This window comes from Sminthopsis crassicaudata, chromosome 4, assembly GCF_048593235.1.
Source record: "Sminthopsis crassicaudata isolate SCR6 chromosome 4, ASM4859323v1, whole genome shotgun sequence".
In the NCBI taxonomy this organism is placed as follows: domain Eukaryota; kingdom Metazoa; phylum Chordata; class Mammalia; order Dasyuromorphia; family Dasyuridae; genus Sminthopsis; species Sminthopsis crassicaudata.
Window position 1 is genome coordinate 278096658 of NC_133620.1, and position 71521 is coordinate 278168178.

Genomic DNA, 71521 nt, shown 5'->3' on the forward strand with positions numbered 1-71521 from the left:
TTTTATCATGTTGGCCTCTCTGATAGATATGAGATGATGTTTCCAAGTTGTTTTAATTTGAATATTTATTATTATTAGTGGAACATTTTTTCAAATTGTGGTTGATAGCTTACAGTTTCAGTAGGTACTGCCAAGACACATTGGAGATCTCGCAGGGAGTTTCCTTTCCTGAGAAACTCTTTGTACCAATGCAAGTCTGCAGTTTCTCTACAACCTAAGAGTTTTACTCTGAGAATACCTGTCAAATTGGCTAAGATAACAGGAAAACATAATGATGAATGTTGGAGGAGATATGGGAAAACTGGGACACTGATGCATTGTTGGTGAAGTTGTGAACAGACCCAACCATTCTGGAGAACAATTTGTAACTATGCCAAAAAGGCTATCAAAATGTGCATACCCTTTGATCCAGCAGTGTTACTATTGGGCTTATATCCCAAAGAAATCTTAAAGAAGGGAAAGAGACCTGTATGTGCAAGAATGTTTATAATAGCCCTTTTTATAGTAGTAAGGAATTGGAAACTGAGTGGATATCCATCAATTGGAGAATGGCTGAATAAGTTGTGGTATATGAATGGTATGGAATATTATTGTTCTTAAAAAATGACCAGCAGAATGATTTCAGAAAGGTCTGGAAAGACTTACATGAACTGATGCTGAGTGAAATGAGCAGGACCAGGAGATCATTATTTGGAACATAAGGCTTTTGTAGGGGTGAATGTTGAAAATTATGCATATGTTTTGAAAATAAAAGACTTTAATAAAAAAAAAATTGTCACAAAAAAAATTGGACCAAAAACCTGACAGCAAAGCCTAAATAGATTTCCCTGGTTCAGCACATATTGCCAATATATGCTTTTAGCTTAAGATATGATACAGTTTGTAAATTATGATCTTTGGGAGAGTTTGTACCTTGACATCTAGGTTTACTTTTGCAATCGTCCTACTATTGCCCTTTTATAGTGGTTACTTTACTATACTGACTAAATATGGAGGTCAGAAAGACCAGAAAAATATAATTTTAACACAATAGGTATTAAGGGTTGGATCTAGATACTACTTTTCTCATATCAGGCTATTCTGTCTCCCTGTTTAATACCCTTGATTTCACCCATGTTAGAATTGCTTTCTTTGTGCATGTAATGAAGGGGGAACCCAGGAGTCTCCCAGACAGCAATGGCCTCTAATTTACTTTGGCCTAAGGAAAAAAAAAAAAAAAAAGCCAAAAACGGATCCAATACTGCATTCTTTGAAACCTTTTTTATACCAAAAAAAAAAAAAAAAAAAAAAGCCCACATCAATGAAATGTCCTTATCAGAAAAACTAAGTTAAGGAATATATACATCTCTATCTCAAATCTATAATTTATGTATACCTATTTTACAGTATCACTACTGTCTTTCTTGCTACTGTTTTCTCAGCCACTGAGATTTTCCCTTCTCAGAACAGGGCCACAGTGACTGGGCTCTGCAACCTTGCCTAACCACTGCTGTGTAAGCAAGATTGTTGGATACTTAAGATCTCAAAGAGGAAGATTTACTAGCCTTCCTCAGAAAAGTATCTTAATTCTCACAGTTATTTCTATTCTGACTGTCCCTGATGAAACTAATACCTGTTCTTTGCTTTGTGACGATAATGGAATATAATAAAATTTTACTGAACTTAGTTTCAGAAGACTGGTTCTACATTTTGACTGGAGAGTGAATTTTTTTTTTTTTTTTTTTTGTTACATTGTTTTGGAATTAAGTGGCTTTCTATCACCTCTAAAATAATGCTCTGTTTATAACTTCACCTAGTTCTGACTAGTTTTGCTTTTTTTCTGCTAGTGCCTTCTGCCCCTGTAGGATTCTCTCTAGTGCAAGCAACATTCCTATACTGGAAAAGATTATGAAGGAAATGTATGTGAAGACACAGGTTTAGGAAAAGGCTGCTATGAATGCATTTCAGAGAGGAAAGCAGCAGAAAAGATAGATATTGAAAAGACAGAATAAAGAGGTATAACTTCAGTGGGACCAGATTTCATTTTGACAGCTAGTATCTTTGTGTCCACCAAGGCAGATAGAACACTTGCAACTAGATCATGTGACATGTTTGATCCATAATGAACTTTCCCCATCCCTGTATTCATGGGGATAAATTTTCTTCTTGCTATCAAATGAATACTTTAAAGCAAATTTACTCTAAAGTTATGATCAGTCATAATTTTTGATTTGTGTTTCATTACTTGGGAACATATGGGTGATGAAGATAGTGAAATATCAAATTTTAGAGAGCTAGAAGCCCAAAATATCCTATTTAAAACATTAGGATCCTAGCTGCAAGCCTTTGAACATAGTATGGATTTTAAAAATTTGTGTACATATTAAAAGAAAGGAAAGCTGAATCTGATATTTCTGCCTTTAGACTGATATAAATTAGTAACCATTGTTATCTAAGAGAAGGCTAAGATGCCTGGTCATGTGTAATTGAGAAAATATAAAAATAATTTTAACTTAAAAAAATTATTTTTAGTGACTTAATTTTTTACCGAATTATGTTTTAGCCACTTAAAGTGTCATGCTGTCAGATATGTCATCCTCAGCATTAGACCCTGAAGATTCACCATATATGTCTGTATTATTGGTATTTCTAAACAGTTGCAGGAGATAAGAGGTGCATTATTCTCCTGATGCATAGTTTAAGTTGAAAATGATCATGATCATGGACCATTAGTGTAGAATTTAAATGAGTACTTTAATCTGTTTTTTTCAAATTGTCCATAAGTTTTCATTTCCCTCCTGTCTTCCAATGTGCCTATCCTAAATAGCCTTAGTTAAGATCTATTAACATAACATACCACTTCTCTATTATCTTATATCTTTCTAGATTATATTGAATGCTTAATGGATGTCACTTATAGAGTTTTTCATTGTACTAGGCCTAAAAAGTCAAAACCTATTTAACTCAACTTGATTATTAATAACTGGACTTTGCACCATTGGTATCCACATTTGCATGGTTTTCCCATTAGTTTTTTTCCCTACCTTTCTAATATCCTTTAAATAGTAATATTATGAAATATTGGTCTTATTGGTAAAATTACTGGTAGTCACTTGGAAGATGTGATTCATTTTGAGGGTTCTCTTGTGGGGTCTAATGGTTATTAATATTTTCAATATCAAGCTTTCATCTCCTTTCTTGAGAACATTTTGTAAATCAAATTTTGTTTTTATCTATTCAACAAGCCATACTTCTTACTCAATCATATAATGATGTAGAAGTAAGTGGGACCTTCTAGCTTTAATGTTTACATGACTGATTTTATGTTGTTTTGACTTGAATTAAATATATTTGATTCCATTTTTTGGCATCTCATCAAACAATGTTTTTGTTTTCATTAATTTCTGGGAAGGGGTGGTAGTAGTTTGTTTGTTTTTCTCTTCACAGAAGCAAGATAGCAATAGCTGATGGTGATCCACTGGGACTTTTTATCCCGAATTGGAAGCTGAATATTTATTTATACAATAGATTCTTCTTTCCAGAGTCCTTTAGTGAAGATAGTTATGCTTTCAAAAGAATACAGGCTTACAACTTAAAGCAACTTTTTAACATTGAAGCTTTGGGATTGAAATAGAGAATTCTAGATTTAAAGTCACTTTCCTTACATATAAAAAGAGGGAGTAGGACGGAATGACCCCGAGGATCCCTTTGAGCTACGAAACAGGGATCCTTACATTTTATGTTCTCACGTACCCCTTTGCACCCCTAAAAGTTATTCAAAATCCTAGGGAGCTTTCATTTATCTGGGTTACCAACACTTAACATATTAGAAATTAAAACATAAAATATATTAATTCATTTAAAATAAGTGATCCATCACATGTTAGCATAATACATTTTAAATGAAAAATAACTTTTCAAAAAAGAAGAGAGTGCATATTTCCACAAATCTTATGTCTGACTTAACAGATTAATGGCTGGATTCTCTTAGTTACTTCTACATTTATTCTGTTAAAATAAGATTTTGGGGCAGTTAGGTGGTGCAGTGGATAGAGCACCAGCCCTGCACCAGCCCTGAAGTCAGGAGGACCTGAGTTCAAATCTGGTCTCAAACACTTAACACTTCCTAGCTGTGTGACTTTGGGCAGATCACTTAACCCCAAATGCCTCAGCAAAAAAAAAATAATAAAATAAGATTTTTTGGTTGAAGAACATGAAGAACATCCAGTCCCACTCAGATATGTATTTGGAAAAAGAAGAAATATTGTAATTGACAAATAATATTGTTATGAAAATAGTTTTTATTTAATGAACTACGATTTGAGTATGACTGCTCTAGAGCTACAATCCTATTATAATATTTATCTCAGTTTTCTCTCTAAAATGAGGATAATAATAACCTGGGCAATTTTTAGGCTCTCATATGATGTATGTAAAACATTACAAATTTTAAAATCACATTGACAATAACTTATTGAATACCTCCTGTGTGCCAGGCACTGTGCTAAATGTTGGGGATAAAAAGAAAGAGCAAAAAAAAAAAAAAAAGTATCTTCTTTTCAAGGAGCTCACAGTCTAATGGAGAAGACAATATGCAAACATAAATACAGGATATGTTGGAGACAGTCTTAGAAAAAAGACTAAGATGAAAGAGAATTGAAAAAGACTTTTTAGAAAGTGGAACTTTAGCTGAGAATTGAAGAAATCCAGGAGATTCAGGATTTAGAAATGGGAGGGGGAGTTCTTGACATGAGGAACAGGCAGTGAAAATGCTGAAACCAATGAAGTGTGTGCAAGAAACAGCAGAAGAGGAAAGTGTCCCTAGATCATATAGTACATGAAGGTAAGGATCAGAGGAAGTATGGTATAAAGAGTCTAGAAAGGTTGGAAGGGGGCAGGTAATGGAGAGCTTTAAAAACTAAACACAGAGGATTTTTTATTTAATCTTAGAGGGAATGAGAAGCCATTGGAGTTGACTGCCTGTAACTGAAAGTTTGGGGTTTTGCAAGGATGAATATTGAGAATGAGAATTATCTGTGCATGTGTTTTGAAAATAAACAGCTTTATTTAAAAAAAAAAAAAGTTTAAAAATTAGAAAAATAATTTTTTGTTTGTTTAAGTTAAAGATTTATTCTTTAAAAGCCCCATTGGCCCCATTCCATTAATGGAGGAAGGACTGGAGTGGGAAGCAGCTTTAGGAAGGGAAATCAACCAACAGGCTTTTGTAATAGACCAGGTATGAGTGTTCTTGACAAGGATAGTGGCAGTAAAGGAAGAAAAGGACTCCTATGTGAAAGATAGGATGAAGATAGAATCAATCAACAGAACTTAACAACTAATGAATAATGAGAGGTAAGAGAAAGAAATTGAGGATGAAATACCAAGATTGTGAAACCTGGTACTCAATATTATAAGGTGAGTACCCTAGTGAGAGAGTGAGAAAGTAAGGAGGGGGCAGCTAGGTAGCGCAGTGGATAAAGCACCAGCCTTGAATTCAGGAGGACCCGAGTTCAAATCTGGTTTCAGACACTTAATACTTTCTAGCTGTGTGACCCTGGGCAAGTCACTTAACCCTAGCCTCAGAAAAAAGAAAAAAAAAATAAGATAAAGTAGGGAGGATTTATGGGAGAAATGAAGATATTGAATTTGATGTCTACTATAATATATTCATTAGGGTAGGTAGTTGGAAACATAAAATTGGCTAGACAGTTAGATCTGAGAATCACATGCTTAGATGTGATATTCTGAAACCATAGGAACTCACAAGATCATTAACTGAAATAGTATAGAAGGAGAAAAGGAGACGGTTCAGGAGAAAGCCTTGGGGGACACAATTAACAGTCAGTTGGCAGGACACAGAACTGCAGTTGCCAGGAAGAGGAAACACTTCTGGAGGAATAACCATATCAAGTGAAAGACTCAGGTATGGAAAGATCAGTCAGTCAGTCAATAGGTATTAAATATCAACTATGTTCCAGGCACTGATCTGGATGCTGAAGATACAAATAAAAAGAATAAAAAAAGTCATGATTTGTATGAAAATCTAACAAAGGAAACTGAATAGTCAAACATATGGGAGGAGAATCATGATAAAACAGTGTAATAAAAACCTAGACAGAAGAGGTGAAAGATTACAGGAGAGATCAAGGAGAATGAGGACTGAGAAACATCCATTAGGTTTGGCAATTGAAACCATTGATAACTCTAGAAAGAACAGTTTTAATTGAATGGTGAGTTCAGAAGCCATTCTTCAGCAAATTGAAAAAAAGAGAAGGAAATTAAATTGTCAATGACCACCTTCTCAAGTTATTTTACCCATTAAAGAAGGGATATAGTAGTTAAGAAGGATGGACCAAGTAAACAGTAGGGAAGTAACCAGTAAACCATAAGAGTTGGGATAATAAAGGGATCAATCTACTGGAGAAGATGGAATTAGATCACTTGTACATGTAGAACAATTTGTTCTAAACAAGTAAGAGGGCTATTTTTTCATGTCGGGGATAATGAAGATGAAAGTAGCAGAAGGTATCTAAATGATGTGAAATGAGAATGGGAATAAAGCTTCTCAGTTAATGGTCTCAATTTTTTCAGTGATATATGAGACAAGATTCTCAGCTGAAAGAGGAGAGAGATAAGGGAGGGGAGTCTGTGGGAGTTTGAAGAAGGGTAAAAAGATTTGGAAAAGCAGCCATGGTGAGTTAGATAGTGAATCTCTTAGGGGAGCATAAAGAAATTGCATTGCCATAGTGAGGGCACATTTGAAGATTATGTAACGAATTTGTAGTGGATCCAGTCCACCCAGTTTTGTGATTTTTCTTCAGCTTTGTTCGTTAGTGTGTTATTAGGAGAGAAAATAATGGATGGTTGAGCAATAGAAATATCAAGTAGTATTATAAATTTTCTGCCTTATTCAGTAATTTTAATTTTTGTTAAATGTGTTGTCTCATTGATACTACAATTTGATATATTTGGTGCTTTGTGCAAGATAGTTAGAAAAAGCAAGAAAACAATGTAGTTCATAAGATCACATATGTAAATCTAGATCTAAGAAGGAGCCTTAGTGGCATATAGCCAAACCCTTCATTTCACAGATAATAAAATTGAGATCCAAAGACATTAAATATGTTGTTGATTTGTTTTCTTCTTAACTTTTCATGACTTTCCAGTTTTTTTCTATGTTGGTGCTGACAATATCATCCCAAGTGTTCCCTACCATCTTCCCTTCTGGTGCTTTTCTTTCACCACCCAGAACTTGGCTATCCTGAATTTTGTTCTTTCAAGTAGCTCTCTAGTACCTTACTGAGTCTAGTTAATCTGTAGATGTTGGTGTACTTAACAGAACACTAGAATGACAGTTGAGATCTAGGTTCTAGTCTCATAACTGACATTTAACTAGCCTTATGGCATTGAGCAAATCACTTTCTGATCCTTAGTTTCCCTATAACTAAAAGTAGTTGAGTGAAGAGATAATATCTAAAGTATTAGTTCAAAATTTCTGTAATTTTCCGACACTAACTCATGATAAAAAGTTAACAGTTAATTAACTTACACCAGTTAGTTACTCTTTCCAGATAATCATTTTAAACAAGGGCTTTCAAACTCTTTAATTCAAAGAAAAACATGGTAGACATTTCAGGTATCCTCACTGTCCTGTGATGGAGATAATTATAGATTTTTTTTTTCTATAGAACTAGTTGTGAAGGAAGTACTTTAATAAAACTATTTTGATTATGACTAGTTCTTGGGATGAGCTATAAGCTCATTACAATAGTGTAAATTTATAGTAAGCATATAAAGGGGTGCAGTTTAAGTCTTACATGAATTTTAGGCCCTTGCTACATACTACCAATAGAGGAGCTGCTTGAAATATTCTTAAGATGGGAGGCAAAGTCAAAATGTTTGTGGCAGCCCTTTTTGTAATGGCTAGAAACTGGAAAATGAATGGATGCCCATCAACTGGAGCAATGGTTGGGTAAATTATGGCATATGAATATTATGGAATATTATTGTTTTGTAAGAAATGACTAGCAGGATGTAGAGAGGCTTGGAGAGACATCAACTGATGCTGAGTGAAATGAGCAGAACTAGGAGATTATACACTTCAACAACAATACTGTATGAGGATGTATTCTGATGGAAGTGGATATCTTCAACATAGAGAAGATCTAATCCAGTTCCAATTGATCAATGATGGACAAAATCAGCTACACCCAGGGAAGGAACACTGGGAAATGAGTGTAAACTGTTTGCATTTTTTGTTTTTCTTTCCAGGTTATTTTTACCTTCGGAATCCAATTCTTTCTTTACAACAACAACAATTTGGTTCTGCACATATATATTGTATCTAGGATATACTATAACATATTTAATATGTATGGGAATGCCTGCCATCTAGGGGAGGGGGTGGAGGGAAGGAGGGGAAAATTCGGAACAGAAGGGAGTACAAGGGATAAAGTAAAAAATTACCTATGCATATGTACTGTCAAAAAAATGTTATTTATAAAATTAATAAAAAAAATAAAATTAAAAAAAAAAAGATGGGAGGCAAAGTATGGAAAGACAACATCTTCAGAACTCTTTCTATCCTTGATTTAAAGGATTCCTTTTTTTTTTTTTTTTTTTTTTTCCTTTCTTTCTTTAACCTTCCCCTATCACTAGGATAGTGTCTTACTAAACTAATAAAACTCAGAAGCTTATTCAGGTATTTCACTTCTATGCTATTTTGTGCTATTATCGATTTATTTTTAATATTTTAATTATACCTTATTGTATTTACATTGTAGAGATTTTAGAGTACTTTTGGTAATTGTTGTCTGGATTTAGAAATAATATTTTTCTATAAATAATTTCCTATTCATATATAAATCTTTAATTCCATAGATGGATTATTCATATAAGAGAAGCCTCAATTTCCTATCCAAATTATTCTAGTATTGTTAATGCCATTTCATTAGTTAAATCCTCAAATACTTGGAGGGGAAAAGTGGATCACCACTAATCCAGCCTCCCTGTAGATTTTATTGTAGGCAGAAGTGAGTTGGTCCAAGAACTTTTATACTCAAGACAAGTTAATAAACCAAGTAAGTAAAGGGAATAGTTGACGAAGATAATAGTAGGCATCAGTGGGGACAGTAATTTCATATTTAAATAGTCTATTTTAAGCTTTGCAAAGTGCCTTTCTTGCAATAATTCTTTGAGGCAGGGTAATTCAAATATTTTCCTTGTTTTTATAAATAACAACACTTAGTTTAGAAATTTAATCTCTCGCCTTTGGTCACCGAAAAATTATCAGAATTAAGATTTGACATCAGGTCTTCTGAATCCAAATACTTTTACCTTTGTACCTATACCATAATATCCTGATGATTCTTTTCATTTCTCTCCTCCCGGATTCCTTAAAACATATAAACCATATTCAGAATCATTATCAAGTATTAAATAAAACATTCTGCCAAAGTGGGAAAGAAAATATTTAACTTTTTAAAAATTAGCCCTTTGTCTTCACAGCCAGGCTAGACCTGAGGAGGAATTTCAGAAAATTCCTTAACACTAAATTGAGCTAACTAGCCATAAATTTGTTGAGTAGTAAAATTTAAACTTTCTAATAACTAGTGCCTAACTACTTCTAATATTATTCAGTAAAGAAAAAGTGGACATACTCTACCCCAAAGAGTAAAGTTAAATGCTCACCTGCCTGTCTTCATGGAAAATTCTAAAAAGACTTTAAAATCAAATGAGAGATAAACAAAACAAAACAAAACAAAAAAACTAGAACAATCCAAGAAAAATAAGATTATGAAAAGAAAGTCAACTAGAAGAGGAAATTCAGAACTTTTAAGAAAGAACATGATTCCTTGAAAACTAGAATTGGGCAAGGGAAAGCCAAGAAAGTTATAAGAGGCCAATAAAACAATGTAAAGAATGAAAAAGTAGAAGAGAATGTGAAACATAAGAAAAACAGCAGATCTGAAGAACAGATCAGAAAAAGAAAACATAATAATAATTGGACTCCCTAAAAGCTATGATCAAAAAAAGAATCTACACAAGAATACAAGAAATAAAGAAAAATATAGTGTTATAATAAGAGAGGAAAATAGAATAGAAAAATCCACCAATCACCATCTGAAAGAAGATCCTCTAAGAACATCATAGCCAAATTTCAAAACCCTTGGATCAAGGAAAAAATATTAACAGAAATTACCAGAAAAAATAAAATTCCTGTACTGTGGAGTCACAATTAGAATCACACAAGATCTAGCAATCGCTACATGAAAAGATTATAGGTCTTGGTATAATACTATATATGGAAAAGCAAAAGAAATAGGGTTGCAGCCAAAAATATCATACCAGCAAAGTTAAGCATAATCCTGAATGAAAAAGTGGATAATTCAATAAATTTCCAGACTTGGAGGATTTTGTCGCAGAAAGACGTAATAGAAAATCTGATATCCAAGAGAAATATAAGGTAAACATCAAAGACAAGTTTCAAGGGACTCAATAAGGACAAACTGCTTTATATGTGGAAATGTAAACCATATGTCTTAACATTGTCATTATAGTAATTGAGCATTTTGAAACAAAGATTAGGGTAGAACTGAGTATATGATTTTAATGAAGCAAAATCGTGTAGGAAAAGGATATGGTGGTGCTTTTTCTTCATTCTCAAAGAGAGTCATGACATCAGAGAGGTGATGGCATGACATGCAAGTGAATTGGATTTAAGTGGGGGAGTCTGTGCAAAGTTAACCAGCTTCACTTTCTCCTCCAGAGCCATCTGGGTCCAGTGGTACCATATAGATCAAGATGACTAATGATGGCCCTGGATGCATAGGAGACCTTGGCCTTTTTAAACTAAGGTCTTCAACAGGTCTCTCTTTGACTGAGATATCACACCCATTCAGTGATTAAGGCTAGGTAGCATTTGAGGCAAAGAATCTCCTCTTTCACCTAGTAAAAATAAATGAATGAACGAATAAATCTGAGAAAGGCAGACCCTCTTAAGATTCTGGTGAAAGCAGAAATTATTGCTATTTACATTCAATCTGAATGAATCAGGACCCAAATAATGACTAAATGAGACTTGGCCTGGGGACCTGTAAATGGCTAATAAATGAGAAGCAGCAAGGCTTTTAGTCAACCTGAGACCTGCTGTAGGAAAAGATAAAAATAGTAAATATGTTATAGGTGTGAGAGCAAGAATTAATACAGAGGAATTAAAGGAGGGAGGAAATGGGTTAAAGATGGAATAATATTATATATATATGTAGATATATGTATATTGATTATAGACATAGATGTGTGTACATATATTTATCTAGAAAAGTATAAAACTTCTAAATATAAAGAGGCAAAAGAGTAATATGAGGATATTGTAGATTAAGGAAAATAAGATAAGGTGTGTAGATTCATGGGAAGGGGAGGGGAGGGAAAAAGTTGGGGGTTTAAATTATAAAGAAGGAATACTTGGAGGATGGGAGAAAATAAGAGTGTAGAAGTAAAATAGAGGTATCAGCAGAGACAGGAAATAAGAGATATAATTATAATAATAATAATGAATTTATTAGGAAAAAAGGCAGGGGTAGACATTGTTCTCAAGTTAAAGCTAAAATATTTCATCAAAAGAGAAAAATAGGGAAAGTACAGTATATATCAACCAGATTAATTAATGTTATTTTAGACCATTTAAAATAACTTGATATAAGGTTGGAATATTACTGTGGTGTAGGAAGTTGATGAGTTGGTGAATTTAGGAAAATATGGAAAGATCTTAGATTTTTGAAAGATGTCGTTATCCGTTTTCAGAGAAATAGGACAAACAAGCCTAGTATACTCTCATATATAAATATAATTATATATGTGGTGTGTCTGTGTCTGTGTGTATAGAAATATATCTGCACTTAATTATAGATATAGGGGGGAAGAATATGAAATAAAAAGTTCATAACAAAGAATAAAAGAAAAACCTACAAAGAAGTAAAGATGGACAGCTCTGATCATGATGTATAATATTATTTAGGCTTTCTTAAAATGGATATTATCTTTTTTTTTTTTTTTTTTTTTTTTTTTTTTTTTTTTTTAGGCTGGGATTAAGTGACTTGCCCAGGGTCACACAACTAGGAAGTGTTAAGTGGGTGAGACCAGATTTGAACTCCGGTCTTCCTGAATTCAGGGCTGGTGCTCTAATATTATATTTTTTAATCCTCTTCTGTTCTGCTGTGACATGGCAATTTTTCTATTTTGTATTTGTTTTAATTATTTTTTAATGAAAAAGATGAGCTTGTTCTTACAGTACAATAATATTCTATAACATTCATATGCTAAAACTTCTTCAGCCAATTCTCCAACTGATGGACATCCTCTCAGAGTTTCCAGTTTCTTGCATTACAAAAAGGGCCACCACAAACTTGCACATGTTGGTCCCTTTCCTTTCTTTATGATCTCTTTGTGATATAGGCCTGTCCCACCAATCAAGTCAGCACAGAATAGCTGGGGAGGGAGAACCTTCAAATAAGTTAATAGGGAACTGTCCAATTGGCAATTAGTCTCACCTGCTTCATTATCCAAGTGTATTGCTCAGTTCTAGCCCTTTACATCTCCCGCTTTCTTTTGTTTTAGACCACAGGTGGTCGCGCTATCCCTGACTTTTCAGGGAGGTGAGAACCCCAAAAAGGAGGTGATCACGCCCTCCCTGACATCTCAGGAAGGGAGATGAAAAGCACCAAAGACAAGTGGGGATTTGCTAGCGGGTTTCTGGGTTGAAGGGCCTTATTAGAGAAAAGTATACACAAACCCTTCAGCATGGGAGTTATTACACAAGCACATAGCAATAACGCAGAGGCTATTAGTGATGACTCTCCCCACAGTCAGTGCAGACTCAATGTGGTATAACAAATAGGAATTGTACATGCAAGTAGTGATATAACAAACAATATAAATCAACATGGTATTGTAAGAGATTTCCAGAAGTCCTAGAAGGAAGGTATGCAAACATCAGTCACACATACACACCTTCTTCAGCAACCAAGAGATAGTCCAAAACCAATCTATTGTCCATTGCTTCACGTGTTAGGGAATACAGATTTTGAAGTCCCATAACAGTTATGATGCCTCAGAGAATCCAATGATTCCTGAGAACTTTCAGTCCTACAATAGTCTTATGATGTCTCAGAGAATCCAATGATTCCTGAGGGCTTTCAAGTCCTACAATAGTCTTATGATGTCTCAGAGAATCCAATGATTCCTGAGAATTTTCAAGTCCAACAGTTTTTGATGTCCATGGGTCAAACGCTATAACTGCCAGGTTCTTTCAGTGGTGGGCACAGTCAGCAGCAGAGCCACCTGATGTTTCTTGGGTCTTCTCCTTCGTTTCAAGGGTCTGCTCCATCTCTCCTTCTGATTCCTTTTCCATCTGTGGAGATACAAGCAAACCCTCTCCCCCAAGCAGTTAACCTATCTGGTCCCTTCCATTCACCACTTTCTGGGTCTCTCCACATCACCTGGCGATTATCTAAAGACAGTGGAGCTGCTCTCACTGGACACTGCCCTTCTGGTGGGTTATAAAACCTGTCTGCTGGAGCCAGTGCATCTTTGTCAAAAATTAAAAAATTAATGGTATAGAGAACTAAATTTAGAAGTTCTTTAGGGTTACCCATGGCTCCCCCTTTCTTTTGTTTTTGGAGGAATGTCTTAATATCTCTGTTTCTTCTCTCTACTATTGCCTGCCCTTGAGGATTAAAGGATATGCCGGTGGTATGTAAAATCTTATACTGTGCACAAAAGTGTGTAAAATGTTTAGACGTATATGCAGGTCCATTGTCTGTTTTTATTGCTTGTGGCACACCCATAATTGCAAATGCTTGTATAAGGAATTCAGTGACCACTCGGGCTGTCTCTCTTGCTGCTGGCATTGCAAATGTGAATCCTGAAAAGGTGTCTACCACGACATGGATAAAAGATAGACGACCAAAAGATTGGGTCACATCCATTTGCCAAAATTTCATTAGGTCTCAAACCACGAGGGTTCTTCCCTGGAGGGAGTGTAGGAGCATGGAAAGGAAGGCAAGCTGTACAGGCTTTTACTATGCTCCTAGCTTCTTCTCTTGTTATTCCAAATTGCAAACGTAAAGCTGGGGCAGCCTGATGATATTTAGAATGAGATTCTTGTGCTATCTGCCTTTGAATTGCCATAAATAGGACCTGTAAGTCCACTAAGGGAGTGGACATGCAAAATACAAATCTTACCTGGATGCTTTCTCACTTGCTCTTGAAGTTCCTTAAAGAGCTGATATATATTGGAGGCTACAAATTTTATTTGGGCTGTGGGAATAGGCCGAATCAGATATTATATTTATGTCTCCCAGATAATAAGCAAGAGCTAGAATGATTGCATACAATTCAAGTGAGTGGACTGAAAAGGAGTTCAGATTACTCTCTTTATAGTTAAGTCACGAGAATATGCAGCGCAAATATTATGTTTGGATGCGCATCTGTAAAGATTGTTGGTCCTTTCAGAGGCACTTTAGAAACCTTCAAGATCCATCGCCAATTATGTAACAGTCTGGTTATCTTTAATGGAGACCCATGTGTAAAATTTGGAGCCATGGCTAATAAAATTTGCCACTCTGGGATGGTTTCACAGCACACATTAACTTGTGCATTAGTATAAAAGGTGTATATCTTGTCAGGTCTTATTCCAGATAATTGTACTGCTAGTTTATTGGCCTTTAATAAAATTCTAGCCACAAGCACTGGGTAAGGAATAAGGCTTTGTTCTAGTTGTGCTGGGAGGTTCACCACTCTATCACACTGTCTCCTTGATGAAGGACTGCTGTGGGTGCCTTTTGTGTAGCAAAAACTGATATTTCCAAGGGTTTTTGAGTGACTCTTTCAACCACATTGGATAAAGCCAGTTCAACTTGTCTCAAAGTCTCTTGAGCTTCTTTTGTAAGCTGGCGTGGTGAATTTAAAGCACTGTCTCCCCTTAAAATGTCATATAATGGTTGCAATTGACAGGTAGTCAAGCCTAGCACGGGACATATCCATTGGATATCTCCTATCAATTTCTGGAAGTCATTTAAAGTGTTTAGCTTCTCTGTTCTTAAGGAGAGTTGTTGTACTGTAAGTACCTTCATATCCTAAATATTGAAAAGGAACATGTTTTTGAATCTTTTCTGAAGCTATGTGCAATTTATAATGCCTTAGTGTTTCTATGTTTTTTTGTAGGCATGCTTCTAACATTTGTTCCTCAGGTGCACATCCCAATATATCATCCATGTAATGTAATAACATTACTTTTGGAAATGCTTTTCTTACTGGAGTAAGAGCAGCAGCAACGTACATTTGACACATAGTAGGGCTGTTTTTCATTCCCTAGAGGGATAGAATAGAAACAATCCTTAATGTCTATAGCCCACAGAGGCCATTCTCTAGGCAACTTAGTAGGAGATGGAAGTCCAGGTTGAAGAGTTCCCATAGTTTCCATCTGTTCATTTACCTTCTTAAATCAGTCAACATCCTCCATTTTCCAGATTTCTTTTTTACAACAAATACTGGGGAATTCCAAGGACTTAGAGAAGGTTGTAAGTGTCCTTGGTCAAGTTGTTCCTGTACTATGTCTAGTAAGGCCTGAATTTTATCGCTACCTAAGGGCCACTATTCTATCCACACTGGTGTATCAGTTTTCCATTGGATAGGAACAGGTGAAAGTGGTGGCAGGCCTTCAACAGTAGCCCTGCCTAAAAAACCGAAGTACTCATTTTTAACCCTAATTGTTGTAAAATGTCTCTTCCCCATAGATTGATGGGGATTTTTTCAACTATAAAAAGAGTAAAAACTCCTGTTTCACCTTCAAATATCCATCTTAAAGGGGTAGCACTAACTTCAGCTGCTATTGATCCTCCTACCCCAGACATGAAGGTGTCTGCCTTAGTCTTTGGCCAGTGACTGGGCCAGTTGGCACCTCTAATGACTGTGCAATCTGCACCTGTGTCCACCAGTCCTTCTAATGGTATGTCATTTATATAGATGGTGAGCATAGATCGGTCAGCTGTCACAGCTGCTGTCCAGTATATTCCTGGGTTTTTCTGCTTGGATTCAGAATGTGGGTGACTGTCACCAGATTGCTTATTAGGGGTCTGTATCAATAAACCCGATGCTACTACTCAGTTCTAGCCCTTTACATAGGCTCATCACCTGGGCAACTTCTTTAGGAGCTATTTCTTCAGTAGCTTATAGCCACTGATGCTGTACTGTAGGACCTTTTCACCCAACTTGCAGCTAAAAACAACCTATATACATGTATCTATCTCTTTAGAATGTGAGCTGTTGGAAAGCAAAAACTGTCTTGCTTTAATGTTTGTATTCTCAGCACTTGAGTAATTATGTAAATTGAATGCTAAGTAAAGCTTTTTAATTCATTTAATTTCCAGGTTTCTCTGAATTCTTCATATTCATGAAAGCATATTGGTGTAATATGGCCTAGAAGTCTAGAAGACCATAAGACCTGGGTCTTTGGATTTGAAGGAGATGAAGCCTTTTTTCCCCCCATAGAAATATTATGTGGTGATTAGACACTAAATTTGGCATAGCATTATACTTAAGGAACATTATGATTTTAACAGGCTTTTGTGAGACATCCTGTTTCCATGGGGAAAGGCATTCTTAATTCCAAACAATTAACTTAGAAACAAACTTTTTAATAGAATTGATTCATAAGGTAAGGACTTCCTGAACTCGATATATATTTTGGGAATTTGCATAGCAAAACCTCAATCTACTTCAAAATAGATTAGAAGTAATCCCAATCTAATTTGAAGGGAGGTAATCAAAATGTAATTGGGTTTTAGAAACACTGGAATTATGGATTAGAGAAATGCAATTAAAACAACTCTGAGGTATCACCTCAAATCTATCAGATTAGCTAATATGACAAAAAAAGGAAAATGATAAATGTTGGAGAGGGTGTGGGAAAATTAGAACACTAATGCATATCACCAACCTATTCTGAAAAGCATTTTAGAATTATGCTCAAAGGGTTATACAACTGTGCCTACCCTTTGATCAAGCAAATGCCACATACTAGGTCAAAAATATTATAAAAAAGGGGAAAAACCCCACATTTTGTGGCAGCAGCTATCTTTATGGTGGCAAAGAATTGAAAATTGAGGAGATGCCTATCAATTGGGGAATGGCTGAACAAATTGTGGTATATGAATTTAATGAAATATACTATAAGAAATGGTGAGCAGACAGATTTCAGAAAAACCTTGAAAGACTCCCATGAACTAATACTGAGTGAAGTGAACAGAACCAGGCGAACATTTTACAGAATAACAGTAAAATTATATAATGGTCAACTTTGATAGGCTTAGTTCTTTTCAGCAATACAAATGACCTATTGACCTATAATAATTCCAAGAGACTTATGATAGAAAGTGCTATCCACATCCCAAGAAATAATAAATATTAATGCAGACCCAAGCATACTATTTTCAGGATTTTTGTTGTTGTTGTTTTTCCCTTCTGTTCTGATACTTTCACAATATGACTAATGTGGAAATATGTTTAATATGATTGTATACGCATAACCTATATCAAATTGCCATTCTGGAGGGGGAAAGGAGAGAAGGAAATAAAAATCTTTGCATGTAATTGGAAAAAAAATATATGGGGAGGGGATTTAGAGAAATTAGCATTTATAGTGATATTTACCTGAAAATTCAGTTATCACTGGTAAATTTTAGATGATTTTAATTCCACCAGTGAAGGCTGATAATGATTCAAAGGGAAAGATATTTGTGAAAGGCATATTTGTGATAGAACTTTTAGTAACAATGTACATACAGTGGGTGGGGCAGTCTTTAAGAGCCAAGGCTACTCATTAATTTGTGGGTAAAGTATACTTCTTGAAAAGGGAGAAAATAGTTTAGGGAGATTTGGGGGGCAAAATTAGTTGTAGAGTTCAGATAACTATCAGGAAATTGGTTTATACCTAGGATTGAGAAGGATGGACCTAAAGACTTGATATAAAAATTTTGTTCCCTTCATGATCAGAGTTAAGAAACATGTGTTTGGCCTTGTACTAGTGAGAGAAAATAAAGAGGAAGGAGGAAGTAAAAAGTGAAATTGCAAATGGAAATAAAATTGTAAAAGTAAAATCTGTGAGTGAACTTTAGATCTTTGCTAAATTTAAAAATGAATCTCTGTGCCAATACTTTATTTTGTGCATGATTTGTACCTAAAAAGTTCTGATGCTGTAATAAAAAAGTGGATACTTTAAATTATTGACAGTTTTATGTTGAAAAAGGGTCTAACAAGAAAAGTGTATGCCCCATGAAGGAAAAACACCACTTTGACCCAGCCATACTACTACTGGGCTTATACCCCAAGGAACTACTAGAGAAGGGAAAGGGTCCTGTATGTGCCAAAATGTTTGTGGCAGCCCTTTTCATAGTGGCTAGAAGCTGGAAGATGAATGGATGTCCATCAATTGGAGAATGGTTGGGTAAACTATGGTATATGAATGTTATGGAATATTATTGTTCTATAAGAAATGACCAACAGGAGAAATACAGAGAGGCTTGGAGAGACTTACATCAACTGATGCTGAGTGAAACGAGCAGAACCAGAAGATCATTATTATACACTTCAACAATGATACTGTACGAGGATGTATGCTGATGGAAGTGGATTTCTTCAACATAGAGAAGAACTAATCCAATTCCAATTGATTAATTATGGACAGAACCAGCTACATCCAGAAAAGGAACACTGGGAAATGAATGTAAACTGTTATTTTTACCTTCTGAATCCAATTCTTCCTGTGCAACAAAAAATTCGGTTCTACACACATATATTGTATCTAAATTATACTGTAATATATTTAACATATATAAGACTGCTTGCCATCTGGGGGAGGGGGTTGGGGGAGGAAGGGAAAAAATCTGAATAGAAGTAAGTGCAAGGGATAATGTTGTAAAAAATTACCCATGCATATGTACTGTCAAAAAATGTTATAATTATAAAATAAAATAAAAAATTAAAAAAAAAAAGAAAAACACCATTCCAGGGAATCAGTTTTGGTTTAACTGCTGAAAATTAACCCAGGCAATGCCAAAACTGATTGTAGAGCCTTCTCTTTTATCATTTTTTTTGAGGGAAATTAGTTGTTTGCAAAGAGTTGGTGTTTTTGAAAAGTAGGGTTTTTTGCAAGTCTCACAGGGTAATGTTTCTTACATACTTAGAGAGAAATCCATATTTGTCAACTGATTATGATATCCAAGATTTTACTTAGACCTCCTTCCTGCAACTACCTGAATTATTAAAGGACAAAACCTAAGTAGTAACAGAATAAAAATAGTTTAAAGTTTGAGAATTCTTCTATAAACTTGTAAGAGAAAGCAAGCAGGTTTTGTTTTTGTTTTTGTTTTTTTTTCATTTTTAAAATAAATTTTGTTTCTACACATTACCCAATTCTCCATAATGTAAAATCCCATGAAATTAGTACACAAATAAAGCCAGTCAGGAGCTACTTTTCTCCTATTTTGCATATCAACATCCTCTATATCATCCCCCGATTCTCTCATTCTTTGCTTCAGCTTCTGATAAAGATGTAACCCTTATCCTCGCCAAAGCTCACTCCTCTTTTCAGCCCTTGTTCCTAGCTCCTCCCATCTCTTCACCTATCTTCCTACCTAAATCTCACTCCTGAGGTCTACTCTCACATCCTCAGCAGTCGTCTGAACATCTCCATGTGGATGTCTTGCAAACAAGTGAAACTCAATGTCCCAAATAACAACTCACAATCTTTACCCCTAAACCTTATTTATCTTCCCTCAAGTTTACTATTTTTGTTGAGGGCAACTCAACTTTCACAAATTCTTCAATTCTTCTCACCCCTCTCCCCTCTATGTCTAATCAGTTGTCAAGTGTTGTGAATTCCTTATCCATAGGCTCTCTCCTTTTTTCCTCTTATCATTCTCTCCATTTGAAAAGACATCACTCTAATTTCAGATTTAAACTTGGGCCTGAAGTCAGATAACCTAGCTAATAGTTTTGAATCTGCCTCTTAGTAACTGTGTCACTGACCAAGTCATTTCACCTTCAGAGCCTCCATTTTCTTATAAAGAACAATGTGTTGAATTCTTCAAACTGTTTTCTAGCTCCCTAGTCTAATATGATTTGAAAATGCATTGATCGTGTGAGCACCTTAGGAACTAAAATTCTCATCTTTTTTCACAAAATACTCTGACATTTTATCTGCTTTAAGTCTTCTGCCATTATGCTATTAAAGGCTTTATGACTTTCCTCCTGGCCTAAAATAGAAAGTCAAAGCAATTGTTTCATGATATTAATAATACAAAAAACAATTCTTAAAGGTCCTAAAATAGACATTATAGTACATATAATTTCACTTCACACAATTATAATAAATTTCATAGGTTCCTTATTTTAATTCTACTTTTTAAAAATGTGATAACATTTTGATATTAAAACTATTTTCTTCTCCTATATTAGAAAAAAGTACTATTAATAGATTCCCAGATTTATTATCATAGTATCACTTTACTTATTAAAATCCATTTTTTCCCATGCCAAATTAATTTTTCCTTACAAGCTTTTAGAATTTTCCATGGTAGGGGTAATTCTGGGCATAATTCTGGGCCTACATTGTAGAATTAAGGGTTAATAGATCCAATACTGGTACAAATGGCAATGAGCAGAATCGCAGATGTTGATGATACCATATATAATTAGTATTCTTTTATGTAAATGAAGGCTGTCAGCATGTTACCGTAGTTATCTTCTCTTTCAGGCCAGAATTTATGCCAGTTGGTCTTAAACACAGGATTATTTCACATTCCTTAGTATAAGAACCTGAAGGAAATTGACAAGGGAGTATGAGAGGGTTTTGAAAGGGAAGGAATGGAAGGTTCCCTTAAGCAGAACTCTTCCACTTAATTTTTCTTTTTTATAATTTCATGTTTAAGGGTGCATGTAGACAATTAAGACTGTTAGGAAATTTGATATGGAAAAATAATTAGAATTAGCCAAATAAAAGACAAATCAAAATTTCAAGTTATAATTTTTTTATTTTTTTATTTTTTAATTTAATTTTATTTTTTTCTGAGGCTGGGGTTAAGTGACTTGCCCAGGATCACACAGCTAGGAAGTGTTAAGTGTCTGAGACCAAATTTGAACTCGGGTCTTCCTGAATTCAAAGCTGGTGCTCTATCCACTGCGCCACCTAGCTGCCCCCAATCCTAATTTTTTTAAAGGATGATTATGGTTGGTCAGTTTACCTCATGGTAAAACATTCACCATTTGCTAGTGTCATATATACCAGGTTAATCATAATGTGATTTTTTTTCTCCCCAAAAGCAAGATATTTAAAAAGCAAAAGCTAGTTTTCTTGTCAGAGGTTTGTTCTTCCTTCCTCCTCCCCACTCTCCACCTTAGATCTATCTAGAGTGTATATGGCACATATCAGTTGTTAGTTAATCTGCTTAACATATTAGAATTGTTGCAAGGCATCTTATCCTCCCCTAATTACATTGTAACTATGCTTCTTAAAAGCTTACATTGTGTTTGGGTTTCCTTTGGGTCATACTTCTGAATGCTGCACTGCATGTTTTAAGCTGGAATGAGAGGGGCTCATCGCAGCTTTGGGGAATCTAAATGAAAATATGTACATTTTACATGTGTAAAATTGGACTTGTCAATGAGTGTTATACTTGGACTTGTCAGTAAGTGTTATGCCATGTTTTGAAATACTGAAAGTATATGTAAGAGTAAATGCATTATTGGTTTTCAAAAAAAGGCCATTCATCCCCTTTTTTCCTTTCATTTCTTCAGTTAAAGTCAATTGAAATTTTGGTTTCTTCTTCATATGGGTGGATTTAAGATTGTTTCTCATCATTTTTGAAAGATTTCCATTCTGTGATAAAATAACAAATACAGAGCTTAGGTTTTACCACATCAAATCTACCTTCCATCCCCTCCCTCTTTCCTTTCTGACTGACTCAAATCTAAGTAGTGCAGTACACAACATCCCTGAGTTTTCCTGTGTGGATTTTATGCCATATGGTAGGTTAGTCAGTTACCATAACAGACTTATAATGGGGGAAAAGGATGTGTAGGAAAATGTGAGTGTGATCCACGATTTTTATATTAGAAAATAAAATTAGAAAAAAAAATTCCATTGTGCTCTTTCCACTTGACAGATGTTCATGGAAAATGTGAGATGGTTTTGTATTTTTATTAATCTAGTTCTGTTTTTCTTTAAGAAAAAATAAAAATAATAGCTGTTTCTCACAGCTATGTTCAAGATGTTACATTTATAGATAACATACTCACCAAACTATTCTTTTCTCTCTAGATTTTTGAAGCTGTGCTGTGTTTCATGTGATAAAGATCTCGGGACCAATTAAATTCCTGAAGACCCGCCAGATCCTATTGGCTAAAATGGAGATTTGCCAGGCCTCAGGTTCTGAGTTACAAAGAAGAGGCAATACAAATATGACTCAGTGAGTACTGAATCATTAGGGGGAAAAAAAAAAGAGAGAGAGAGGCAAAAGATCCTGAATAAAAGATAATTCATCCTAAACTGTTTGTGGGAAAGAATTTTATGAGTAAAATTCCTTATTTGATTTCTATGAAAGCTTGTGTTCCTGAAAAAGGAATTAGATTATTTATAAATCATAAATGTGAAAAGCATGAAGATTAAAATCAGTCTCCAGATTTTTTTTAACTTTTTTTTTCCTCATTTAGTGAATGATCATTTTGATTGTTATACATAGGCAGCCTCTGAACTTGTACTGTTTGTTAGTGATAAGCAGCACAAAGTAAATATTTTCTAACTAGTTTAGCCTTTCAGGTCATACTGTTCTGTTTGTTTGAGTAAGTCTAAGCTTGGATGTTTCATTACCTATGTGATATATACATGCAGTAAGTTTGAATTGTTCTGAGACAGGGTAGCTTTGATCTTAAACTTCAGTCTTGACAGGCACTGAATACTTACACAGAGTAAAATGCTAAGGGTTGTGGGAAAATGTAAAAAAAAAAAAGGAAAAAATAGGAGCTAGTTTTCCAGCCTTAAGTTTATAATTTTAGTCTAGTTGAAACATAATATAAATGACTAAAAAAAAAAAATTAGCAACATATCAGTGAAAATTAATATATAAAAACTGTGAATACATGTGTTTTATGGGAATTAAAAGGGAAAGTGTGAGTTTTTAATTTTTTAAATATATGCATGCCCTCTGAACAATCTGAGATGGGACAATAACAGAAGTACGGTGTCTAAATTGTGGCAACGGTATGGGAATCCCATTTAAAAAAAGATTGCAGTGGGGAGTAAGTAGGCCATCTGTTAACTGTGGGATCTGTCAGCAGGGTTGAGCTGAAATCATGGGAAAACAGAGAAAAAGATAGCCAGAGGTGTCAACCAGAGAGAGTACAGAAGTAGTCATAGCCTTTTCCTTTTGACCTGAGTTCCCTGCCAACAATGAGAAGAAAAGAGAGCTTTCTTGGAAAATGGAGGGGAGAAAGGAAGAAAGTACCCTGGGACATAAATAGAAATCACTCTTAAAATTTAATATGAAATTCTTTTTTCTAATATATCATATGATGGCTTTGTCCTTTTTGTAGTTCTTAAAAGTAGTTTTGAACTTCCACCCAGGATGTTTTATTAAAGTAGTTCTATGACAAGCAAAACTGATATGACTATGATAAAAAGTGAACTAATACCTACCTCCTTGGATTTGTATACAAATTTTTATGTACATTAGCTGGAAGACTTGTATTGTCCCTTTGTTGTTCTTCCAATAGTTAAAAAAATAGATAACTTTAGTTTGAACAGTTAAACTCATCCAGTTCTCCTCTATTTAACTATCCTTTCAGCCAAGATAGTGAAATTCCCCACCCTCTTTTACAGAGTATATAAGTATTCTTTACAACAAGACATGAAAATTTTACCTTGACTGGTTGACGACAGCCTGCCACTTTTGTCACTTTTAAGTACACGATTCTTAGAATTCTGGAAATAGGATTTTTTATTTTCTGATTAATTAGTATGAACCATCAAATTTACGTCTGTTAGAGATTTTTCTCTAAAAGATTCCTTTCTCTCATATCTGTTTTCTTGACTTCTGGAAAATACTTTGGAACCAGCATGTGTTACTTAATTTTTTTTTAAAGGATTTTCCTCAGAGAAGATTGTATTTGGAATACCTCTTGACTCTCCTGGTTCCCCTTTTTTACATTTCTGATACTTTTCACCACTGGAGATCAATAATGAGATATAGAGGTTTTTCACCAGTTCAGTGATCACTCAGATTTCTAATGCTTCTTCATGTGAATCACAGACACATGTCATATGATGGTGATCTCCATCTCTTTTCTAAAGAACACAGTGGACATGATAAACCATTCACCTAACCTAGGTGTTCATTGGAATTTCAGAAATTAAAATAAGCAATTGAATTATAATTTTAAAATTGAGCCAAAGGAATAGTTTCTCTGTTGTATCTTAATTACCTTTTTTTAGGGATCTTAATCTCTTCACCATCATTCTGATACTATATAATTGATTTACTGTTTTTCAGGAGTCTTTATTTTTGTGATGACTAAAAATGACAGAGCAATGGATACTTTAGTAAAAAGATCACATGCACACATCCCCCAAAAAGGAAATACTCTTCAAAATTTGTAACACTTGAGGGTAGTTCTCTCCTTTCTCTCACTTTTTCTTTTTTTTTTTTTTTTTTTTTTTTTTTTTTTGGCCTTTGCTTTGCCCAGGTTAAAGGAGTGGAGACTTCTGTAAGACATGGATAGATGCAAACATGTAGGGCGGTTACGACTCGCCCAGGACCATTCTATCCTGAATCCTCAGAAGTGGCACTGCATGCAATGTAACACCACAGAGTCTGTCTGGGCATGTCTGAAGTGCTCTCATGTGGCCTGTGGACGATACATTGAGGAACATGCATTTAAACACTTTGAAGAAACCAGACATCCATTGGCTATGGAAGTCAATGATCTCTATGTGTTCTGTTACCTTTGTGAAGACTATGTTTTGAATGATAACCCTGAAGGGGATCTGAAACTGCTCAGAAGTACTCTCTCAGCAATTAGGAGCCAGAAGCAGGATCTCTCTGTGAGAAGTGGTAGGATGCTTCGGTCAATGGCTTCAGGAGAGGACGTGTTTCAACCTCAGCAGGTTCCTCAGGGACAGCCCCAGATGTTGACAGCTCTGTGGCATCGGCGTCAGTGTCTGCTGGCTAAAGCACTGAGGATCTGGTTTGGAAAAAGCACCAGAGGCCAGCAGAAATTGGAGCAAAGAAAACAAATAGAGGAGTTGGAGAAGAAGAAGGAAGCTGCAAGGCAGCGGAGGCAGGAGATGAAGCGCCGTCTCCTTGAGGAGCTGGCCAACACTCCTCCCAGGAAGAGTGCAAGACTGCTTTCTCATGTTCACCAAGCAAATTTGATTCCCAGGAAGTTCAGAGAGATAGCAACAAGTTCCCCTACCTCAAGAAGAGTGCAGAGTAGCAAATTTAAACCGTTTTATTCCATCCGCCGTAAGCCAATGGTGACACCTGGTGTAACAGGTCTGCGAAACCTGGGTAATACCTGTTATATGAACTCTATCCTTCAAGTGCTCAGTCACCTCCAGAAATTCAGAGAATGTTTTTTGACCCTTGACCTCTGTGAAACAGAAGAACTGCTTGCCAGAACAGCCAATGGGAAATCTCAGATGTCAGGTAAATTGGCAAATGGATCTCCTGCTGATGAGTCAGCAAGAAATGACAGAATTGAACCATGCGGTAGGCAGGGCTTACCTACTGGCTTGAATGGTGGGTCCTCCATAAACAGGAGCTTAGAACTAATACAGCCTAAGGAGCCAAGTTCAAAGCACATTTCTCTCTGTCATGAATTACATACCCTCTTCCGTGTTATGTGGTCTGGGAAGTGGGCCCTGGTATCTCCATTTGCCATGCTCCATTCTGTTTGGAGCTTGATCCCTGCCTTTAGGGGCTATGACCAGCAAGATGCTCAGGAGTTTCTCTGTGAGCTACTGGATAAAGTCCAGCAGGAGCTGGAATCAGAGGGAACCAAGCGTCGGATCCTCATCCCCTTCTCCCAGAGAAAACTCACCAAGCAGGTTCTGAAGGTGGTGAATACAATATTTCATGGGCAGCTGCTCAGTCAGGTAGGTTTCTTCATTCCCCCAACCCTGATACTGGTCAGCACCAGCACAGATATGAAATGGTTCTTGTGGGGACCTTGGGCAAGTTAACAGAATGAGGAAAGATTTGAGATTCATTATAATTGTGTTATTTTAAGTGTGACATAGTATACAGTGTATACTGTCTTGACGAAAACTATTATTTTCTGCCATATTTTTATGTCATTTGCCATGTCACTAAATTTCAAACAGATGCCAGTCATGTTAACACTATTAGTACATTAGCATTTCAGTAGAAATTCTTCTGCTGTGTCCATCCATACTATATAATGTTCTTGTCCATCTTTTCCTGTATACCCCTCAAATAACCTACCCCACACATTAGATTCGTGGCCTGATTTTGTGTGATTTTTTTTTTTTTTAATACAACACTCAGGTTTCCAGTCTCTGATTCTTGTTACATAATCTGTCATATTTTATTTATAAACCACAGATGGTTTGTCCACCTTTGGCCTGTTTTAGGAAATGATGAAGACTTCTTTAGGAGCCCTGGTTCCAAAATGGCTGGGAAAAAAGAACTCTTTCCTACTTTACTGGTCTGAAAAAGAACTATGATGTAATATTAACTATTCCAGTTAAGTGCTGGAAAGACCTCAGGGAAATGAGCAATAAATAATGTCTCATATATATGTTGGTCTCAAAATAAATGGGTTGAATTAAAACAAAATTTTTAATAATACTTAGAAGGTGGGAATAAAAGCACAACAGTATACCTAAAGAAAGTTTAGGAACTTAAGAATAGTTTACATGTAAACTTTTTTTTTTTAATTGTAGCTTTTTATTTACAAGCTATATGCATGGTAATTTTTCAGCATTGACAGTTGCAAAACCTTTTGTTCCAATTTTTCCCCTCCTTCCCCCACCCCTTCCCCCAGATGGCAGGTAGACCAATACATGTTAAATATGTTAAAATATATGTTAAATAAAGTATATGTATACATGTCCATACAGCTATTTTGCACAAGAAGAATCGGACTTTGAAATAGTGTATCATTAACCTGTGAAGTGTACCATTAATAGTGTACCATTAACCTGCAAAAATGCAGGTGGACAAAAATAAAGGGATTGGGAGTAATGTATAGTAGTTCACACTCATTTCCGAGTTCTTTTGCTGGGTGTAGCTGGTTCAATTCATTACTGTTCAATTGGAACTGATTGTTTCATCTCATTGTGGAAGGAGGGCCACGTCCATCAGAATTGATCATCATATAGTACTGTTGTTGAAGTATATAATGGTCTCCTGGTCCTGCTCATTTCACTCAACATCAGTTCATGTAAGTCTCTCCAGGTCTCTCTGAAATCATCCTGCTGATCATTTCTTAACAGAACAATAATATTCCATAACATTCATATACCACAATTTATTCAGCCATTCTCCAATTGAGGGGCATCCACCCAGTTTCTAGTTGGCCACTACAAAGAGGGCTGCCACAAACATTCTTGCACATACAGGTCCCTTTCCCTTCTTTAAGATCTCTTTAGGATATAAGTCCAATAGTAACACTGCTGGATCAAAGGGTTACATGTAAACTTAATGCATCAAAGTATCTATGAAAAAAAGTTACATGATATTTTAATATTTTCCCAAGGGAAGTTTGAAAAAAAATTAATGTGTGAAACATTAAATGAGGTTCTATAGAGGAGATCCTGATATAAATAATAAATAAATAAGAAGTGAGTTTCTTGTCATTAAAAAGTGTGTCATTGGGAGTGAAATAACAAGCTCCCTTAATAGTTTACTCAAACTTACTAAAACTAGGAGTTTTTAAGTGCTATTAAAGTCTTTGATTTGCAGAGGAAGACTATGGGTGTATGGAACACAATATACTAACAGATTTGACTAATATATTATTTGTTTTAAGAAAATGCTCACTGGGTAATGAGATGGATAGACCCAGGAATAAAGTTTATTAAAAAAACCAAAACCCAAAAGATGTTAACACCATGTTTTCTGTGTGTCATAAAATCATGTATGTGATTACACATGTGAATAATTTCTTAGTCATTTATACATTTGCAACATAGAAAAAACAGTATTACACGTTGTAGGAGTTACTATTCGGGGTGTGTCATGTGGTCTATAAAAAATTAATAACCATTTAGGGCAGAAAGGCCTATCAGAGAAATAATGTGCTCCAGATTTTTAATCACTTCTTTCTGTCACCCCCCTAAAAAAAAAAAAAAAATCCACATGATTTGATGGCATGGTAATTTAGATGACTTTTTTTATATGGGAAAAATGTCAGATGTAAGAGAGTGATATAATCTGCATATAAATCTTTCACTTCCTAGGTCACATGCATCACATGCAATTACAAATCTAATACTATTGAGCCCTTCTGGGATCTGTCCCTGGAATTCCCTGAGCGCTATCATTGCATAGAAAAAGGGCTTGTCCCTTTTAATCAAACTGAGTGCATGCTTACGGAGATGTTGGCCAAATTCACAGAGACGGAGGCCCTGGAAGGGAGGATCTACGCATGTGACCAGTGTAACAGTAAGTGACATATTCTGAGTGACAAGAAGTAACACAAATTAAAAAATAAGTGGTGATCAGAATACCTTCTTTTTGATATTGACTTAGTACAAAACTTCAACTTTGGTTCTTTATTAAAGGCAAATTGTGAAAGTTCTCTAAACTTTTAAAAACAATATAGAACTATTATCTCTTGTAATGTTCCCGCATAGGCTTCATTAGATTCAAATATTGATTACTAATATAAGATGCCATATATATAGGTTTGCACAATGCTTTACATATATATCTGGACCCTGTGTGGTAGGTGCTGCTATTATTCCCATTTTACAGATAAACTGAATCAGACAAAGAAAGGTTAAGTGATTTATCTAAGTCATACAGTTAAAATGTATGAAATTTTAAATTCAACACTTCCTGAATTCAAGGCCAGCACACTCTACTACCTAGATTTTATTCAAATAGTTATTTTTCCTTTTTGTTACAGAAGATGGCTCCCCAAGCAGGATGGAGTAGGGGAGAAGAGGGAAGCAATGTCTTTGGAAATTAAAATACTTTTTAAAATGAAAGAAAAATGTAACAATACATAACAGGGCCTAGGACTTCACTGAAATTTTAAGATATATGATAGAATAATATTGTTTATTAGTTTAAGTTGAGATTTCTGATATAATCATTAGAGATGCTTCAGAAAGGATTTATGGGTGCTGTAACCTAGCTGAAGAAAGAGAAAGGAAGAATCCTTTATTTAAAAAATGTAGGGTTTGGAGGAAATTGAGATAATTAAGTGAAGAAATTGAACTGAAATGGTTTTTGAAAACAAATTAGCTTGTTTTTTGAGGTTTTGTTCTGAATGTTTCTGAATAGTTGATAGTTTTCATATAAGTTTATTTTCCCCCGTTTTTTATTTGGATTTTTAAATGAAATTTGTGCCATATGATTGGAAAGACTCATTGTACCAACTGAAACAGTTCTCTTGAATCAAACAGCATGGCAAGTTCAGCTTTAGTCTTTAATCAATTTAAAAAGAATAATTTAAAAAATAACATTTTGGGAAAATCTGAAAACAGATTTGTTTTTTGTTTTTGTTTTGTTTTGGTTTTTTTGTTTTTTTAAGAGAGTATTCAAAACAGAATTTATTAAATGGAGAGATTTACTGGGACCAATGGATTCATGGTTGGTTCCAGGGCTGAACAAGACTATCGTCTCAAAGAATCTAGCCTGAAAACAGATTTGTTAAGGCAACTCTATACTACTAGATAAAGGAAATTCTATATTGATGCTACTTTAAATATATTTTTGTGTAATTTTTAAATCAGAGGGATAATTGATGGACTTTAAAGAATTAGGGGAAAAGTCATATAACATTCAGTATCATTTCACTGGTTAAAAAATATTAACTAGCCATAAAACACACCCATGCTTATTCATACTGAATTGTGTAGGCAGATGATTTTAAAATGGCCAGGATTGGAGCAGCAGCATCTGGCTACTTTCTTTAAGAAAAATGAAATCACAACTTAGCACAAAATTTCTTAATGGTTTGGTTCTGTCTGATTGACATACATTGAACATAATGTGTTAGGAAAAGATTTTTATAACAGCTCACATTTAAAATTATGATTTCCATTACCCAAACTTACCATACTAATTTTTATTTATTTTGTTTAAAACTTAGGGGGGAGGAGAAGACAGGAAAGAAAACCCATAATGATGGGAAAGATGTGTTGATCTTATAATTTGGAATTGTCCATAAATATCAGTATTCTACCTTTCTCTAACACTGTAGCGCAATGGTACTCAAACTTTTTAAATAGGAAGCCAGTTTATTGTCCCTCAGACTGTTGGAGGGCCAGACTATAATAAAGACAAAAACTCGCACTCTGTTTCTGCCCCTCAGCCCATTTGCCATAACCTTGCACAGGCTGTAGTTTGAGAACCCCTGCTAGCATAACAAAAGGAATCCAGAACTGATACATTTTGATTGAACCTGAATTCTCTCTCTTCCTTGTGAATTAAATCTTATTTCAGGTGAACAAAGATCAATTCTTGATTGTTAATCATAAGGTAAGTATATTGGTCCTTGCCAGAGTTCCTAGGCAGAGCAGCAATTTATTCTTAAAGAATTTTCAGATTGAAATTTTCTTGATAATAAGATTGCAAAACAAGGCCATGTTGGTTAATTTTCAGAACATTTATTCCTCCATTCCTTATTCTTTATATATCACTGTTGCCCATCATTGCAAAGGCATTTCTTGTAATTCATTCATTCTGCTGTAGTCTGTAATGAGATCAACAGCAACTCTGTAACAAATAGTTATTGTAATAAATAGCTTTTGATAAGTCATCTAGTTACAATTTGCCACACTTGGTGTGAAACAGATGATATGGCATGACAGCAGAAATGCTTATCTTTGCAGATGTGGAGGCCATGTTATCAGTAACTCAGATAATTAGGAGGCACTATAGGGAAGCACTCGACTAATTTCACATTCCCCCTCCATACACATATTTAATTAAAATAACAGAAGCTATCAGTAAATGGTTACAAAGATGGCTTCTGATGGAAATTAAGATGCCCTTAGTTGTATGATTTATCTCCTGAAATATTGCAGTGCATCTCTCTACATAATCCAACAACTTTTCATGCCTTGTGTGACATTTGAATATCAGTTCTGCTTTGGACCTAGATGGTCACTTTCAGTCAGTCTGCCAAACTGACCCTGTATTTCCAGAAGGATTTTTTAATCTGGGGATAGAAAATGATGAAGGTGGTGATTATCAGATCAAATACAGCACCAAAATGCAGATTACGTTGAAGAAAGATCTTGTTTAAATGCTTTTATTAATTAAGAATTCTTATTTTCCCTCTTTGCTATTAACTCCAAATTAAAATTTTTCACCTATGCATAAGAGCCTCAGTTGAAATCCTCTCAGTGGACATTTTGTGGACCCCCCTATAATCCACCTGAAAGTGTCAGTTCTTTTTTAGCTTGAATTAAAGGCATACACTTCCACTTATATCTGATTGCATAGTACATATCATTAACCAATTTCATGAAAATATTCTTTCAGGTAAAACTATCTTATGGGTGGGTTTTTTTTTTTTTTAATTAAAGCTTTTTTTTCCCAAAACTTATGCATGGATAATTTTTCAACATTGACTCTTACATACCCTTGTGTTTCAATTTCCTTCCCTTCTCCCTACCACCTCTCCTAGACAGCATGTAATCCAATATATGTTAAACATGGTAAAAATATGTTAAATCCAATATATGCACTGATATTTATACAAATATCTTGCTGCACAAGAAAAATCAGATCAAAAAGGAAAAAAATGAGAAAGCAAGCAAAATGCAAGCAAACAACAACAAAAAGTGTGAAAATGCTATGTTGTGATCCACACTCAGCTCCCACAGTCCTCTCTCTGGGTGTTGATGGCTCTCTTCATTACAAGACCATTAGAATTGGTCTGAATCACCTCATTGTTGAAAAGAGTCACATCCATCAGAATTGATCATCATCATATAATATTGCTACTGTGCATAATGATCATCTGGCTCTGCCATTTTATTTAGCATTAGTTCATATAAGTCTCTCCAGGTCTCTCTGAAATCATCCTGCTGATCGTTTCATACAGAACAATAATATTCCATAACACTCATATATTATGGGTAGTTTTTACAGTAACACTGTTAGATTTTTTTTTTTTCATGGTTCCAGACTTATGATCTCATTAGTATAGGGAACTGAACACCAAATAATTCCATCTACCAATACTGATTGGAAGTTATTCTGAAATTTTTGCCTAGAGCACTAACGGGTTAAATGATTTTTGCTCAGCAGAATGTAATGTCAAGGGGAGAATTTTATTTCAAGATTTCCTGTCTCGGTTTCTATTTACTACTGCACAATACACTATACTACTATGTGATCAAAATTTAGATTAAAAATTCAAAATTGGTCTTTATTGGTACCTGAGCTCATAGGAAGATTCTAGGGATTAGCTCCCCTACATAAACGACACCTTCAGAAAGCATTTACAGTGATGAGAGAGCTGAAGAATCTAGACATATCCTAGAAGTAGGGAAAAAAAGGGGTTAATTTTCCTCCACAAGAATCCTCTTAATACTGAACTTGGACAAAGTTCTCTTGAGATTTTGACACCATTTTTTCCCACTCCTACCTATTCCCTCTCCCTCTCCCTCACAATAAATTCCTTTTTAGGAGTAGTCTACCAATATTTATTAAAACTCTCCAGACTGTAGTAAATTGTTTCTTAAGTTGCAGAGGCTAAAGTAATGAAATCATTTTGTGGTCAAGTCTTTGGTAGTGAGCCTGAATTCAGTGAGGTCCTTGTATAATAGTTTATCATTAGATCTTGTGTTTAAAATTTCTCCAGCTTGGTATAAAATCTCCCCAAGCTGGCATAACATTTGATAATTTTTTTATAAATCCATGTTAACAAGTGGATATTATTTTTTGTAGTTACAGATGTACTTATGCTAGAAGATTTAAAAGTTGGGAGTGGGGGAATTGATCCCTTTCCCAACAAAAGGATAATTCAGTAAATAATTTATTTTATATCCACCCAACCATGCAGGCAGACGGCGTAAATCCTCTCCTAAACCCCTGATTCTGAGTGAAGCTAGAAAGCAATTAATGATCTACAGACTACCTCAGGTCCTCCGACTGCACCTTAAGCGATTCAGGTGAGCATCTTTTAGGAGACAGGTGCTGGTAAGCAGTGGGAATCTGTGCTGTGATTACATTTAGTTAAGCCAACATCCCTTTAGGACTGGCAGAATACGGCCCCTTTGAGATTCTTGGACTCCCTGTGGAGTTCATGGGAAATTTAACATCTCTTAGTCTGTGTTAATACACAGCAGGGGACTTAAAATATCTGCTCCCTTGGTTCTATTTAATAGAACTTCCGCTTTTGGTTTGACAGCTCAGAGGTTCTTTGGAATTGCTTAGGGTTTTTTTTTGTATGGAATTATTTCTAGGATAGAATGAGACAGGAATTTTATAATAGATGAAAAGACTGGGGGAAGGAATGGGGAACCAAAAAATCAATAATTAAATTGGTTAGGGATTTCTATCTTCAAAGCATATTTTGAATACTGGTTAATCTATTCTCAAAATGTGTGTTTGAGAATAATTTTATAAAGATACATGTAGAAGAAAACCTACAAATACATCTTTGTCTAGGGTTGTGCCCATTTCTATTAGTGAAAAGAATTTTGTAGAATACTGATTATATAGTAGCAATGAAAACACTTAACATTGAACCATATTCCAAATCATCACTGCCATCACCATACCTCTTCCCCCATGTCACTTTTTGTAAATGTGTATCTGCTTTGCTTCTGATGAAGCCTTACATACACATCCCTGTTCTAGGTGGTCTGGACGTAATCACCGTGAGAAGATTGGGGTCCATGTCGTCTTTGACCAGGTATTAACCATGGAACCTTACTGCTGCAGGGATACTCTCTCCTCTCTTGACAAAGAAACCTTTGCCTATGACCTCTCCGCAGTGGTGATGCATCACGGGAAAGGGTTTGGCTCAGGACACTACACAGCATATTGCTACAACACAGAGGGAGGTGCGTGTAACTTTTTCCAGGATGTGGACACCATAAATTGTCAGTGTGTTCATAATGTGTGCTTTCTTTGCCATTCTGGTGCTATTAAGAATCCCTAATAGGGCAAATCTCTAACTCTCTGTAAGAGGAAGATCAAAGCCATTAAATGCATAAAGTCAAAAGATTTGAATTTCAGCTCTAGTTCTATCTACTGCTGACCTTTCAGTCTTCCCTATAGAAATAGGGAAATGGAGGTATCATAGGATAAGAATCACAAACTCTCAGTATCAGAACTAGAAGAGATTAAAGAGATATTCTGGTCCCACACCCTCATTTTATAGAATAGGCACTTGAGATGTAAAAAGATTAAGTGACTAGCTCCACCAAACTCACCTAAGTAGTAAAGTACAGAGTCCAGAATTTGATTACTGGCCTTCTTACACCCAAGCCTGGGAAGAATTTTCCACTCTAATATTGTGCTCTGACTTCCCTTTTCAGGGTTATGTACTTGTGCTTCTAAAAAGTATTGCTAAGAATAGGCTGATTAAATTTTTTAGCTATATATAGAAAAAAATGAGGAATATGTGATTTTTCTCACTCTTGGCTTTTTATAAAAAGTATCTGCTCTCCTCAGGTCTATAAGAATTACAAAACAATCAAAAGTTTAAAAAATATATAAATGTTATTTTTCACAAACTATTTTAAGTCACCAAATCTGTCAGCTATTTGTTTAGGAACCCTTTAAATACTAAGAATACTCAAAAAACTAAATTTCAGCAAATTCTAGTTTCCAGTATTCAATTTTTGGTGATTCCTGGCAATTTACCTACTCTATGGATTATCTATGCCTCTTTGCCACAGCTTTTTTTTTTTTTTTTTTTTTTTCTTCAACCCATCCTCCTCCTATCCTTGACTTGTTAATAGCTTCTTCAAAACAGAAAGAGGGAGGATGGAAACCTTGGTATTTTAACAGCACTGCTGTTATTAACTTTGGTGGGGAAGAAAGTTGACAATATTTAAAATCAAATTTTCAAAGTATTGGTTTCACGTATCTTTGATAATCTCAGTAGAAAGATTTTAAGAGTTGGCTATATTCAGAATTTTTCTGCTCCTTTTATCTTGTGGTCTCAGCTGCTGCTCTAAAAGCAGAAAGATTGGATAGTAATTCTCTTTCTTTCCCTTTGATTTCCTAGGTTTTTGGGTCCACTGTAACGACTCCAAGCTGAATGTATGTAGTGTCGAGGAAGTGTGCAAAACCCAGGCCTACATCCTTTTTTACACTCAAAGAACAGTGCAGGGCAATGCAGGAATCTCTGAAACCCAACTCCAAGCTCAGGTGCGGTCCAACAACAGTGATGAGGACAGAAGATTGACATACCCCTGAGGGGATCATGGGTCACCCAATGACCTCTGGCTTGTTTTTGAAACTGTCGGTGTTCATACATCCTTCCTCTTTATAGGAATTAAGGCTGACTGAAGGAACAGATTTGCCACACTCTGAGGTCAAGAGTAGGAGTTGTCAGGCTATTTAGTCCTGCCATGAAAATTTGTAGTCAGTTTCTTTTTAATGTATTTGGATATTCCCCACTTTCCATAAAACAGAACAAAAGGAACAACCTCTTTAGTCATCATCCTTTATCCCCACCTCTCCATTACAAAAGGGGGATCTTGGCATTAGGGAGATAAATGTAAAATGGTATTCAACAAGGGGAGAAACCTTGTTGTAATCTCTCCATTATGCCTCAGGCCCCCCCCCCCATCAGTGCAAACCAGCACTCTTGAGCAGGTTTAGCCCCAGCTATTAGTTATTCCCAGGTGAGGGATCCTAGACTTGAGTTAACTGCCTTATCAGTCTGGTTACCCCCAGATTTAGGCTAGATAATACATGTCCCTTGTCTGGGTGGTAGTTGGATTGTTTGCAGTTAAAGAATTTGGCTCTGATAGCAGGGGATTTGGATAGATGTGTGCTAGGCATTTGTCAATTCAGGATATTCACTTGGCTGGGGAATCACTGCAATTGTGCACTAAAAAGAAAACCACATGAAAAGTGCCCATGGAACATTTTTTTTAGTCTTAAAAAAATGTCATTACCAACTCTAGGAAGACAAATTCTGAAGTTTTCTTAAGCTTTTTTGGATGAGCAGAGTGTAAACCAAGATCCCTATATGAAGCAAAGTCAGTAGTCACTTTAAAAATGCAATCAGGCTTTTGAAGTGTGTTATGCATTGCTCATTATGTATCATCTCTGGGTAGCCTATTGCTCCACTTAACAACAACTCTCATAGGAAAGCAACAAGATAAGCAAAGTCCATCCATTTCACTCCACTGCTTACCTCATTGTTGGAGTAAGTCTTAGAGCTGTAGGTCTGAATCATGGGCCTGAGATGTATGTCTGTCCTTGGGTCATCTATTCCTAGGCTTCTCCAAAAATCAAGTTGTTAGGAATAGGGAAGCCCTTTAGTCTGGTATTTAACTTGAATGTTCACCATGTTCCACAGCGCAACTCACTAACATAAGCATCACAAAGAGCATGGGCCTCAGTCATATACTTGAAGATTTGTATTATCCTGAGGAATGGCAGTTCCTCAGAAATGTGTTCCCACTGTAGCTGCAGCTTGCTGCAGCTTACTGCTTCTGGGCCTGGTTAAATCCCTCCCAGATTTCTTGGGAATTCAGGATCACTTAGAACTATACTATCTGTTAGAGAATTAAAAGGTGATGTGATCCAGGTGCTGGTGAAATGTACCTTACTCTTTAAATTGGATACATAGCAAAAATCATAATGAAATTTTACAGGTTGACCTTAAATACGAATGTACCCTACTTACTAGCCAGTCACCACTGATCTTACCTTGTGAGCCCTTTGGCTTTGGCAACTCAATTGAAAGTCATTTGCAAACCATAACAGCATTGTAGCTATTGCTACAGTGAATGAAGCCTCAGCTTATCAATATGAATGCTCATCTTTTGACTGAGTATATCACATTAATATTTGAATTCAGGTAGAGGCACAGCTGTCAAATGAATGGAATAAGAGTTGAAGGGGGTTTGGAAGGGAGGGAAGTTGGGGTGGAGAGAAGGGAAGAAGCTGAAGAAAGAGGGTAGGTTTAGCCATGCTGATGAATGGGATTTCCCAAGATCTGTAGCACTTGCTGTTGACCTCTTTTGAGATGGTCCCTCCCAGATGGCCTATTAAACAGCACTGAGATATGGAGACATTACAGAGAAAAGATAGCTTACCCTTGTAGGGAGAATAACTATACTTTGAATTAAACTTGCTTTTTCCAACACTGTGAGGTTTCTATAATATTTAGCTTTTATTTGGAAGCGATAGCGTATAGCATTTTTTATGCTGTTTGGTTTATATTGTCTCCTGCAGGCTTCTTTATATAAGCTTTGCCCAGGGCTCACTCTCTGCAGTACACTGTTTTAAAGTGTCGAAATGCCAGGGTCACCAGAGGAAGTTCTGATGTGGAGTTAAACTCTCGAGGCCCAAATTGTTAATCAGCACAATTGGGAACAATGTTTTTCGTGGTGACAGCAAAACCCATTTACCCCAAGAGCTAAGGATAGTAAACCTGTTAAAAGGAAAATAAGAATTGTGCCTCATCTTTCACTGAATTCTATATTTATTATTCTAGAATTGTAGAAATTAAAAGATAGAAAGGACTTATAGAGTACCTACTCCATTCCTCTGGCCAGACCGGGGGGAAACTGTTTTTTAAAAGGTAAAAACCAACACAGTGTGATAGGTTAATACAAATACTCAAATTTAATTTAAAAATAAATTAGTTTTATACCAAATGATTATAAGGATTATTAAGCTGATAAAAGAATGTGTAAAGTAAATGCTTAACTTGGCCAAACAACAATAGATCAAAATAATTTTAAAAAACAAAACTTTTTTTTAATAGAAACATGAGACCATCCTAAAATACTAAACTCTTGAAACAGGGGTTTCAGTCAGTACTGAGGTTTTAAGAGACCAAATCAGCACTAGAAGCTAAATGAGAGTAAAATCTGAGCTGAAATTTTGGAAACAAAAGATTTAAAAGTAAAATGCCCTTTTTTAATTTGTGTAAATCTTGGAAATAGACAAGTCTTAGTTGCTTTCTTGCTTTCTAACATGAGAAAAAATTAAGAACCAAGTAAGACTTGTAAGGAAAGGCTACCAAATCCATTTTGTTCCAAAGAGCAATTAAATGATTCATTAAATTCTCATTTCTGGAACACTTATCATTTGGCCAGCATATTTACTTTCTACTATGGTATGCTTTCCCTTTGCATCCTGGCTCCAAAAGGGCCTGTCTTACCTCAGACTAGTCTGACCTTGATATTTTCATTCACCCTGAGTCAAGCATGTGTGCTAATATAGTGTTAATCTACAATTAACCCTCGAGTAGCTAAGAACTGAAGCTCTTAAAGAACAGGCCAGCTTAGATTCAGCCCCCCTTCAAGGATAGGAGGCAGTGCCACATTGTAAATTTACAGATGTCTCTCCAAATGTCAAAAACAAAATTGGAAACTGTAGAATTGTTAATGTGTCCTATGGACTCGATAGCAGAGTTTATTTTTGTTTTGAATAGCAAGGCTTCTTGAGTCAATGATTGTAAAAAGTTCCTTACTCTGCCTATGCTTAGGCCCAGACAAATGCAAGAAAATATCATGAGATGTGAGACTGGCTGGACAAGGGTTTTTTTTTACCCCAACTGGGCTCCCATGTAAGCTCAAGCAGAGGTTTGACGATAGTCACTTAATGAGAACTTTTTTGGGGGGTGGGGGTGGGAGGAAGGCCAGAGCAGAGGGCTGGGGGGGGAGGGGAGCTTTACTTTATTGATAAAGCTTTGTGAACTAATTTTATACAATTCATAAAATTTGGTGCCTTGTATCCAGTTTGGTTTGCATGGGACACGAGATTTAAGGAAAGGATCTCCTTATCAGTCAAGAGACAAAGGAGTTTGTGTGGTTTTTTGGAGGATTTTTAATATCACCTTTTTTTTTTTTTAATTTTTAACATTTCATACCTGTATGGATGTAAGGTTTTACCAGCAGTTCTCAATGTGGTGTATTTTATTATATGTGTCTAAAATCTTTGTATTTGTAAATTATTCAAAGACAGATTCTTCCCCTTTCCCTCCTTCCAACTTGTCTGTTGCATATATGGTAATTCAGGCCTTTTTTAATCAGAAGTGGGAGGGCCATCTCTCCCCAAACTTATCCAGCCTTTTTTTAGGAAATTTATGTTCAAAGAGGAAAGTGCAAAGCACAAATTTTTAGAAAAGACCTTTTAAGTTTCTAACAAGGACAGAAATGGTGTTAGAAGTTAAGTTAAAAGCAACACAAAATTGTTTCCTCCTGTAATGGAGCAAGTAAGTTCTTAGCACAGAATTGGATGCAGCAGCAAAAAAATGGCAAAATAATCATGTAGGCTCAGCTGTAATAGGACAGCTCAACTTCCCTACCCAATAATCTCCTACCATCTCATTCTATCCCTTGAAGAAAACCACAAGCAGACCTAGTGTGCTCACTAGAACCAGATGTGGGAGGAAAGTGAAAGAGGCTAGTAATCTTCCATTAGTCTCTAGCCTATTAATTTGATCTTTACCAATAGTGTTAATATTCTATATATGAGAAGCATTCCATGAGATGATTTTCAATTATCTCACCATCTAAAACCCACTTGACAATCTGTATCAATTTTGTGAGAATGGTGTCTTTGACAAAGCTTCCGTAGCAGTTTTCCAGCAAAGGAGGCTATCCATATATACCTACATAGTGGGTGAATTTTGAGGTCAAGTGTTTTTTAAGTTTCTAAATGTTTTCATTTTAAATGCAGAATTTGTTCTTTAGCACAGATCTTTGACATTTTTTTTAGATACTTTTACATTAGCTACAAAATTTAAAGGGTGATGATGATGATGATTATTTTTGCTGATTAGTCTGCTTCCTGTATCTTGGATCTAAGAAAACATTTTCCAATTTAATATCCAAGGGGCCACTTTAAGACAGCATTTTTTAAAAGCAACGAGGCACACCTTCTATAAGACTGAATGGGTATCATACAAATTTGAGTTATTTGGCTTGGAGAAAATGAGGTATTTTGACAATTGGATAGGAAATAGAAAACAGTATTTCCCACAACTGATGGGTGGTTACAGGACTTGGTTTCTTTTTGGAATTTGCTGGATCATTAATTGTACTGGCACCAAATTACTACTCTCTGCAGGATCTGTTTTATATAAAACCTTCCCACCTGCATTGTTGGAAAAAAGCCTAAATTCCCCCCAAAAAGTTTTCTTAAACGTTAATATTAAGGTGCTGTTAAGATTAAATTTTAACTGATCTTTTTTGCAATGTCCTAAGAACTTTTACTGAATTTTGATTAAATTATTGCAAACAAATTAATCACAGCTATCAATAGATCTGATATTTTAAATAAGCTTTGATTTTTGTAGGATATAAATTTTCTTTTAAGATCATGTGTTGGTTGGTATTAAGACTGGGCCATGCTATTGCCTACAATGCCTACCAGGACTATTGTTTGCCTATATTTTGGTGCAGTAGGCATGATCTTAGTCTCATCTACTCATTTTAACAGTGCTTTGTAGATCTGAAGTAAGAATATCACTGTCTCCCCAAAACAACCCAGAGAGAGCCTGATTAATCAGATTTTCTGCTGCAAAGGACTTTAGAGATTACATAGTCTGACACATTAATTTTATAAGTGAGGAGAATGAGACCCAGAAAGAAGTTTATTCAATACCTCCTAGATAGTAATAGCAGTCTAATTCACAGAAAAATACTATCCTTTTGGATATTCCCTATTGGGATTTGCTGTACTAGGATCAAGGAAGAAAATTGTCTTATCTGTTAAGACAAATGGCAGGATTAGAATTCTGACCGTGAATGAAGGAAAAATTATTCATTCTACCATCTAGAGGTAAAAATAAGTTCCATGAGGGTGGACTTCCGAATGTATTTCATAATGCTTCGTAGAAGTTTGTAGAACTGAAAGCATCTGCCCCAGGCATCTGGTGCTTCAGGAAATTCCATTCCAAAGCACTGCATTAAAAAGGAAAAGGCTCAGAGCTAAGGTCAGATCTATAATTGGCTATACCCAGCCTCTTTGCCCAACTTTTTTTTTTTATAAGAATCTCTGTAAGACTTGTATTCCTCTCTAGTAACAATTTAGTCTTTAATCTCATTTGCCCCAGAAACACATTTCTGAAGATAGCAGCTGAGATGACATCTAAACTTTCACTTTTTAATCAATAGAAAGCTTTCCTTCATTCCCAGCTCTCTATTTGCATATTACATTTATAAAGAACCTTGAGCTCTACATTCTATATACTCCATATTAGTTTCAGCATTTTTTTTTTTCAAATAGTCCTTTTCATGCTAAGATAGAATGACCTTTATTCCTCAATGGCCTCATGTATAAAACACATTCATACACTTCTCTGCCCTGTCTCCAGACTTGAATCTGTATTCCACCAAGTGTCCTGGTGGCAACTTTTAAAACCTGCCTAAAGCCCTAAAATGCTATGCAACACCAAACTGGCGTCCTCCCTACCCCCCCCAAACCCTGCTCACAATTTATGTTCCTCTTCAGTGAGTTTCATCCCACAATTAACAATTTCTGGTGGTTGCAGTTTGCCTGGTTAGGATTTTTGTTTTTTGTTTTCCTGTTAAATAAGCAGCTAACAAGTCCCCTCTTAAAACCCATGATGGGGGCATGTTCTGTTCTCTTTTGGATGTGAAATATGAATCATGTTTTTATGATTTTTGTAAATCTTTACTCTTTTTACACATTGTTTTTGTAAGCTGAAGTTTCTTATTAAAAGAATAAAATCCCAGGTCTTTGTTGACTGTCTTTATTTCAAACATTTTAGGAGAAAAAAATTTTTAATAACTGAAGAGAACAGCATACGCCATTTGTAATACACACTGGCATCTGCCCAACCTTCAAGGATTTGTAAGCTATGTACAATATATGGAGCAAAGGCAATATACCCCACACCATGCCTAAGTAGAGACTGAAGCTATGGCTGATCATAGACTGACCCAGAAAAAAAGATAACAGAAGGGAATGTAGCAAGTCTGAATCGGATTTGTGGTAGCCAAAGCAGATCTTCTGATGGTCATGTTATGATCATAGCTGCAAGTTGGATAGAGCTTCCAAGAAACTGCATTCAGATCACGGAAGGCAGTATTAGAAATGTCACTAGTTAACATCTGTGGAAAAAATACAACGGACTTGAGTTTAACATCCCTGCTTTTCATTGCAGTACACTCTAGGGAGAGTGAGCATGCATTAAGATGTATGAACATGATAACTCAAGGACTAACATATGTTCTGAGTACTTACCAGCTGAGCTACAGGCCTGGCTGGGGTGCCATCAAGTCAATGTCACTCAGGTTCCGAGCCAGCCAGACACCAGCAGCAAAAAGTCCCAAATTAACAATCAAATTCCTGGAGAGCAGAGAAGCCTTTTAGTCCTAGCCCTGGTGGTATTTTTTTATAAAGACATTTAGGCAAAATGTCCTCTAATTCCCCTATACACCCAGAGAAGACTTGCTTTAGAGGGAAGCTAATAAAAGCCAGGGGACATTGAAAAGTCATCCTTCCTCCAAAGACAAGAACTGCTTAACTCCGATGAAAAACTGCCCGCAGGGAAACTCAAAAGCCATTAGATTCCCAGAGAAGCAAGTGGAGAAACTTGGAAACACCAAAAAAGGGGAGAGGATTTCAGGCTTGGGAGTCAGGAAACTGGTTCAAGTCCTGTTGGCGACTTTTCTGACCCTCCCTCCCTCACACCTGCAAGGTGGACAATGCTTTTACCTACGCAACAGGTTTCCCAAAAGTACCGTGGGAAAGACCTCAAGTAAACGGCAAAGCATTAAAGTCTGGGCTATTTATACCGGCAGTCCACACTTCTGGGTAAAATGAGCCGGGTGGCGATCGAAAGAAGCCACAGGAAATTCTGTTCGCCTGATTTTGGAAGAATGGAATTACAAAACTAAAAAGGACGTCAGATTTAATCTGGTCCAACTCACGGACGAGAAAACACAGGGACAGTCATAAAAATGGTTCCTCCCGCAAGGAGGGTGACTATCCCAAGGTGACACCGCGTGGCAGAGGCAGAGCTCAGGCCCGAGTCCCCCGACTGCCTCTTCCTCAGCACGGTCCCCGCCCATGCCGAGGTAGGCCTGTGGCTTTGGGGATCAGAGGAAGGAAGGGGGGCCACCCTGTCCCCGGCCAAAGAACAGGCAAACGCGGCGTTCTTCCGAGCAGAGACCCCGTTACCTCCGGAAGTCGTTCCTGTCGGTGACAAAGCGGTAGGCGCTCCGCAGCCATTCCCCGACGGTCTCGGGGGTTCCACTACCTCCGCCAGCGGCCCCCGCACACGGCCCCGCCGGAGACGGCCCCGAGGACCCGGTCGCAGCCATAGCAAGTAGCCCCAAGGGCTCAGCTCCACATGGGCGCGACTCACCAGCACGGCTGCTCGGCGCCCCTAATGAGCGTCACTTCCGGTTATGGCGGGTTTTTTTCCTTCCCTCCTCCTCCACTATTAAGTCAAGCAACTCATGGCCGACAGGGGGCGAGCGTGCTCTATGGACAGGACACGTGGCTGGGAAAGCTGGGTTCTTCGAGGCTCAGCCCGCCCGGCTTGTCACTCGCGCACTAGGGTCACTGGGCGGTCCTTTTATGAAGTCTGACAGGCAGACTTGTAAAAGAACAGTGCCAAAGGATGGGAAAGGGCCCCGAGATATGAATTTTCTACTCCAACACACATTTGAGGAAAATAACAAGAGTGGAAAGTGAATGTGTTCCAAGTCATTCGGCAGTTTTATTCACACCACTGTCAGGACTCCAGCCGGCAGGCGCTAAGGGCGCCCTCCAAGGTGCGCCTGTTAACGGACCCCCAGGTTCCAGAACTAAACCGCGACTGAAAACGTGATCGCCCGAGGAAGCTGCTAGAAAAGCTAACGCGCCTCTCGGAGCTCCCGCTGACCCAGCAAGCGAAGAGCCAGGGTAGCCCCGAAGGTTCGAGACCCAGAAGAGTATCTGCCAATCAGGGCGCCCTCCCCCAGAACCCTCGCACTCACTCCCGCCCAGGAACGGGACCTCTGACGCCGCCTCCGTCACTGAGGGCTCCAGGGGGAAGGGGGAGGAGAAGGAAGCGAGTGTTCCGTCTGGGACAGAAGCTCAGGGGCACATCCATCACACCCCCCTCTCCTCCCCGTAACGGAGGCAGAATTCTAGCAGACTCTGCACTGTCTCCCTGGGGTTCTGTCCCCCGCCTGCAAGTGAAGACTGCCAGGGGCATCAAGGCTCCCCGCCCCTGGCTGGGGCAGAGGCTGCCCAAGGAAAAAGCCATCAGGTTCAGAGTCTGAAGAGGAAGAACAAGTGGGGCAGGGGCCTTCTTCCCCTGGAAGTGGGGTCCGCACAGCACGCTTCAGCCTTCCCCCTGGGGGGCCGCCGGGCAGGGAGCTCCGAGGAATCCCGTCCTTCTCAAGGCTGTCTCTCGGCTGCTCCGTCCGGTTTTCATGGCAGGGAGTGGAGGAGACGGCAGTAGATTCACTGCTCTGGGAGGCTGTGAGAGCAAGCAGCAGAGGTCACCTGTCAGTGCACAAACATCACTCACCCGTTCTCAGTCTTCTTGCTGGATCATCGCCACATTGCTTTAAATAGGAGCATACAAGATCCCCTCCTTTCCTATTTCCTTGTGAAAGCGGTCTTTCTTCATTAGAATGTAAGCTCCTTGAGAGCAAGGAAATCTGTATTTGTATTCCTAACGCTTACAATTCTGACTTGAATTACCTTTAACCTCTGGTGGGCATTTAAAGTTCTTCAAAAACCTGTATCTCCATTCATATACATTTGCTTTAACACAATCTGTGGTCCAGCCAAACTAGGCTTGCTGCTTCTCACCAAGAACACTTCACATCCCTAGTTTGAACCTTTACTTGTGCACCACAAGTTTGGAATGCCTTCCTCCTCTAGAGCCTATCAGTAAGTAAGCACCTACTATGTGCGCCAAGTCCTGTGCTAAACACTACGGATGCAAAGAACAGCAAAAAGGTTCTTTACAGGCTCAACTCTAAAGCCACCTGGTATAAAAGCCCTCTCCTGATCTCCCTCCTTTTGCCTTCTTGCAAAATTATTTTGTATTTTGTATATGCTTCTCTTTGTAAATATGGACTGAGATACAATGTAAGCTCTTGAGATAAGAGGATGTTTTACCTTTTGGTTATTGTATCTCTCATATCTATCAATGTTTAAAATGCCAGAGGACTGATCATTTGATACTTTTGTGTCAGGAGCTGGAGATGCAAAGACAGAGGATGGTGAAACTTAATGTGTAGCTGGAAGTGTCTTTAAAGGTCCACTCCAACTACTGGCAAGAGCTGAGCTCAAATTCCATTAACTCTCTCATCTTACCACAAAGAAAATTGAGGCCATGAGAAGTTAAGTGACTTGTCTAAGATCATTTAAGGAGTAAGTAGATTCTACAAGAAAGGGTCATTTTTGAGTCTCCCTTTTGAGGACCAATCCCCAACTCATCAAACTTGCTTAAGCATCCAGTTACTTCCGTGTTCCTGGCATCCAGCTTCAAGAGAGAGAGGGTGAGAGAAGACAATTCCACTTCAGAATGCTGAAGGAAAAGACTCTGGGAAGAACTAGCAGTCTCCATTATGTCTCTATATCCAGGATATAGAGTTTAGAGACTTCCAGGAGTTTCCCCTTAGCTGAGATCTAGGACCTCTAGGACCTCTGTCTTGACTAAGCTGTTAACTTGCTTCCAATGGGAGAGCGTCTTCACTCTGTATTGTCTGCTTTACATCCTTCTATGTAGACTTTCTCTGACTTTTGTTGTGCTGTGATTTATATAAATAGGTTTCTTTGCTATTTGCTATGTATTCATTGGGAAAGTGGGAAAGCCTTGAATATACATTTTCCTCCCCCAAATGACAAAGCAATCAAAAGTTACATGGAATCTGACTCTAGAATATAGGATATTCCTAAATTCCTAGATTATAATCCAGAGAATAGCTGGATATACTCTAACCTGATGCTCCCTCTCAATGAGGAGACCAAAGTAGTGGCCTAGAACCCCAGCTTCAGCTTTCTTTCTTGGTAGGAATAAAATCTTCCTTGGAGAAGGGTAGAGGAAAAGCTAGACATTTTTCTTCTGCCTCCTTTTGAGCCACAAAAAGATATCCCTTGCTATTTGAAGAGCCTTGCTACACATGTGGAACTCTTTGCTAACTGTGGGAGTTTTGTCTATAGGAATACACTTTTGGGTCACTTATTTTTACAAAATATTGTTGGGTCTGGGGGGTAGGGTTTGGGTTTGTGGTTGTTTTTCCTAGAAGTTGGCCACTTAGCCCTATCTGTCTAAGTTTCCTTATCTTTAAAAAAGTTTGAAGAAGGAAATGGCAAACCATTCCAGTATCTTTGCAAGAGAACCCCAAATGGGATCAAAAAGACTCACATACAACTGAAAATTACAACAAAACTTTTAAATTGCCATCATAAAAATTCAAGCCTTGAATGACACCACTTCCCTCAGCCTCCTTTCTCTTCTGATTGGAGAACTAGACAGTGGAGTAACAAATTCCTTTCAATGTCTTCTTTCAGAGGGCACAAACTGGACTTTTTGTCCCCCTTCACTCAGCATCTGCTGCTCTGATCTCAACTTCATGGAACAAGATGCAAGATGCCCTATGCCAGATAGTCCCTGTGTTCCTCTCTTCTTCCCCATTATCACTTCCTTTTCCTGAAAAATTTTTATATGTCCTCTCCTCCCATTTTATTGTAAACTCCTTGAAGGCATGGAGTTTTGGGTTTTTGGGTTTTTTTGGTTTTGTTTTTGGTTTTGTTTTTAGTATCCCCAGAATTTAGTATAGCACCTGGCACAAAGCAGGTGCTTAATAAATGTTTATTAGATTATATTGGATTGGGTTGGAATCAGATCCCAGCCTAGAGTCCCTCTAGTTGTATGTCCTTTAAGTTGGTTCTCTTTTCTTACCAAAAGCCTCTCCTCCTCCAGATTGGCTGGGGTCCAAATCAGAGTGAAGACGAATTTCAAAGCATCTGGGGCAACAGGGACCACTACCAGGCAGAGCATACTGCCCCGAGGTAAGCGGTCTCGTGCAGTCTAAGCAGCAGAAATGATTTTCATGCCAGTGCCTCCCTGCAGCCTCTGTGCACCGGCCAGAAAAGATGAGCTACAGAGGAAGGGTAAGAATAGAAAGAGAGATGTGAAGGGGCCTACTTGAGATTGGGGAGGGTAAGAAGCTTGCAGATTATAGAACATGAAGGCTGGTTGAGAGTACCTGGATCAAACACTAGACTGGAAGCTAGGATACCTGTGTCTTCAGAAATTCTCTGCCACTAACCTGACCAAGACTCTGTAGCTCAATTTTCTAATTCATAAATTGAGGGTACTGGGCTGCAATGGTTCTAAACTTGGCCCTCAGGAGGTCTCCAGCTCTTCTCCTGCACGAACTACCTTCCTTCTGTTCTTCCTTCCTTCCCCTCCCAAGTGAACCATACTTACTTGGTCACAGGCAGGGCATCGAGGTCGAAGCAGCTCTGCATGGTGCCTGCCACAGTACAGATGTCCCTTGTGGTAGAAATAGATCAGGTCTAGTAGGGCCTGGCTACAGGCCTGACAGGTAAAACAGTTAGGATGCCAGCAACTCTTCTCCCCTGCCCTAGCTGCAAACACCCCAGGCTCACCTGGTCTCAGATTTGTACCACACTGTGGAATAAGGAACAATGTTAGGAAAGAGCTAGGAGTAATTTCTATCCCTTCACTTTCCAGTCTCCTGCATGCAGTTTCTAGAACATTTATATCTTTTACTTTATTTCGAGCCTCTAAGGTCATCTTTAAACCATCTATTCCTCCTCTACCCCTCAGCCTCTGCCATTCCCCTGCAAAACATGGTTACCTTTTCATATATATACAGTTACTCACTCACTCACACACATACACACACATACACATCCTAGTCTCTATCATATTCTTTCCTCAAATCCAAATTCTTTTGTAACCTTCCTCCATTTTTCTATTCTTCTATGAAGTTTTCCCCAGATTCTATTTCTGTAATATTCTGTCTACACTCCTCCTTATAGTTTTTTTAAAAAATTGAACTTAAATGCATAAGGACAAAAAAATTAACATAAAAATAGGTTTCATATAAAACTATGAATTTCTATTTCACACTTTTTTAAAACTATGTAATAAGTATTATACTTTTATTCTTTTTTTTTTAAGGATTTGATATTTCATCATTGTAAGGTATCCTAGATAAGGAACTTCCAGTTCCAAACCAGATTAGCAATTTACAATTTTAAAGCATTGCCTAGGAGCACTGAGAGGTAGTGACTTGCTCAGGGTTATTCAGATGTGGAAGCTGATTCCTGGTTTTCTAGACTCTATGGTTAGCTCTCTATCCTCTCTGCCATACTCACTCTATCCCCCTCAATACTTCTATAATGCAAAACTAGCCCTTCCATATAATCCTGGAGTTGAAACAGAGATCTACAATGTTAGGAGGGGAGATGAGATAATAGTGACTCATTCTGGTCTAATGATGTCAAGAGGTAAGGATCTGGAATAGCTCACCTTCTCACACATGTGTCCTTCAAACCTAGGGGGCACCATTCGGATAACCCCTTGACCCAGGGCCTGCTGTCTCCGATGGGCACTGAACAGCCGAAGCTGGAATCTCTCTTCTTCCCCAAGCATTGAACAGTACCTTTCCTGTCAAAATTCACAGTGATTTGTAGTACATCAGTATTTGAAGGAGTACTAAATTTAGACTAAAAAAAGACATTATTGATTGCTAGAAAGGAGATAGAGAGATTATAGAGATTTCTTGCTTGAAAAGGAAAACTGTGAAGAAAAAGCTGGTAGATAGCCTAATAGGAGAGAGAAAAAGAAAGCCAAGTGTAAGCGCATCTGAATCTCACCTCTTCCAGAAATTTTCTCATAGCACCAAAGAATGAGAAGTGACTTGAGGTATCATTTTGTCCAAACACTTTTATTTAGAAGAATTTTTTATTATTCCTCTCTCTTCCCTCTATCCCCATTACATCCATCCCAATTAGCAATGTGAAATTTTCAACTTTTAGACACAGTCAACTCAAAGAATACAGGATGAATTGAAATGATCTGCTCTGGGAAAGAAGATAACTAAAAAAGAAAGCAAGGAGAACAGGAGCTAAACAGAAGGAGGTGGTATCTGAGGCTCACATCACTGTCTTGTGGAGGCAACTGCTGCAGGAGGGTCCGGATCCGAAGCCAATTGGGAGAGTTGTCAGATTCCACATGGAAGGACTCCAGGTCATGGTGTGCAGGCACCTGAAGAAACAAACCAGAGACCTGGAACAACTGCTGGGAGTTTGAATGCATTTGGAGTTCTCTCATCTCTTCATCCACTCCATGGTAACATTTCACTTTTCTCCCCTACAGATTCTTTCTACATTTAGGGAACTCTTTGTTTGTTCCTGACTCCCTTTTATCAAAACTTGTGCCCTTAATAATGGAGACATTTGAGGGATTTAGGAATAGTCTCCATTTCCTAAAATATCAGTTCCACTGAACCTGAAACTTCACCATTAGAGATCCATTCCTTTGGCTAAGGGCTTTTCCCATAGTTCTCTTTTAAAATGTGAATATTAAGGATGCATGAAATCCTTATACCTACTGCGAATACTCTAGTGGGTCTGGTTTTTGTTTAGAGAGATCTAGGGAATGCATATCTGGAGGTGGAAAGAATTATATGAGACAATTTTGACTGAACTTTACTCAACTGGAAAAACAAATTCCCCAACAGCAGATAGAAGATTCTGCTTGTTCAGGAGGAAGAAGAGAAAAGAGCCCTTATTACCCGCGAAGGTAGGGGATACGTTCCTTCTTCCTCCAGGGTGCAGTAGGTTTCACTGTCCAACAAGCAGACTGATGTCTCTTGATTCCTGAATGTAGATTTATCCTCTTGATGGTCTTGGTTGCAGACTTCAGTAAACTCAACCAGCATGAAGGGATCTACTCAGTAAAAGGGTCTATAATAACATCATCATTATAATGATAACTAGCCTTTATATAGTGCTTTAAAGCTTGTCTTAATCACTGAATGGATGTTGCCTCACCAAACTGAGACCTTTTAAAGATCTTAGCTTAAAAACGTCTGGTTCTTTCCACAGCAGCCAAGGCCATCTCTAGTCATCCTGATTTATATTTTGCCATTGGACTCAAATGGCTGAGGAGGAGAAAGTGAGGCTGGTGAGTGCACAGCCCTTCTCCACTTGCATGTCAAAACATCACCTTCCTGATATCATGGTCCTCTTCCAGAACAAAGGATAAATGACAATAACAAAGTTGGCAAAGCACTTTCCAAATATTATATGAGTCTCTCCTCACAAAAGCCATGGGAAATAGGTGCTGTCATTTATTCCCATCTTACAAATGAGAAAATTAAGGCAGTCAAATGTGAAGTGACTCATTCAGAATTACATAGCTAGTAAGTGTCTCAGACCAGATTTCCTGACTTCAGGTCTAGCACTCTATCCACTGCAGCGTCACCTAGCTGCCTGTATAAGGAACAAAGAGCCATGAACTCTGGGAATCAAGAGTCCTGGACTTGAGAAATTGAGGAATGGCCAAATAAGTTATGGCATACTATTGCTCTATAAAAATGACGATCAGACTGATTTTAGAAAAGCCTGGACAGATTTACATGAACTGATGCTGAACAAAACAAGCAGAACCAAGAAAACATTGTACATAGCAATAGCAAAAATTCCAACAAACTTTGGATGGAAAATACGATCTTCATCCAGAGAGAGAATTATGGAAATTTAATATAAATCAACCTGTTATGTTCACTTTTGTTTTTTCTTCTGCATTTTTTTAAATTGTGGTTTTTCCCTTTTCTACTGATTTCTCTCTCCCAATATGATTCATATGGAAATATGTAAAAAATGAATGTACATGTATAACCCAAATAAATATTGTTTTACATGTAACTGGGGAAAATAAAAATTAAAAAAAAAATGACAGTTTAAAAAAAAAAAACAGTCCTCTATGTTTCATCTTCTTTATATATAAAGTGAAGAGTACAAAATCCATTATTTCTGAGGTCTCTTTGACACTCTGTGACCCTGTGTCCTGCTCTTCATTAAGCAGACGGTCAGAACTCCTAACAATTTTCAAAATGTGCCATGCTATAAAATTTGGAGTCAAAAGACTTGGGTTTGAATTTCCTCTCTACCACTGTCTACTTGTATTACCTTAGAAATATTACTTCACCTCAGTATTCTTCCAGATGTTCATCCAAATCCCACTCACCTTTCTAGACTCAGAATTCATGTAATCTTCCCTGACCACAGGAGTCACCACTGTCCTTTTCCTCTTCTGAACTCCCATTGCATTGATGGTCTCTTCTTGTACTGTGGCATTTAAGTTTATCATTGTTTTTCTTTTTTTTTTTTTCTTCCTAACTTGACTGTAATATCATTGAGTGAGGAGAAGCTAGGTGGTGAAGTGGATAAAGCATTGGATCTGGAGTTGTTAGAAAGATCAGAATTAAAATCTGACCTTTGACACTTATTAGCTTCCTGACCCTCAGCAAGTCAAACTCATTTACCTCAGTTTTCTCATCTGTAAAATGAGCTGGAGAGGAAAATGACAAGCCACTCCAGTATCTTTGCCAAAGAAACCCCAAAGAATTGAACATAACTGAAAATGTGTGTCTGGGATGGAACCTTTTCTCCACTTTCTTCAACCTAGTCATTGAAATAGATCAATAGATATGTTGATGAAAAATTGGCTTTTTAGTCTCAGCTCCCTCTTAAATGAAAATAATAATTCTTTCACTACCTCACAAAGTTGCTATAAGGAATTAATCTTTATAAGCCACAAATCCTTATGTGAAAGGATTTGTGAATCTTATTAAAGATCCTGGAAGTGGGGTTGACAGACAGAGTATAGACTATTAAAGCAGTAAGCCATTCTCCAACAATCCCTCCATCAGCCACCATATTTCTTTATGGGTGACCCTTTCCAGCTCTAAACTACCTCTCCCACACCCCATTTCCTTCCTCCTAACTTCCCTAGGGTTCTTTGCTAGGTTTCCTGTAGGGAGGAAACCAGACCTGAGTTACCTTCATATATGCTCCCTATTCAGTCAGTGATTTTCTTGCAAGATGCTGAGTTCCTTGAGAAAGAAAATCTTTGAATCAGAACAGCTCAGAATTGGAAGGAAATTCAGAAGAATTCAGATTCAGACTATATCTGAACAATATCCCTGGCAAGTGGTCATCTAGCACAGGGTTTCTTAAACTTTTTTCCACTCTTGACCCCTTTTGCCCCAAGAAATTTTTAGGTGACCCTGGGTATGTAGGTACATAAAATATACCAATCAAACATTTACTGCTAATAAATTATAAAGAAATTATTTCAAAACAATTCTTTGATACATTTATATATATAATGTTATTTATCAAAGATAAAGCAAACATGCTTATGAGATAGATGTGCTTGTTTATTTTTACAAAAATAATTCACTCTTGGCAGAATATTTGATACCTTTTTACTGTTGCCAAATTTTTGGTGACCCCCCCCCCCCAATCAGTTATGAAACCCTATGTGATTCTCCACTCACAGTTTAAGAAGCTTGGAGCTAGCCTTTGCTGGAAGATCTTCTATAAGAGGAAATTCACTACCTCCTCCATAGCAATCCTGGTGCACTTTAGGAAATCTCTGTAAAAAGTTTTTTGCCTTCTCTTGTAATTTCCACCAGATGTTGCTGCTAGTTCAGCCCTCTCAGCCAAGCAGAACAAGACTATTCCAAAAATTCAAAGAATTTAGTACAGCCTAGCTGGTACAGGAAAAATATTGAGTCTGGTGGCAAAGCATCTGGGTTCCAATTCTAGCCTTTGGGGTCTCTTCCAGTTTTTTTTTTATTATTAATTTTATAATTATAATATTTTTTGACAGTACATATACATAGGTAATTTTTTTACATTATCCCTTGTACTCCCTTCTGTTCCGAATTTTTCCCCTCCTTCCCTCCACCCCCTCCCCTAGGTGGCAGGCATTCCCATACATATTAAATATCTTAAAGTATATCCTAGGTACAACATATATGTGCAGAACCGAATTTTGTTGTTGTTGTTACACAGGAAGAATTGATTTGGAAGGTAAAAATAATCTAGGGAGAAAAACAAAAAATGCTCTCAGTTTACACTCATTTCCCAGTGTTCCTTTTCTGGGTGTAGCTGATTCTGTCCATCACTGATCAATTGGAACTGGATTAGCTCTTCTTTATGTTGAAGATATCCACTTCCATCAGAATACATCCTCATACAGTATCATTGTTGAAGTTTATAATGATCTCCTAGTTCTGCTCATTTGACTCAGCATCAGTTGATGTAAGTCTCTCCAAGCCTCTCTGTATTCATCCTGTTGGTCATTTCTTACAGAACAATAATATTCCATAATATTCATGTACCATAATTTACCCAACCATTCTCCAATTGATGGGCATCTGTTCATTTTCCAGTTTCTAGCCACTACAAAAAGGGCTGCCACAAACATTTTTCTCCTCCTCCAGTTTTAAATCTAGAACCCTGTAAAAATTATTATTCATTTGAAAATTGAGTTCCCCTGAGTGTTATTGTCTCCAATAGGCTTTGGGTTTTCATCCTAAGACATATAAACATACTTGTCTGAAGGAGCTACTTGACATGGAGAATTTTTTCTAGTAGCAAACACAAATGTTTTTATTCCTGTACTCTCCACTTTGACTATCCTTCCTAAGTAGCTGCCTGCTTTGTCTACCCTTAGTTTTAGCCCTGATTTAATGGCCTTTTCAGAAAAAAAAAAAAAAAAATAGCTCCTTTGTTATATGAAGATGGCAATCCTGTGTCCTTAGATGCTAGTAGGAGTGAGGTCGAGTATGGATGGAGTTGGGTTCCAGAAGAAAGTTCCCTAAATGATGATGACCAGGACCTAAGGTGTTCCTATTCCCTTAAAATCACACTGTACGGTAAATCGCTCCCACCCGCAATGTCTCCCAGGCTCCCTTGGTCCTGGGCCTTCCCCATTCACTTGCCTGTAGCTTTCTCTCCTCCAGACCCCAGGGTTCGCTTAAGAAGTCCTCGAGGGGCCAGGTGCTGCGGAATTCCTAAGAAGTGGAGAGTGGGAAAGAGCCGATTTGTTCGGTCCCGCCTTAGGGATACTCTGCACAGAGCTGAGCGTGAATTCTCCAACTAGTTCAAAGATTAACCAGCCGTCCTCCCCGCCAGGGGCAGTGCCCTCTGGGGCCCAGAGCAGCCCGGATGGGTGGGGAGGAGAGAAGAGAAGGAAAGGGAAAGAGGCAGGATTCCGGCATGGGATCCGCCTCCGGAGAATCATCCTAAGCAGCCAAACCGGTGGGGAGAGAAAGAGGGCACGTGGGGAACAGGAAGGAAGCTGATCTACTTTTCCGTTCAAGACACCTTTTTCTTCTCCCTCCCCTCCAGTCCCCCAAACTCTGTCAGTTTAGAAGCTTCAGGGTATCACCTCCCTCCCAGCCTGGGCATCTGCCCCTGGGCCGTCTTCCATTCCATTATTCTCTCCATCCCCGCCCCTCCCCTTCCAATTTCGTTCTCGGTTAGACTGCAGCTGGAAGATAAAAGTCTGAAGCACCCGTCCAGGAAAATGGGGAGAGAGGGCAGGGAGGAAGAGTGTTCCTGGGTGTCTCGGTACGGAATAGTGATACGGAGCCTCACCCTCCAAGACTACAACAAATACAGTCAATAAACGTAAATAAATAAATAAAATTTATATGTTAAGAAACATTATTTAATATATAATTAAATATAAATAAACACAACTTTAATAAATAATAAGTATAAATATAAAACAATAAAACTTGAAAAGGTTTGCATATATTTAAGTACCATTCATTTAATGTAAACTGAAGACACAACTTTCTCTGCCCCTCCCCCAAAAGTGTACCGAGTCCTCGCCCCTCCCCTTAGTGTTGTCCAATCTTCTCAGGCGTTGGTCTTTTTCTAATTCCTCCCTACCAGTGTCTCCCGGCTCCTCTTTCTCCTTACCCGCAGTTCGAAGCCTCTCTGAAGCAGCGAAGCACCGGAGAAAGGGACCGAAAGAGGCTTACTCAAGCAGCACCACCGGTACCTTAGACCACCAACATATCTTTACTCTAATGAAGGCATTCCAGTACCTTGAACCCAATAGTCTTGGGAATGGCAGTGCTCCTTACACCATCAGGTCTGCTCAAAACCCCACTCAGACATCACTGAGGGGAAGTCAATCAATATAGAAAAGAGACTCATCTTCCTTGCCAGCACCGATACCAACTGCTAACCAGTTGTCACAGATAGCAGGTGAGGGATAGTAGTTTTCCCCAGCCCATCCTGAAGCCATTATCTAGGGGGAAATTAAGGTCTCTGGATATGTCTCTTCTTCTAAGAGTTATGCAGCTACAGCTACTGAAGACCCAGAAAATAAAATTCTTGACACAGTCATAAGTGCAACATCAAAAATCAATATTATTTTATCAGTAGAAATAAGATGCATGAAAATGTTTTAGCATCTGCTTTGCTGCTGCACCCTTTAATGATCATTGGACTTTAAAAAATTTATTTTGATCTGCAAGTGAAATCTAATAGATGTGTGGTCTCTCTTGTCAAGATATTAGGAGACATTCTATTTTCTAGAGCCAAGGCCCAGCAAGCAAGCTGTGTCCTGAACCTGGCATAACAATAATCCTTTGTGTTCATCCTCTGGATGATTTCACTCTTAGGCAAAATCATAGTTTTTGCACTGTTTTGACCAACACCAGGTGTTCTCTGAGGTCAGTCAGGTATCCATGTTTTGATCATGAAACCCTGCTACAAAGTAAACTTGCTTCAGTATTACTGTTACCTCTCATTGTTAATCTCCCCACACTGCCTTACCTTCTCTCTTTTCTCCCTTTCCCTCCCTCCTTCCACAGTGGGGCTTTGGCACAGATGAGCTTGCTTGCAAGCCATTTCCCTCACTTTGAAATCAAACTTTGTTTTGATTCCTTATAATGCCAGAGAAAGCGAAGCAAGACAGAAATTGGTTTTTAATCATTTTAATGTGAAGAGGATACTGGGTGGGGACAAGCCATAATTCCAGGAAAGGATCATAATTTAGTCCTGACAGGATGGGGCCAAGATAAGGTCGGAGGGAAGGAGACTTCTGGGTGAGGGGCGATACTCTAAGGAGGGGGAATTTTCCCAGCAGGCATTTGAGATAAGTCACCTGGAGTTTTATGACTCACCAGTATTTCAGGGCCTCTTAATTTCTCTATTCCTAAAGAACAAAGGAGTGGGACTATAGTAATTTTATTCAGGACATAATAATTCAGGGAAACTGAGGCATAACATCCTGTCTCTCCTGTTTCTATCCTGCACTGTTCCCTTTCCACTACCAGCAGGTTAAAACCAGTTCCCTGGATTGACACCCTTATTAAAATGTGAACTCCTTGAGAGCAGGAACTGTTTACTTTTTTATTGCTAGGATTTAGCATTGGGTTTTCATATAGTGCTTAATAATACTTTTTTCATTCATTCATTTATTCATTCTCTAGTCTCCTTTCTTCTCTCCAGTGTCCCTCAGTTTTCTTTCCTTCTTGCAGTTTCCTTCCCTTTCTTGCAGTGACCCCTCACCCTCTCTTCTCTGGAGTCTTTTAGTCTATTTCTTCTCCTTTAGCTTCCTTCTCCCAACTCCCATTCAATTCAATTAACCAAACATTTATTAGGAATTTATCAAGATGTGTAGAACTTTTACTCCAATTGGAATAGCAATAATTATTAGAACAGATGGTGGACATAGAAATAAATAATTATTCTTCTCCCAAATCCCCAATCTGAATAAGAGATGGCCACAGTCCTCAGTAAGCTTACATCATAATACAGGAATACAATGTGTACCCCATAAATCAATATAAAATATATAAACAATAAACAAAGTAAGAGGGAGGGATAACATTTGTTCATTCCTGCTTTAGGACTCAGGGACAGAAAATAGAATGTTAAATATAAGAAGGGAAAGAAACAAATATTTATTAAGTATCCACTGTGCTCCAGGATCTGCATTAAGTGCTTTGTAATACAATCTTATTGATCTTCATGCTAATCTTAGGAAGTAGATGTTATTATTATTCCCATTTTACAATTGAGAAAATTAAGGCAATTAAAAGTGAAATGATGATATAAGTGTCTGAGGCTGTATTTGTACTGAAGTCTTCTTGACTATAGGCCTAGCATTCTTCTACTACACTTTCTACCTGCCTTTGAGATATGTCTTTGTATAAGGATATAAGATATTTATAGAAGATATATAGGCCAACTTGAGTAGAATATAGAGTGCCTGAGTGGGAATAAATTGCAACACAGCAACATGATAGTGTGATGATCAACTATGATAGATTTGGATCTTCTTGGCAATTCAGTGATCAAGACAATCCCAATAAACTTTGGGTAGACTCATATCCAGAAAAAAGATCTATGGAGATTGAATGTGGATAAATGCACACTATTTTCACCTTTCTGTTTTTTGCTTTTTTTTTTCCTCACAGATTTTCCCTTTTGTTTGATTTTTCTCTCCCAACTTAACTCACTTGGAGACATGTAAAAAAAAAAAAATAATAATAATGTATATGTATTTAACCCTAATTGCCTCATCAAAAAAAAAAAAAAAAAAAAAAAAAAGAGCCAAGTGCATACCAGTTGTAGATAAGATTCTTAAAAATTAAGGTCCCTCTATGGAATTTTTGTTTATGTGGACTTTATCTATCAACAGTTGCCTTATTATTAAAACTTCTTAGTATTCCTGCCTGATTTTCAAATTCCTCTGGGAAGAAAAATGGTACCTTCCACTCAGAGATGCACATTCCCACACCTGGTCATACCCTACACATCCAAATGATTCTGAACCTTTGTAGGTCATCATCTAAACCCCTTTCATCATTCCCCACCACCTTATTCATTATTTTCATTCCTCTTATTCTCCCATTCCAAAGTCCCAACTAGATAGCACTTCCACTGTACCTTCTGAAATGCCTATTTCATAGGTAGAGAATTTGCTTTTATTCTAAATATTTTCCTTTCCCATTCCTTCTATTTTATAGCTGGGTCTTCCCTGATGACACAACATCCAGTGCTGGCTACACAAATTGATTTACTGGTTGAGGCAGGGGAAATTAAGAATGGCTACTTCCAGGTTCTCCCCCTACCTCCATGACTCAGTAACTTCTCCTTGGAGAGTCATACAATTAATTTCTACCATTCAATCCAAATATTTGTAGCTATTGTCTACAGACCTCTTATTACTTGTCTTCCTCAAGTTCAGTATCTGTTTTATAAATTTTCTCTCCTCCCCAACCTTTGCCCTCATCCTAGGGAACTTCAACATACATATTGACTCTCCTTTAAACACTTTAATCATTCATTTCCTCAGCCTACTCATTTCTCATGACCTACTCCTCTATTCTACTTCAGTTATACACAAAGATGATCTGCCATCATCCATAAATGCACTAACTACATATTCAAGAGTTCTGAAATCCTTTAATCTGATCATAATCCATTTTTAACTTGTCCTCTTCCTTTCCTTAATAAATCCTACTTTTTGTTCATGTCATGACCTTCAAATCACTTGACCCTTTACTCTTCTTCCATGTCATCACTCCTGCTTTAACTGATATCTCTTTTTTTCCCGATTTTGATCCTGGTTGAACTAGTTAAACTTTATACAGTCCTAGTCTCTTGAGTCCCTTCCACTTTATTATACACACACACACACACACACACACACACACACACACACACACACACACATTTATTTATTTATTTTTGCTGAGGCATTTGGGGTTAAATAACTTGCCCACATCACACAGCTAGGAAGTGTTAAATGTCTGACTCAAATTTGAACTCCGGTCTTTCTGACTTCAGGGATTGTGCTCTATCTACTATGCCATCTAGCTGCTACCTTATCATTTATATTGCTGATTTTCCCTACCAAGTCTGTCCTTGGATTTCTCCCACCAGCAGCCTCCTTTACTCCTACACATGGACTGCTAAGTAAAAATAGAAAAAATCATGTAACTGTTCTGACTTCATCCACTGTAAAATTTTCTTATATAATTTTATCTGGCCTCTCTTTGCTTTTCTAAGCAATCCTTTTAAATATCTCTTATCAACTTGTTATCTTATTCTCTACAGTGACTCTTTCAAATCTTTTCATCCCTCCTCCCTTTTGTAACCTCCCTTTTTTCATTTATCCTTAATCTCTCCCTGTCTATTGACACCTTCCTTACCATTTACAAACATGTCCATATCTCCCACATCCTCAAAAAAACCCTCATTTGATCTTTCCATTCCTGCTATTATCCTACATTTTTCTGCCTTTTTGTGCCAAACTCCTTGAAAAGGCCTTCTTTAATAGATGCTTCTATTTTCTCTCCCCTTACTTGCTTAATCCCTTACAAATCCTCGTCATTCCACTATTCTGCTTCCTTCAAATAGTCTATTAATTACCAACTCCAAAAACTTTCCCCTTGATCCTCATTCTTCTTGATTTCTTGAAGTATTTGACATTATTGGTCATGTTCTTCTTGACACACACACACACATATTCTCTCTATCTCTTTTTCTAAACTTTCCACTAATTAACAATCTCATATCTTAAATTGCCTTCCAGACATCTGCTAGTGCAGTAAACATCTTTTATTATAATTATTATTTTTATTTTCAAAACATATTCATAGATAAATTTTCATCATATATATATACATATATATTAATACAATTATCTTGCTGCAAGAGAAAAATCAGATCAAAAAGAAAAAAATTAGAAAAAATAAAATGTAAGCAACAACAACAAAAAGAGTAAAAATGCTATGTTGTGATCTACACTCAGTTTTTATAGTCCTCTTCTGGGTGTAGATTTTTCTCTTCTTCACAAGATCATTGGGAATGGCCTGAGTCATCTCATTCTTGAAAAGAGCCACATCTATCAGAATTGATCTTTGTATAATCTTATTACTGTGTACAATGATCTCTGGTTTCTGTTCATTTCACTTAACATCAGTTCATGTAGGTTTCCAGGCCTCTCTGAAATCATCCTGCTGATCATTTCTTATAGAACAATAATATTCCATAACAGTCATATACCATAATGATGTGCATGTTGCTCTCTTTAAGAAACTAATCCTTTCAGATGGATTTATTCCTTTCTGATTCCCAGCCCCTCCTCGCTGAGACATTATCAATTCAAGAAGCTAGGACCTTTGATTCACAAATCCTGGTCAAAAGCATCCCTTTGAATTCTAATAGGAGATATCTGGGCTCTCACAACTCTCGTGGGATCTGAGCCAACTTGAGACTCCACCCACTTAGCTTTAGCTAAATCTCTTATTATAAAAGAGCCAAGCTAGAGCCCTCTCTTTGCAGAGGTTCCAAACATGGAGGCCTTACACCTGGCATGCCAAGAATCTCTACCCTCTTGGAACACTGTTTCCAATGCTCTCTTATCTCGAACTTCAATTTTATTAATTAGACTTTAACCTTACTTATAAACCTCTTTTATTAATCTAGGTTTTCGGGTCTGTAAATTCCTTTTCAGAGGATTCTTGCCCCACCACTAGACCTCATTTAACTGTATCCTTGCACCAAATCCAAAGGGGTTGTAGGGGAGTTCCATTTGACTCCCTGTACCTCTAACCTGCCACTAGACCTCAATTACACCCTAATTTCATTTAGGTACCCCAATTCTAGACTTCATCAAGAACTTATTTAGCCATTCTCCAACTGATGGGCATCCATTCAGTTTCCAGTTTCTTGCCAATACTAAAGGGCTACTACAAACATTTTTGCACACGTGGGTCCCTTTCTCTTCTTTAAGATCTCTTTAGAAGTGTAGTAAACATCTTAAACTCAACAATTTTCCAAATCCCTCAAGCATGAAACTTAGATATTATTCTTGATTTCTCACTAACTTACCTCTGTCTCCCTAATATTTATCTGGCATATATTGATTTTACTTTGCAACATCTCTTCAGTATTCCCTTTGTCTTCTCTGATACACTCATTTTCCTGATACACACCCTCATCACACATTTGTACTATTGCAAGAGCTTGCTAGTGAGTCTACCTGCCTCAATACCTGTAGTCTTACCAATAGATTCAGCTACCATTCAGCTGCCAAAGTGATTTAGTATTTACATGAATAAAATATTCTCTCTCTCAAATCTGGGCATTATCTCTGGCTATGTCCCTTGCCTGGAAAGATCTCCCTCCTTATCTCTCCCTGATAGGTTTGGTGGACTAGCCCAGAAGGGATTCAGCAAAAATGGGGTAGGCCATGGACAGATTTATTGAGGAAATTTAGCCTTGGGAGTTTGACCTGATAACTTGGCTTTCTGATTGGATACAGTAAAGTAGGATTACCCAAGACCTCTATAGGCAGTGAGACTGTAAAACTGAGCTGATCCCCATCAGTGTCCTTTCCTGCTTGCCTCAGGGAGTTATCAGTACTTCAGGCTTTTCTTCCAACCTCATCTAGTCACCAAGGATTTCATTACCTCTACTATGAATATTTCCTAGTGAAAATGGTACTTACTACTTCCTTGGGCAGCCAGGTGTCATAGTGATAGAATGCTAGTCCTGGAGTCAGGAAGACTCATCTTCTTGAGTTCAAATCTGTCCTCAGATACTTACTAACTGTATGATTTTGGGCAAATCTCTCAGCCCTACTTCCCTCTGTTTCCTTATCTGTAAAATAGCAAATCTTTGCCAAGAAAATTCCCAAATGGGGTTAGAAAGAGTTGGACATGTCTGAAATGACTGAACAATAACAATAACAACAACAACAATAAATGCTTACTGACTGACTACAATTACAAAAAAAAAAAAAAAAAAAAAAATTGATCCTTTGAAAAAGGGGGAGGAAAATTGGAACACAAGGTTTTGTGTTGTGCCACAGTTCTCTTTTAATGTCCTGACCCATTTTCCCTAATTGTCCTGTTACTCTGCCCCAAAACCCCAGGCTATAATCATTCCCTCTTAAAGTATGATATCTTCAGGCTACAATCATTTCTTCTTAATGTTTGATGGGATAAAGGTCTATCCATTTTAGACATCATTAGAATATCAGGAGCCTCTCTGTACCTGCCTCCATTATGTCATCCTAGGTGCCTCCCCCAATTAGGTCATCCTCATTAGATCATCCCCATCCAGATACCTCCCCCATTATGTCATTGCTCTTGTTACCCTATAAAAGAATCTTGTATCCAATATTACTTGCTGGATTCCTAGAGATGATAGTCTCATTCAGCCCTGGGACCAAACCATGGATCCATTTGGTCCCAGTAAATCTCTCTTTTTCACATAAAATATTAAATTGTTCCCTAATCTCTATCCTGCCTCAGTTTCTCTGGCATTACATTTGCAAGGGTCAAATGGTGAAAAATTATCTTTGCATATGTTTTGAAAATAAGCTTCAACAAGGAAAAAAAAAAGAGAATCAGTTGATAATAGAGGACATGCAAAACCAAAACAAAACAAACAACCAAAAATACAACAAACAATTCCCACCAAGAATTTTCCTTTCTGTTTGGTGAAGATTCATCATTGACAGTGAGGTACTGAATAGCTAGATGGGAGTTGGCAGAAAAAACCTGAACCACTGATGGAATTATAATACCTCCTGAGGAAAGCTGGGAAGAGCATTGATAAGATCATCTCAGCCTTAAGTGTACCCTTTGATCTTAAGGGGGCCTTTTGTTCAAGTGGACTTTTGATTATAGTTCCACTTCAAATGGAAGTCTCTGGAAAGTCTACATTTACTGTAACCAGTCTGAAAGCCAAGCTATGATGTCAGTCCCCTGAGGTTATATCTCCCCTATAAAAGATTTGCTCAGACTGTAGTTCCTCCCTAACTTCTCTGTGAATTCAGCCCAATGGTGTCATCTTTATTATAACTAAACTCCTTCTTAGGATTAGTCTGCTTGTGATGCCAAAGAACCTGAGGCAAGGTAGAGATTAGAGAGTTTTTAATATTTTATTTATTGGAGAGCTTAATTAATTGACTGGATCAGACTCGCATCTCAAATGTGAAGGATTTTATAGGACTTCAGTGAGAAGAGAAACAAAGGCAGAGAGGCAGAATTTTCAGGGACGAACCATAAATTCGGTTCTGACAGGTTGGGGGTGAGAATTATAAATTCTTACAAATTGGGAGTGAAGGAGGTATACAGCTAGAGAGTTCTATCTAGAGTTTTATCATTTGGAATATCAACTGACCAGATTTCCATATCCCTAATTATCTCAGTCCTAATGAACAGAAAAGGGGGAGGGAGGAACATAGCATACTAACTCAGTGAAATTAAGATATTATAATTCAGGGAAACTAATGCAGGGAAGCTGAGGTAGAACAATTCAAGGAGACTGTGGTATATCCTCCCTTAATGGCATATTCCTCCTGGTTACTGCTAGGGAACTTGTCTTCCCCTTTGTTGATTTTTAAATCTATCTTTGTTAAAAATTCTTATGGATTTGGTACAATCCAAAATTTTATTTTGGATTTGGAGGATGTCTAAGCCTACAAATTCTTTTGAGACAACTTATTGAAGGGGGAGGGAAACTGGTCCCTTTATTGAAGCTGTGTTCCCTTTAAAATTATCACTCTGAAACTGTCTTCCCTTTTGATCTGTGATCCCTTTTGGAGTCCTTGGCCCTCCTGGGGATAGTATATCTCCCCAGATATCTTTCAGGGATGCCAGAGCCTTTGATTCAATTAGAAATCCTGGTCAAAAAGCACCCTTTTGGAGTGTTGTTAATTCCAATAGGAGATCTGGGATACTGATAAGCGTCTAGTCTGGGAAACTTGACTTCCTGAAGCCTCAAGACTCCTTTTAAAGGGTAATTTCTGGACTCCTTGCAGAGGGTCAAACAGGATCATCCTAGGCCAAAGGACCTTTCCTTAACATAGCTGCTTGTGAGGACCCTCTGCCTGCTGAGAAGGCATTCTCTTCTCAGTGCCAGACTCCATTTCCCTAATAAGACTTTGCCATTATAGAAGTCAGTCTTTTAGCAAACTGGTTTTTATCCAATAATAAACTTTCATTTGTGCCATTAATATTTTGGGATAACTAAATTTTTTTACTTTGAACCTTTGGGCCGACCAGAAAGGGATTTTAACAACTCTCTTATTGACACTATCCTCATCAGCACTGGGAATCAAGGGGATAAAAACCTCATCATTATAACACCAACCTGTAACCTTTGGGGTATCACCCTGTACCCCATTATTTTCTTGGGTGACATCATCATTTTGGTAGTCTGGTATAGGGAGAGTCTCACTATACCTGTTACCTCAACATTTTGGTGGCCCTCTAATGGGAACTCCCATTAGAGTTACAACTATGGGCTAGATCAGCTAATCTCAGGAATTGATAAAAACAAACAAATAAGCAAACAAACAAAAACCCAAACCCATTCTATCACAATCAGGTCAATTTCCCAGGCTGTTTTAAGCACTGAATGATGAGAAGATGGAGCTCATCTGGCTCTTCATTGTTAGTACTTCAAGCTTTGAGATAACCTTGATGGGAACTCAGTTTTCTAGACTGTCTTTAATACAGTCTCAACATTTCAATATATCTTTGTCACTCCCTATAACTTGCCTTTATTCCCCTCTTTTCCCCTGAGGCCTCAAAAATTCTGTCCCCCAAAATCAAATTGCTAACTCAGTATGACTTTGCCTTGCCTAATTGTATTTGTTTGAACCTGTTTGCTATTCACATAATAAAACAGCAAATCTCTGTTACCTGTGACAGTTGTCTGACTTGATTTCTTATTGTTGATTGAACTATTATGTTCTCCCAAATCAATTTCATGTTACTTTTATACCACTTTACCTGTATGGGGGTAGTCTTGCTTTACTTCCTCCATTTCAAGATAAGCTCCTCTTTTTTTTTCTTTTTTTCCTTTCTCCTAGCTGGGACACATGGAAGCCTTATGGAAGGCTTGTTGGATTATCAGTGAGCTCCTATGCTCGGTGAACTCTATACTCAAACTTTTTGACTGGGAACCCCTGAGGTTGGGAATACTTGCAGTTCCCTTTGGGAACTCTTGCCATTTTCACCTCTCTAGGATGGGTCCCCCCCACCCCCCTCGGGGAGATGAATTGCTATAGGAATAGAAACTTTTTTTTTTTTTTTTTATGGCTTGTGTCAAAGTTAGGGAAGTCCATTTCTATCCCTAAAAAAAGCAGAGGCTTTCTCTGCTAATACCTATTTAGTTACTTAGGACTTCATCAACTAAAGTAGTAAAATACTTCATTTGTCTCTTAACTAATCATTTAACCACTTCCTAGATGACTGATCATAAGAGAGGGACCTAGGGATGGGTTAGAAATTAGTTAGACCTTTGATAAGAATGAATAGAAAAATTTCTGTGCCAGACATTTTTTTGAATTGATAGGAAAATATTAATAAGCATTTCTCATTTAGATTAGTCCAAAGGCTTCACACTAGGATACTCAGAAAATTGCTTTTTTAATAATTCTAAAAGGGTGTGGGTGGGGATGAGGACTTAGTTTATTTTCACATTAATAAATATTTCAATTTTTCCTGTTTTCATCAATGACAGTAGAACTTCTTGAGTCTCTCAGGGTTCTTATTCTCTTTCCTATCCTTAACTCTTCTCTCAAATCAAATTGTTTCCTTAAAAGTTACAAATGACTTCTTATTTGACACATTTTGCTTTCTTTTTTTATCTTTATCTCTTGACCTCTCAGAGACATTTGATTAGCAGTGTTATACCACATATTCAATCTATTGTAAACCTCTGTAATTTCCACCTTCACAGAACCTTTTGTATATACCCCCTCCTCTCACACAATTGTCATCTCAATTTGGGCACTGATCATCTAGAGCAGGGGTTCTCAAACTACAGCCCTCGGGTCACATGTGGCCCGCTGAGGATGTTTATGAGGCCCATCTGGTTATGGCAAATGGGCTGAGGGGCGGAGACAGAGTGTGAGGTTTTGTTTTTACTATAATCAGGCCCTCCAACAGTCTGAGGGACAGTGAACTGGCCCACTATTTAAAAAGTTTGAGGACCACTGAATTGATTTCACAGCCATAAATTTCTTCTCATTCCAATCTATCCTCTCTTTAGTTGCTGTTTTCCTAAAATGGAGGTCTGTCCCAACTCAATTAATTCTAGTGCCTCTTTATTGATGTTCATCCTTGTTTTTGAAGAGGACTAAGGACATCATGAGGTGATGTTTTGACTTGGATTTAAGTGAGACAGAATTGCACATTTAGTTTCACTCTTTCTTCCAGTGTCATCAAAGTCCTGTGGCAAAACAAAAGTCAGGACAACTAATGATGACCCATGATGTAGTGGATGACCTTAGTGTCTCCCTGTGTGCACAAGTTCTAAGCACCCTACTGTTTGCCACAGCTTCCCTAATTATCCTGCCTCAGTTTCCCTAAATTGTTCTGCCTCAATCCTTCTGGTTACCATTCTCCTTTTCTGCTCATTAGGACTGAGATAATTAGATAATTGGCATTCCAAAAGCTAAGACTCCAGATGTCCTATCTCAGATACCTAATTAATATCCTCTACTTCTATTTCTTCAGACTTCCAGGCTCTAATTTGATTATCTCCTTTACTCCCAGTTTGTAAGAATTTATGGTCCTACCCTCCAACCTGTCAAAACCACATTGATGGTCCCTTCTTGGAGATTTCCCCATCATCAGAGTTTGAACTCTATCCCACCCTGACTTTATTTACCTGAGCTTAGAGCCAAGTGTATATCTATTTTATGGCAACCTCACATTGGCTACTGGATTCTTTGAGACAAAAGTCTGATTCAGCCCTGAGACCAAAAAATGGATCCTTTTGGTCCCAGAAAATCTCTCCCTCTCAGAAATCCAAATAAAATATTAAAAACTCTCTAATCTCTATTTTGCCTCAATTTCTCTGGCATTACACTACAATGCTTCAGCTGCCTTCATGGCCATTGGAAAAAATCACTCTTATCCTCCCATTCTGCCTTGGGAAGTCTTGGCAAAATTGGAGTAGATGACCCCCTTATTCTACCCTCAATCTGAGTATTGTCTATGCAGAAGATTTTACTGGGATGTGATCCCTGTGCATGGTTCAGCTTTTTGGAAACACAGGTGAGAGTTGTGTGACAGGTAAACACCGAAGGTGGAGGAGGAGCAGCATGAAAAAGACTCAGCCAGCCCTCACACCAAAGTGCTAGTGCTCCCTGAACACTTCATCCCTATCATTATAAATTATTACAAGCATTACCTCCAGCACAAGATAGAAAATCCTCTGATATTTAAAGCCCTCCACAACCTGCTCTTTGACACCTTTCTAGTGTACTTAAATTTTATCCCTCTCCAGAATATAGCAATCCTGGCATACTGTGTGCTCTTTTCCCACTATACTCTCTCCCTATATCTTGTCATTAGTTGCCTCCATGTCTAGGAGGTCCCTTCTCCCCCCTCCCCCCCTCCCTTGGCCTCCTGGCTTCCTTTAAGGTTCAGATTAACAACGGTGATGGACGAGGCTCTTTTAAACTGTGATTCAGGCCAGTTCCAACAGACTTATGATGGAGAGAGCCATCCACACCCAGAGAGAGAACTGTATGGATCACAGCGAAGTATTTTCTCCTTTTTTGCTGTTGGTTACTTGCTTGTTTTTTTTTTTTTTTTTTCTCTCACTTTTTTCCTTTTTGGTCTGATTCTTCTTGTGAAACATGATAAACATGGAAATATGTTTAGAAGAATTACACGTTTAACCCATATTGCAGGGAGAGGGAGAAGAATTTGGAACACAAGGCTTTGCAAAGGTGGATGTTGGAGATTATCTTTGCATGGATTTTGAAAGATAAAAGGCTATTATTAAAAAAAAAAAATAGAGTGCTTTCTCAGCTATTCCATCCCCCACTTCCTCCCCCCCCATCCCAACCCCCACCGTTCCACCCAGTGCCTCCCCCGTGCGTGATCCCAGTAACTTCACTTGTGACTGCCTCACTTTCCTCCTTTGTAAAATAGAGATAACAACAGTACCTCCATCCCGGGTTTGGGATATAGAAAGTACTATTTGTAAAGCGTTTTGCCAACCTCAGGCTCCATAGAAAGGCTATTATGTCTTTTGTTGATGAAAACTGGTTGGTTCGGCCTCGAGCGCCCCCTGGCGACCCCCTGAGTTCCCGGCTCTTTGCAACAGCAGACACGTCCTCTAGAGGGAGACCTTCCAGGCTGCGCTCTGCTCTCCGCGCCCCGGGCCGGTTGCTCGCGTCTCGTTGGTACGGTCGGGGCGACCTCTGACCCCGGCGGCTGCGGCTGCGACGGTGGCGGTGGTGGTTTGCAGCGGCAGCGGCGGTAGCAGCTGCGGAGAGAGGGGCGGGGTGGGGCGGGGCGGGGAGGCGAGGCCTCGCTGTAGGGCCGGAGCTGGAACCGGACCCGACCCAACCCAGCCCGACCCAGGAGCCGGGAGCGGGGCCCCTGGCTCCGCCTGGACTGCGGGGCGATGTGAGTTCGGGGCGCGTTGGGCCCGGCCGCCCCCTCCTCCTGCTTCTTGTCCTCCTCCTCTCCGCCCTCTGGGAGCTGCCCTTGGCCTTGAGTTGTGGAGGAGCCGGGCCTGGACTCCGAGAGCGCGGGGGAAGGAGCGGCCCCGCCCCTGTCCTTGCGGGCATCCCTGAGGGCCCGGACGCGGGGAAGACCCCTTCCTCTTCTCAGGCTCCGCTCTCGCCGCCGGGCCCGGCCTGAGCGGGGTGGGCGCTGCGGCAGCCGAGGGTGTCCGGCGGGCCGGCCTCCTGCATTCCTCAGGTCTCGGAGCTGAATGTGCCCCTGCCAGGGAGGTCTGGAGGCTGCAGGAGCCTCGGCGCCCAGAGAGAGGACAGGGCCCCGCACCGCAGGCTGATGAGCTGTTCGGTTGGAGGGGGCCTGAGCACCTAGAATGTTAGAACAGAGATGAATGGCATGTTAGGACAGACAGAACAGCAGAACGGAAAGGAGCCTGAGCACCTAGAATGTTAGACAGGGAATGGCAGAGCCAGGAGGGCCCGAGAACTTGGAGTGTTAGAACAGATAGATGGATGGCAGAAGTGAGACCCGGGAACCTAGTGTTAGGCCATCAGACCAGACTATCAGGACTGCAATGACTAGTAAGCCAAACTCGATAGAAAGGGAGCCTTGAGCCATTCATAAGGATTTCTGCGGTCTGCGTATGGACTTAGTTTTAAAATGTTATATTTGTATTTTGTTGTATTTTTATTTATTTTGATAAATGTTTCCTAATTACATTTTAATTGGTTCTGGTCATCGGCATAATTGACAAAATCAGGCAAAGAATGTAGGAGTGCAGAATATAAGACTCAGTGGGACGTAGAATATTAGAATACAGAGTTTGGAATGTGAGAGATGAAAAGATAGGGTTGAAACAGAGCCAAGAACGGGGAGTTCCAGAAACAGAACATGAAGTGAGAGGGGCTAGGGGGAACTTCAACACGAAAACACAGAATGTTAGACCTAGAAGGGACTTCAATTCGTCCAATGAAGGAAGAAACAGGCCTGGAGTTACTTGCCCAAGATCCGTGTGGCTAGTCAGGGCAAGGGCTCAAACTCCGTGCTCCTGTTTCCCTAGGCCTGTTCTCTTTCTATTATCATGTTATTATCTAAAGGGATCTTGAAACATCTTGCTTGGCAAGTTTTATTAGGTAACAAGTCTGATCTCTCTGCAGGGCAGAGGAGTTCATGGAGGTGTCAGGTGGGTTGCCCAGAACTTTTGAGAAACAGTTGGGCATAGCAAGGTCTGTCTCAGGACAGAAATAGTCTAAAAGCATATTTGTTACTATTAGGAACTGGATTGATTTAGAAAACAAAATATTTCTTGTGATTTGTGCTGTTGAATGTAATGGAAATTGAATGTAATGGAGCATTTACAAGTGGAGAATCTGAAGTCAAATTCCAGCTCTGTTACTACCACTCTGTTATCTGAAGGGAGTTATTTGCTCATTTGCAACAATATTACAAGTTTCAATTTTCCCATTTGTTACAAATTACATTTAGCTTGAGCTAGATGATACAATGTATCTCAAAACTCTATTAAGAGACTGATAAAACCAAAGGGTTCAGTTTCAGGGCTATCAGAGGACTCCTTGGAGTCAGGAAGACTTAAGTTTAGATGGTGTTAAAAACTAGCTATGTGACCTTGCACAAGTAACTTGGCCTGTTTCTTCAGTGATAAAATAAGGATAATAACGGGACTTACTTTTCAATATTGTTGTGAAGACCAAGTGAGATAATGGTTTTAAAAAGCACAGTTCCTGGCACATAAAGGTGTATATAATTATTTCCTTTCTCCTTTACAGATATCTAAGGCTTCCGTGCTCTGAGATTTAGATATATTATTGGTCTTGGGGCCAGAGAACTCAGGCATTATAAGACTTTAAATAAGGGAACACCTTTAGAGGGCTCCAGAAAATGGAATTTGAAGGAAAACTTGTCTCTCCATAAAAAGCAAATAATAATAATTACTGCCTTATTTGTCTTGTAAGTTCTTTGAAAAACTGAACATCTTACATAGATAGAGGATGATTTTCATAGCAATAAGATTCAAGGCAAAGTGGTTTCCTTGACAATCATAACCTCTAGGCCACGGATGAAAGGTCTCTGGCTAAATTTGCTGTCCCATTGTCTTCTTTGCCAGGTGAACTTTGGGCCTATCCCAGATGGAGCCTGGGTGACTTCTTTCAAGATAGCTACCATGATGCCCCACTGAAGATTGTGGGGATAAAGTGGGAGTTCTCTCCTGTCCCCTGCCCATGGTCAGCTCCCCAATGGCCTGGGTGAGGTAAGATCTATGCTGGAGGATATGGGGGATGAGGGAGAAAACACCTCACTAAGGACTTGATGTTCAAAGTTTTTTCAGTTGAAATAGAACTTTGGAGTGGAACAGGAGAATGTTAATCATGCAGATAGCAGTGAACTATCATTTTTAAGTTCAAATCCCTCACTTGTCTGTTCTCTTGGTTCACTCTGTTCTAGCTTAGTTTCAGGTTTGGGTTTACATCATAGTTCAGTTCATTAAAGATTTATTGGAGAGACAGAGAGACAGAGAGAGAGAGAGAGAGAGAGAGAGAGTGTGTGTGCATG

The 71521-nt window shown here is 38.0% G+C and overlaps 5 protein-coding genes across 12 annotated transcripts in view; 3 read left to right on the plus strand and 2 right to left on the minus strand.

Moving 5' to 3' along the window:
• MED20 (mediator complex subunit 20) overlaps positions 1-22382 on the plus strand; it is a 123439-nt gene extending 101057 nt beyond the window's left edge. Inside the window, exon 7 of the mRNA XM_074310947.1 lies at positions 22355-22382. The gene's annotated coding sequence lies outside the window, so the exon portion shown is untranslated. The remainder of the gene's footprint in view (positions 1-22354) is intronic.
• A 2420-nt stretch (positions 22383-24802) lies between these two features.
• USP49 (ubiquitin specific peptidase 49) lies at positions 24803-49556 on the plus strand. 3 transcript variants are annotated; one of them, XM_074310933.1, is made up of 7 exons: positions 24803-26185; positions 28514-28718; positions 33301-33409; positions 34101-34306; positions 35479-35621; positions 47344-47432; positions 49434-49556. In XM_074310933.1, the coding sequence occupies exons 1-7, from the start codon at positions 24803-24805 to the stop codon at positions 49465-49467; spliced, it is 2169 nt and encodes a 722-aa protein (XP_074167034.1). In that variant the 3' UTR covers positions 49468-49556. The 3 variants fall into 3 exon arrangements, with proteins under 3 accessions (XP_074167034.1, XP_074167035.1, XP_074167036.1); XM_074310934.1 differs by lacking the exon at positions 35479-35621 and having other exon boundaries at positions 34101-34155; XM_074310935.1 differs by lacking the exons at positions 47344-47432; positions 49434-49556 and having other exon boundaries at positions 34101-34155; positions 35479-35894.
• On the minus strand, positions 42144-43811 carry TOMM6 (translocase of outer mitochondrial membrane 6). The gene is made up of 3 exons (XM_074310953.1): positions 43593-43811; positions 42654-42758; positions 42144-42520 (listed from the first exon to the last, which is right to left on the minus strand). The coding sequence occupies exons 1-2, from the start codon at positions 43733-43735 to the stop codon at positions 42662-42664; spliced, it is 240 nt and encodes a 79-aa protein (XP_074167054.1). The 5' UTR covers positions 43736-43811; the 3' UTR covers positions 42144-42520; positions 42654-42661.
• PRICKLE4 (prickle planar cell polarity protein 4) lies at positions 47382-50338 on the minus strand. Its single transcript, XM_074310952.1, has 6 exons — positions 50192-50338; positions 49555-49662; positions 48925-49062; positions 48036-48057; positions 47854-47919; positions 47382-47521 (listed from the first exon to the last, which is right to left on the minus strand). The coding sequence occupies exons 1-5, from the start codon at positions 50336-50338 to the stop codon at positions 47858-47860; spliced, it is 477 nt and encodes a 158-aa protein (XP_074167053.1). The 3' UTR covers positions 47382-47521; positions 47854-47857.
• Positions 50339-68653: 18315 nt separating this feature from the next.
• Positions 68654-71521, plus strand: part of FRS3 (fibroblast growth factor receptor substrate 3) — a 14625-nt gene continuing 11757 nt past the window's right edge. For 2 of the 6 annotated variants that reach the window (XM_074310958.1, XM_074310959.1), the window contains exons 1-2: positions 68746-68896; positions 71076-71219. The gene's annotated coding sequence lies outside the window, so the exon portion shown is untranslated. The other 4 variants (XM_074310957.1, XM_074310954.1, XM_074310956.1 and 1 more) reach the window with 4 other exon arrangements.

Excerpts from the sequence above, each read along its gene's own strand:
- USP49 (XM_074310933.1), top strand. The coding sequence starts at position 24,803 with ATGGATAGATGCAAACATGTAGGGCGGTTACGACTCGCCCAGGACCAT. Across the intron at positions 33,410-34,100 it reads CTGCACCTTAAGCGATTCAG|GTGGTCTGGACGTAATCACC; the intron begins GTGAGCATCTTT and ends TCCCTGTTCTAG. Across the intron at positions 34,307-35,478 it reads TTGCTACAACACAGAGGGAG|GTTTTTGGGTCCACTGTAAC; the intron begins GTGCGTGTAACT and ends TTGATTTCCTAG.
- TOMM6 (XM_074310953.1), bottom strand. The coding sequence starts at position 43,735 with ATGGCTGCGACCGGGTCCTCGGGGCCGTCTCCGGCGGGGCCGTGTGCG. Across the intron at positions 42,759-43,592 it reads GACAGGAACGACTTCCGGAG|GAATTTGATTGTTAATTTGG; the intron begins GTAACGGGGTCT and ends TCTGCTCTCCAG.
- PRICKLE4 (XM_074310952.1), bottom strand. The coding sequence starts at position 50,338 with ATGCTGGTTGAGTTTACTGAAGTCTGCAACCAAGACCATCAAGAGGAT. Across the intron at positions 49,663-50,191 it reads CGTATCCCCTACCTTCGCGG|GTGCCTGCACACCATGACCT; the intron begins GTAATAAGGGCT and ends TTGTTTCTTCAG. Across the intron at positions 48,058-48,924 it reads AAGGACACATGTGTGAGAAG|TGTGGTACAAATCTGAGACC; the intron begins GTGAGCTATTCC and ends CTTATTCCACAG.